The 71062-nt window shown below is 42.9% G+C and overlaps 2 protein-coding genes across 14 annotated transcripts; both read left to right on the top strand.

Annotated features, from left to right (window-relative positions):
* The first annotated feature begins 2452 nt into the window (after positions 1–2452).
* On the top strand, positions 2453–14130 carry ZNF514 (zinc finger protein 514). Of its 9 annotated transcripts, none has more exons than XM_041756908.1 (5): positions 2931–3067; positions 4530–4604; positions 8894–9020; positions 9360–9443; positions 11961–14130. In XM_041756908.1, the coding sequence occupies exons 3-5, from the start codon at positions 8900–8902 to the stop codon at positions 12941–12943; spliced, it is 1188 nt and encodes a 395-aa protein (XP_041612842.1). In that variant the 5' UTR covers positions 2931–3067; positions 4530–4604; positions 8894–8899; the 3' UTR covers positions 12944–14130. The 9 variants fall into 9 exon arrangements, with proteins under 9 accessions (XP_041612845.1, XP_041612840.1, XP_041612842.1 ...); XM_041756907.1 differs by having other exon boundaries at positions 2939–3067; positions 3623–4604; XM_041756905.1 differs by having other exon boundaries at positions 2998–3067; positions 4549–4604.
* Positions 14131–23513: 9383 nt separating this feature from the next.
* On the top strand, positions 23514–49157 carry MRPS5 (mitochondrial ribosomal protein S5). 5 transcript variants are annotated; one of them, XM_041756142.1, is made up of 13 exons: positions 23625–23660; positions 26511–26591; positions 26867–27091; positions 28350–28487; positions 31874–31999; positions 33643–33876; positions 35532–35566; positions 38099–38189; positions 41311–41357; positions 42030–42087; positions 42396–42458; positions 45523–45659; positions 48768–49157. In XM_041756142.1, exons 3-13 carry the CDS (start codon positions 26962–26964, stop codon positions 48990–48992), a joined length of 1284 nt encoding a protein of 427 aa, XP_041612076.1. In that variant the 5' UTR covers positions 23625–23660; positions 26511–26591; positions 26867–26961; the 3' UTR covers positions 48993–49157. The 5 variants fall into 5 exon arrangements, with proteins under 5 accessions (XP_041612074.1, XP_041612076.1, XP_041612075.1 ...); XM_041756141.1 differs by lacking the exon at positions 23625–23660 and adding an exon at positions 23705–23962; XM_041756140.1 differs by lacking the exon at positions 26867–27091 and having other exon boundaries at positions 23514–23660.
* Positions 49158–71062: the final 21905 nt, after the last annotated feature.

Raw genomic sequence — 71062 nt, 5'->3', positions numbered from 1 at the left:
AGTAGTAATATTGTTTATTTACTACTACTAGCTTTCTTTCCTGGAGTGCCTGTGTATCATCAGAATCTGGGTGATAGGGTGGGAGAGAAATAGGCACAATTTCACACTATACCTGAAAAACACTGCTTCTTTTCATACCCAAGTCTGATTCCAGATTGGAATGGCTTTCTATGTCTACGTTTTTGTTTTTGTAATACTTTTTTTTCAAAATGGCCACGACTGGGCATCTTTAGTCCACCCTCAATGACTGCATATACCTGAGGCTTAATTGTGAACACGTTTCTGTTTTTACCATGGGGCTCCCAACCCAGAAAAGTTGGAGGTGTGATGAGGGATGTCTGAGCACACAGAGGACCTGTAGAAAAATCTGTGCTTCAGTTCTGTCTTACAAAAGGACCTTTCAGGAATGCCTGAGTGGTTCTGGGCGTGGTCTGGGAGTTCTAGGATCAAGTCCCCACATCAGGCTCCCCTAGAGGAGCCTGCTTCTCCCTCTGCCTATGTCTCTGCTTCTCTCTGTGTGTCCCCCATGAGTAAATAAATAAAAAGCTTAAAAAAAAACCAAAAGGACCTTTCACATTTTTGTTTTTTATAATTAGTTCTTAAAATTGGGTAAGCCATCTCCTTCAGGCTAATTTGATTTAGAGATGTTCTTGCTACCTGTTCTTCCTCTGGGTAAACTACAGTTTATCAATATTATTCCTAAACTTTGTTGTTTCCCATTTTTTCTATCTTCCATGGTAATAGAATTTTAGCTGGGAACATGTTTAAAGTACATTTCTCTGCAGCTACATGTGGGCAAGTGTTCTGGTAGATAGCATGTAAATAGATGTGCTCTGTAGTTCCTTAGGACAGCCTTCCTTACAGGACAGCTGAACTCGAGTACAAAGGGATGAACTCTTGATCCCCATAAAAACACAGATCTCAAGGTCTTAATGCTGAGGGATAAAAGCCACTCTCAAAAGGTTACATACTGTATAATCCTATTTATATGACATTCCGGAAAAGGCAAAACTCTAGGGACTGAACAGAGCAGTGGTCACAAAGGTTGGAATGGGAGGAATGTTTGATTGCAAAGGAGCAGCAAAAGGAAATGTTGGGGTAATGCACAAACTTACCAGGTTGCTGGGAACCAGAGCTACTCTGAAAGTAGTTTTTTTAATTAATTAATTTATTTATTTATGATAGAGAGAGAGAGAGAGGCACAGACACAGGCAGAGGGAGAAGCAGGCTCCATGCACCAGTAGCCCGACGTGGGATTCGATCCCGGGTCTCCAGGATCGTGCCCTGAGCCAAAGGCAGGCGCCAAACCCCTGCGCCACCCAGGGATCCCTACTCTGAAAGTAGTTGACATCAAGTGGCACACCAGGGCACTATGGAAGAAGGGACATCCCTGTTAAGCTATTGATTAACTCCCCTGGGTAACAAATGTGTATCGTGACACAGGCCTTGGTTCAAGCTCTGTCCTAAATTTAAGAGGACCAAAATTTCAGATTCTGTAGCAGGCCAATGCCAAAAGGCCTGTCAGGGACAGGTGGCACCCCTCAAGTTAATCTGAAGCAGTTCTATTTCTATCTAGTCCTGCTAAGCTACCAATGAGATGAATTTTTTTTTTTTCTCTCATTTGTCCATCTCTTCACCTTTTTAATTCCAGAGTCCAAAGGAGAACAGAAATTCCTGGGCCAGCCATGGTTTCCTGGCAGACGCCCCTCCCCCACCAGGTTCAGGAGCTCCCTCCCCACCCCAGAGGAAGAGGGCTTGCTGTGCCACTTGCTGTGCCATCCTGGCCATGTGTATCACTATAGTGCCGGCAAAAAGTGACACAGAGATTGAAAGCAAGATGGGAAGATGGGAGGTTTTGCCCTGACTTAATGGGTTGTCCCTGAACCCCTAGATAGGGTCTACAATAAACCACTCTCAGTCCCCACAGGTCCCTTCTCTGGCCGAGGACTGCCACCGGGGAGCCGTTGTTTTAATATTCAGACCGTCTCTACATTTCTTTCAAGTCCTAAACGATACTCATTTCTGGAGCAGGAAGGAGTCCATGGTCCTTTATTCGAGAACTTGGGGCGGTGGGGAAAAGGCGGAGAGGCACGGGACAGCCTGCATAACAGCACTTCGTAGCTAGCAATGAGCCGTCAGTGTCTCTTGCGCAGCCGGTAAGAATTATGCCCTGGGAGCATCCTGGAAATCAGGGTAGGGCCCAGGCTTCTTTTTAAAAATTTCCAGTGGCTTCTGGCTGGACAGCCCCAAACCCCGCTATGGAGCCTACGATAGGGGCTGCTCCCAATTCCTAGAGGGGGGTGGGAGCACAGCAGCTCCCAGGGACGCCGGGACCCAGCGCCCGAAACCCGTCGCTCGGGCTCCAGGGCGCAGGCGCGCTCGCCCCGCCCCGCCCCGCGGGCCCTCCCTTCTCTGACCTCCGCGCCGCGGCGCGTCTGCGCAGGCGCGGGACGGGCGTTGGGTCGGTACCCCAGCCGCCGTGGGCTCTGCTCTTTGTGGGCTCCGCGACTTGGGGCGGGCAGGCCTGCGCTGGGCACGGCGCCCCAGTCCGTGACGGCGTTGGGAGAGCCCCTCCGCCCGCCCGCCTGCAGGGGCTGTGGAGGCCTGGAGCTGCGGGACAGAGCTGCAGGGCCGGTCCTTGCCCCAGGGAGGCTCTCCCCTGAATCCCGGTTGCCTTAGGGCCGCGGAGGAGCACTGGGCACCGAGGTCGCTGGTGGTGTGGTCGTCACTGTGGGTGTGGGTCCGCGTGGGAACTGGGTCCCAGAGCCTGGTCCCGAGGAGACGGGCGGCGGAGCGGAGCCAGCGGGCCGGGGCCCGGCTCGTGAGGGGTCTGAGAGCGCGCCCGAAAGCGGGGAACCGCCCGGCCCGGGCGTCCGGCTTTGGCTGCCCTGCTCTGGTCCCGGTCCCCGCGGGTGGGCTGGCCGTCTCCGCGCGCAGTGGGAATGCCCGGCGTCACCCAGCTCGCTCTCTGCTCCCTGAACCGAAAGGCTGAGGCCACAGGACAGAGATTTGGACCTAATGAAAGGACGTCGCCCCTTAGCCCCAGCTATGGACTCCACTGCATCAGGTTTGGCTCTCGAGGGTGCAGAGGGCCAGAAGCCCTTCTGGGGAGTTAGTAGCGGGCCGAGGCGCAGGACGACCCTAGGGAGAGGCCGGGGAATCCATTGATGGGGCAGAGGCTGCAGCCGCCTTCCCTGTGGTATTTCCTGATTTTTCAGGGCCAGGAGCATGAAGTCCCAGTGTCCAGACACTGTGGTAGAGGCCAGTCTTCCATGGCCACGGAAGACTTTCCAAAGGCCAGAGAGCAGGGAGGGTGGGAGAGGAGGCTGTGAGGGAGTGGCCCTTGGCCAGAGATCAGATAGCAGCGGGGCCATTTAGAGCCTCACCATCATTTCCTTTATTGCTTCAATAAGTAGTGAGATTCCTCTAGTTCTGCTAGCCCAGCTGCGTAGGAGATTAGCAGTGCACATGCGGGGTACCTCCTCTAGCCACCCTTTCATTAGTATTAGGGACCGGGCAAACCAGGTGACCCAGGAGGTTTAAAGCCATTCCTTTGTAAATTTAGAATCTCCTGTCCTTCATCAAATGGGCATTTTAATTTGATTTTTCATTCTTCACACAGTGTCAAGGTCGCAAGACTGGCCAAAAGAACTGGGCCACATCTTAGAGACTACCACCCCTCATGTATTCCTTTATGCTCTGTGTTCTGTAGACCATCAGCACAGGAATCATCTCGAAACTCTTTAAAGATGCGGACTTGCAGGCCATACCCTACATCCACTGAATGAGTGTCTGTTTAACGAGATCCTCAGGAATCCGTACACACATTAAAGTTTGAGAAGTGCTGACCTATATTATACTATGTTGCCTGCCACTTCCATGCTTCTGTTTTTGTTAGCTATAATCACTACTCTGGTATGGCTGGGGTTAGTTGTTTGTATTCAGGCTTTAAAAATAGTACAAAACAAAACTCTATCATAGAGGGACTTGCAAAGTGTGCTTGCAGAGACCTACTGGTGCTTGGGAACTCAGGAAGAATTGACCTTTGACCTGGGCTCCCAAGGATAAGGGGAAAGGTGTAACTTCTTTTCCTTAAAGTCTATATCCCTCTCTGGCTGTGCCTTGGGCCTTGTCTTGTATTCTCAACCTGCCTTACACGGCAGGCTAGACTTAAAGTTCCTTGAAAGTCTTCTCCATGTTTATGTTTTTAAAAGGCCTAGTAGAGGACCTATATGTTGGATGCCCAGTAAACAACTGTCCAATGGAGCGGCCAGACTATAGTGATACTTCAGTTACCTGCAGCCTGCTGTGGCCTTTGGACAGGGGAGTGGAGTGTTGTGTACTTCTCCCTTGTGTGGGATAGCTAGAGGCTGCCCCTCAGCTCCCTTTGACCCAGCTCTGTCCCCAGAGCCACGGAGGTGACACATGGACTCTTCAGGGATCTCCAGCTTGGGGAGTCTGGGAGCTGCAAAGGCCATAGGGTTAGCCTTCCTTATGCTCCTTTCGCCTTCCTAGTTCTCCCTTCTCAGGACCCTGCTCTTCCTCCAGAGAGATACCCAGGAGAAAAGGGAACAACCAGTTTATTCCTGAAAGCCAGGCCCCAGGTGAGTTGGGGTTCTCTTCATTTTACCTCAAATTACTGAACTATGGATGTCTTTGCCTCCTTTTCTCTGGGGCCTCTTTGTTCGCCAGACTGACCCCAATTCCTGCTCTGCAGGAGGCTGAGCTCATCAAGGTGGATGCTGGCCTCCTTGTCCCTTTCCAGAACCCTCTCCCCTCTGCTCAGTATGCAGTCAGATCCTGTGGTTTATTTCTGTCATGAGCACTGCAGTGAGTACCAAGTAATGTGAGAGATCCTTGGCCTTGAAAATGTGTCACTACCACAGAAAGGGGAGGCACTCTGGTGCTCAGGATGCAGCCCCAGTCACAGTAAGGATATCCGTGGTTAATGACGGAGAGGAGTGGCACAGATAGGCCTTTCCTTCAAGGTTTAGTGAAAGGAGAATAACCCTGTGTTGGAGAGGTTGGGGGAAGGCTTATGGAGAAGAGGGGACAAGGAGGTCTGAAGGTATGGATAGGTGGGGAGGCTGTGTCCTTGTTCGAATGTTATCTTCCTGGATTAGTGAGGAAATAGACTTAACTCACTACTTCCTGGCTGGGAGACTCACCTAACTTCTCCATGCATTGTTTTTGCCAACTGTAAAATGAGGATGGTAATCACATTAATGATAGTGATAAAAACAGCAATAGCCATTATGTACTCAGAACCAAATATGTATCAGGAACTACTCTACACAACTTACTTATACTGCCTCATTTCATCTTTCAAACATTCTCATTTTGAAGAGTGGCAACTTAGGCACAGAGAGGTAACCAAGAAAATCAAGGCACAGAGAGTTAAAGTAACTTGTTCATGGTTATCTAACTCATAAGAAAGGCATCCTAGTTTCAGATCCAGGTTGTCTGGCTCTAAGATCTTAACCACTCAATAATGCAATTACCTCATATTGTTGCTGGAGTCTTCCGGCAAATAGTAACTGCTTAGTCCTTGTCAGCTTCAGCTGTGATGGAGGTAGAGGAGGTAATGGTGACTAATTCCGAAGTGGATTCAAATTTGGCTGTAGTAGGCTGGAGAACCAAGTGGAGGGCTGTGGATGCCAGCCTGTGTTGTTTCCTAGCACACAATATGGTAGTTTCATGTATTCTAGCTTAAGGATAGACACTTGAGTTTAATCTTCTAGCCAGTAGGGGAACCCCCACCAATAGGGAATTCTTACAAATAACTAGTAGAGTAATAAATAGAGTTTAAACCTCTTTGACCTCAATGTAGAGATTCAGAGTTTTATCAGCTTAATTTAGTTATGTGGTAATAACAATGGCCTGTAGATCTCAATGGCTCATAGTAACAAAGGTGTATTTCTTCCTTATGTTACATATCAGTAGTGGATGAGCTGTGATTGCTCCAACCCTCTTTGCTCTGGGATTAAGGCTGAAAGATCAACCCTGTGCTGGGACATGTTATGTGGCAGGGAAAAGTGCAATGTCAGAACCAGGAAGTGGTTCTGGCTTCTGCCCAGAAGGGGCAGGTGTTGCTTCTGCCCACAACCCTTTGGCTGAAGCAAGTCATGTGGCAAGCCTAACTAACATCATTGAAGTGGGAAGTATAAGCCTCCCATAGTAAGGGGTGCCAGAGGAGGGGCAGTGAATATTTTGAACACATAATTAGTCTAATACGGTCTGTTTTCTTACAAATACTCACTTCCCTTTCTCCACACAAATTCTCTCCTCAAGATAACCCAAAACTAGTTAACTAGTAGGAGCATCAAGATCAAAGTCCTGGATGGTGTGATGGCCTCACCTTCAGGTCTGGATGTTTCTCCTTTGGATCTGGAGACAATGAGCTTAAAGGACAAATTGCCTCAATCCATATATTCAATGTACAGTGGAACAATGGAGATGGGATAATCATAATAAGCATCCCTATTCAGAATGGGGAAGCATGGGGGGAGCCCAGCAGTCTCAGGTCCTTTATAACTATGAAATTCCACTTGGTAGACTTGGTGAGCCCCACTGATCTCAGGATTGGGAAGTCTTTTGGTTAAGTCCTGGTTCTGCTTCCTAGGTGGAGCTCCTCAGTCCAGTGTTCTCCTTAGCTCTTGGCTCTGCTCCCAAGTACCTTTTGCAGTATCCTCCTTGGTCAATGAAATGATTTTGGAGAATAATGTCACTTGAGGGCTAAGCAGGTTTTTCATCTTGCCTGAGTAGGTTGATGGCCCAAGAATTTTCTCAAGTCACAGACTTTCAGTGTAACTCTTGAACTGTAATCAGCTTTTAATCTATTTGTTTTCTATCATTTCTATATGTCAACAGTTTAACCCAGAGATCTTTTTTTAATATGCTCCTTTCTTTAGGCTTAATTACGGAGCTTGGGTGTTATCTCGGGACAACCATTCTTTTAGTCACTAAGAAATTTAGTTGCCCTGAAAGGGATTTCTTGGGAGCTATCTGAAATTATTCAGAGATTTAAACAAAAGGTTTGACTACCACACTCATGATTTGGTTCTTCCCTTAGGTTGAATTTTAATAATCTTTTGTCATGCAAAAGCCTTATCTATGTTGCCTTTGACCAATTGGAAACGATAATTGGTTAAATCTCTAACTCTGCAAGTCTTGAAATTTCTGGACACTTTCTTTTGCTTTCCTTTTTTATTTTTGTCAAACTGGTAAACTCTTGAGCTCATTTCTTTTTCTTGTAGTATTTTGTCAAATTCTGCCAATAACAAGCAACTCACACTACTGATGTCCTAGCCTCTTCTTAAACATCACAAGTTCATGCTTATGTTGTCCATCTTTCCAGTTATTGCAGACAACAGTTTTAGCACACATTTCGCCACCAAATCACATGGGCTGCCATCTCACCAATAAGTTTCTTTACTACCCGGCCCTGAAGCCAAAGTCACGTGTTCTAGGGTTTTTTGTTATGGTGGAACCCTATATTGAGTACCAGTTTTTTAATGAGTCACTTTAGGCTAGTTATGCTGTAATAACAACAGCAAATCCTCAAAGACTTATACCAACAAAGGTTTATATCTTGTCTGCATTACATGTTTTACATTCAATTTGGGAAAGCAGATTATTTGAATACCATTAGGGCAGTGGGGCTGGGAACTCAATCCTGTAGGGAGAGCCAGTGACTGTTTTGAACAAATAGTAGTGAGTTTTCCATATTTTATATTTTGGATAGACTTTCGTGTTAATGTAAAATTTTACTTTGACTTATCCAATGGAATCAATGCCTAAATGGGATTTGGTTTCTAAACATATTTTGGAAAAAGTAAATTTATACTGCCTTCATTTATCTGCATTTTAGTTCAGATATGTGGATTATTATACAGTGTAAGTCAACTGGGACGTGTTCTAATTGCTGTTAGACGATGACAGGATAGTTCTGGCTGGGACCCCCAGAATAGTTGTACCTTATGGGGACCTGGGATCCAGGGTCTTACTGTCAGTTTTGCACATTCCGGAACTGAATGAGTAGGAATTAAAAAGTGATTAGGCTTTGGGGGAGAGGATTCATGGTAATCCAACTCACAAAAGACTTAACTGATTTATTATAAGGCCACTTGATATACTTCTGCTGAACTGTGTGCCTGTGCTAGTGGGAGGGGGTGATAAATTATAAATCCCAAATTATTTGATTTGGACTTAGTAAAATTGTCATTAAAATTATAGGTCACATGTTTCAAAAACAGGAGACTGCTGATATTAGTGCATTTGAGAATGCAAAATGGGCTCCTAGGTGGCCCAGTTGGTTAAGTATCAGACTCTTGGTTTGGACTCAGGTCATGATCTCAGGGTCTTGGGATTGAGCCTCATGTCAGGCTCCAAGCTCAGTGAGGAGCCTACTGGAGTTTCTCTGTCCCTCTCCCTCTGCCCCTCCCACACTCACTCACATGCTCTCACAAATAAGTAGATAAATTTTTTTTTTTTTAAAGAATGAAAAACATATGTCTGTTTCTTCTAGTTGATTCTAATTAAATGCAACTAATTTGAGAGTAAAACCTGTTGAAAATGGATTGCATTTCTTTCCCTTAACTAAGCAGAATGTTTCTACAGGCCAGATTCCCTTGAGGTCCTAATTATATTTCTAAGCACCATGATATTGACAAAAGTGGGCATTGGATAGAATACCAAATAGTAAGGACAATACAATTCCTAGAGCAGCTTAAAATATTTTTGAGATGACAAAACCCAAAACGGGGCATTGGGATAGCTAGGAACTCTTGGAATCCCTTGTACATCCTAAGGTTCTACTCAGACACCACCCTCTCTTCTCCTCAGGGCTGTTAGTGCACTCCCTAAGGGTCCAAGGGTGTTTTCTATGTTTCAGGATCTGATGACATTTGAGGATGTAGCTGTGGAATTCACCCAGTGGGAATGGGGGCAGCTGGACCCTGCTCAGAAGGACCTGTACAGTGAAGTGATGCTGGAGAACTTCAAGAACCTGGCCTCTCTGGGTGAGCTCGGCTCCTCCAAAGTCCAAAGTCTGCCCATTAGGCCTGCCATCTTTATTTCATTGGTGTTTAAAAACTTGGAGTTTCTAGGCTTCTTGGCTGAGTTTTGCCCTGGGGTTATGGAATCAGACATTTACACTGTCTTTGGGGTCCTCATGCCTAAGAAAGGTCCTGTTCCATATGAAATTGTAATAAGTTTCATGATTCTGCTCCTAATGTTTTACAATGCCTATTCTTTGGAGACTCTCCACACCTACAGTATTTCTCCCCCAGAAAGACCTAGGGCCAAACCCTTGGCCTTTAACATATGCAGTCATGATCCTTTTCTTTTTCTACCGTCAGGGCTTCCAGTGTCTAAACCATATGTGATCTCCCAGTTGGAGGAAGGGAAAGAGCCCTGTGTGTTAGAGGGAGAAATCTCAACAGGTGAGTGAGTGAGACCTAAGCAGCATCACACATAGTAAGAACCATGGGCGAGAAGTTGTCCTGAGCCCCTGGGGGTCATGGGGCTCTCCTTTGAGGTGAGGCCACTTGTTAGGAGCCCTCCACTGCAGTATTTTAAATACTCTTTGGCTTTTGTAATTATATCTGGTGTCAGAAGAAGAGATGTTCATTTTCTTCTCTAGCATTTATGCTTTCTTTGATACCTATCTCTGCCCACCCTTTCTGGGTTCTTGGAGCCACTCAGCATCACTAGATGTCACATGGGCAATGTTGGATGGAATCTAAGGACTGACAGTTGTAAATGGCCAGGCTATCCTTTATCAGCAGGGTTAAGAGAGTGAAAGACCAAACAGTGCAGCTGAGTGGCCTATATATTAATATATATATATATTATAAATGAAGGCAGTATAAATTTACTTTTTCCAAAATATGTTTAGAAATCAAATCCCATTTAGGCATTGATTCCATTGGATAAGTCAAAGTAAAATTTTACATTAACACGAAAGTCTATCCAAAATATAAAATATAAATATATACAAATATAAATATATTTATAGGCAAGGACAGACAGGTGGATGTCAAGATCAAGGTGAAGACCTTCAAGTTTGATTAAGCTGAGCTTCAACAGAGCTGGTTCCAGGAACAAAGATTACTCCCTGCTGTCTGTTGTCATTTCTTTGAGACCATGCATTCCTAGGTGACTTGAGAGTACTTGACAGGTCTCACCTCTTGGAGCAGAATTCTGGACCCACCTGCCATGTGTAGTTCAAGCACACTGGAGGAAGGTGACAGTCTGTGCCAATGTCTATCTCTGAGGTAGAATCATAGCCCTGGATCAGAGGTAAATCTCAGTGCTCAAATCCTGAGAACACAGGCTGGGCCTCATTTTTTAAGAATTATTTTTATTTTTTTTTAAGATTTTATTTATTCATTTGAGAGAGAGAGAGAGAGAGAGAAAACAGACCACAATCAGGGGGAATGGCAAGGGGGGCAGGGTGGAGGGAGGAGGAATCTCCCCATTGAGCTGGAAGCCCGATGTGGAGCTTGATTCCTGGACCTAGAGATCATGACCTGAGCCCAAGGCAGACACTTAACCATCTGAGCCACCCAGGCGCCCCCAGGCTGGGCCTCATTAAAGGAGCCTAGAAGAGAGGACAGAGAGGGAACTTGCTGATCCCTGCTTCATGAATATTTTCTTGATCTTTTTGATCCAGAATGGGAACAAGGGTATGACCTATTGATCTAGTCTTAAGATAAATATGTCTTTTGACAGTGCTCTACAAACATGGCTGTTTCAGAATCTCTCAGGTAGCTTCTTAAACATACAGATTTCCAGGGGTCACATAAGACCTACTGACTTAGAATCTGGCATCACTAGTCATTTACCTCTTCAGAAGTGTTATTTTTAAAAAAAGATTTATTTATTCATGAGAGAGAGAAAGAGAGAGGCAGAGACACAGGCAGATGGAGAAGCAGGCCCCATGCAGGGAGCCTGACACAGGACTCGATCCTGGGACTCCAGGATCATGCCCTAGGCCGAATGCAGGCACTAAACTGCTGAGCCACCCAGGCATCCCAGCAGTGTTATTATTGTACTAGTTTTCTATTGTTGCTGAAACAAACTAATACAATGACTTTAAACAACACAAGTCTATTAACAGTTCATAGGTCAGAAGTCTGACATGGATCTCATATGGATCTCACATAAGATGTCAGTAAGAGGTGTTTTCCTTTCTGGAGTGGCTAGGGGAGAATCTGTTTTCTGCTCATTTGAATTGTTGGCAGAAGCAATTTCTTGCAGTTATGAAACTGAGATCCTTGTTTTCTTGTTGGCTGCAGACTGAGGAATGTTTCCAGCTTCTAGAGACTGCTACATTCCTTGGCTCATGATGCCCTTCCTCCACCTTCAAAGCCAGAAGTGGTGGGCTGAATCCTTCTCACACCACATCTCTCTGACCCAGCCAGGAAATGTTCTCTGATTTTAAGGATTTATGTAATTATATTGAGCCCATTGAATAATCCAGGATAATCTCCCCATCTAAAGGTGTGGGCCCTTAATCACATCTGCAAAGTCCCTTATATCATGTAAGGTAACATATTTACAAGTTCTTGGGATTAGGGCATGGATGCCTTTGGGGGAGAATTATTCTTCCTATCTCAATTATATACAGTAATACAGTATATTACTGAGGTGCTGAGGGGACTTTGTGGAGAACATCTTCCTACCATCTTCTCATCTTTATGATCTTTGGATTTACCTTATGTACTGGAATCCAAACACTGTTTTTTCAGATTTTCCTAATCTCCATTTACTTGTTTATCACTTCTTGATAACTTCAAAACCTTCTTTGGACATATACTATTCTTGAAAGAAACTGTGTATGTCTCAGATATTATTTTAAAACTTTATTATCTTACATCCATTATAGGACTTCCTCTGGGCACATGGAATAAGTAATGCTAAAATGTTGGTTTTTTTTTTTTTTTTTTCCCCCTCAGACTGGGAGAAAAAGTCTAAAGTCAAGGAATCAGTACTAAGTCAGGGAATTTCCAAAGAAGATTTACTCCAGACAGCACCAGTGGAAAAACATATCAGAGATGAACTCTGCTTCTGCCAACTGAAAGCAACCCGTGGTCATGAAGACCAATTAGAGATACATCCAAAAGACCAGGAGACCCATCTGAAAGAAATATCAGTTACTCACAAATATACTACCCTAAGGACAGATCATGAATGGAGTGAACTTGGGAGAAGTTTAGGCTTAAGATCAGTCTTTGCTAATCAACACAGTGTTCTTATGGGAGAAGGATCCTATACATGTGATACAGAATTCAGACAGACTTCAGGGAGAAATAACTCCCCAAGAACCCATCCAGGGAAGAAACCTTGTAAATGTAATGAATGTGGGAAGTCTTTCCATTTCCAATCAGAACTTAGGCGCCATCAGAGATGTCACACTGGAGAAAAGCCCTATGAATGCAGTGAATGTGGAAGAGCCTTTGGTCATATTTCATCCCTTATTAAACATCAGAGAACTCATACTGGAGAAAAGCCCTATGAATGCAGTGAATGTGGGAGAGCCTTCAGCCAGAGTTCATCTCTTGTTCTACATTATAGATTTCATACTGGAGAGAAACCTTACAAATGTAATGAGTGTGGGAGAGCCTTTGGTCATACTTCATCCCTTATTAAACATCAGAGAACTCATACTGGAGAAAAGCCCTATGAATGCAGGGAATGTGGGCGAACGTTCAGCCAGAGCTCATCTCTCATCGTACATTATAGATTTCATACTGGAGAGAAACCTTACCAATGTAATAAATGTGGGAGAGCCTTCAGCCAGAGTTCATCTCTCACTCAACATTATAGATTTCATACTGGAGAGAAACCCTACAAATGTAATGAATGTGGGAGAGCCTTTGCTCATACTGCATCTCTTATTAAACATCAGAAAAGTCATGCTGGAAAAAAAGCCATATAAATTCAGTGAATGTAGGAAGCTGGAGTGCACACATTACTCACATGACACACACTGGAGGGAGATCTTGTATGTGTGATGTATGTGGGAAGACTTTTGGTTGAAAAACATGTCTTATTCAACATCAGACAGTACATGCTAAAGAGAAGCTCTATTGATGTCAAGAGAGAAGGTGGGCTTTCAGAGAAGCCATATTGGTGAGAAATCAAGTAGATGTGACTGATCTGGAAAGGCTTTTGTCAGGGGACACATTACTCAACATCAGTTTCTACTGGCAAGAGAAACCTTATCAGTGCAATGAGTATGACATAGCCTTCAGTCACATATTATTCAGTAAGTAAGTAAATAAATAAATATCATGTAACTCAAACTGGAGAGAGACTGCAAGTGTGACAAAAGCCATCTGTGATACTTCTTTAAGCACCAAGAACACATACAAAAGAGAAGGCCTTTGAAAGCAATAAGTGTGGGAAGGCCTTCTAGTAGAGCTCATCTCTTAATAAACATCAGACAATTTATTCTTGAGAAAAACACTATGGAAATGATGAATGTGGGAGAGACTTCAGCCAAATCTTTTTCCTTTATAAATATCAGTGAACTCACCCTACTAGAAACCCTGGGAATGTATTGCATGTGGAAAAGCCTTTGGCATATGTTCCATTCACTCTGTACATCAGAGAATGTGCACTAGAGTGACTTTCTGAATTTGGTGAAACTGGGAAAACCCACTAGTATAGTTCAGGCTTCAGCATACACTAAGACTTTACTCCAAAGAGAAACCCTGGGAACTTAACAAATGTGGGGGAAGTTCCTTTCAGACTTGAGATTCATAAAACAAGAGCTGAAAGGAATCTGAGAAATCAACTAATTTGGTGATTTTCTACCTGGTGGAGGCTCTCTATAACTGCACTGTGCTTCACCTCCCCATCCTGTTACTGATGGTTTAGGGTTAAGAAAACATCTGAAAATACCATGCACTGGGCTGGGCCTCTTTCCTTCTGGTTCACAGCTGTGGTTTTGAGATTGAGAGACTTAAGGTCTTCTGTACAAAACCCCATGCACTAAATGTTACCTCTAAGAGGCAATGGAGTGGTATTTTTAAAGTTGACCAAAAAACAATTTTTATTAAATCTTTATGCTGTGAGATTTGAAATTTTTGAAATAAAATGAAATCTTTTTAAACATTAAAATCATTAAAATATGTGTAAAAAAATAAAAACTTCAAAAACATTATTCTTAGTTAAAGCCAGATACCAGACACCATGTATTGCATAGTTCCATTTATAGGAAATGTCCTGAAATGGCAAAATCCTCAGAGGCAAAATAGATTAGTGGTTGCCTGGTGCTGGGAGAAGCAACTAGGAGTAAATGCAGCTGTTACAGAGAATCTTACTGGGGTAATGCAAATGTCCTAAAACTGGTTTATGGTGATGATTGAACAAAATCATTGAATTGTGCACACAAAATGGGTAAAATTTATGGTATGTAAATAACACCTCAGTAAAATTGTTTTCATAAAATATCAAATACACAGATACACCAACTATTGCTAAACTACTTTTCCTATCTTGTCTGTTACTTTAAGCCATCTGTGTGTATTTTCTGTAGTAGTTAACCCTAAGCTTACTGGGTCTCAAGTTCATATCATGTTGCATCTGAAATTTGTGAGGAGAAGCCAAGAGTAGGAGCTAGCATAGAGCAGAAGAGTCTTGACTAAAAATATTAGTTTATACTAAAGACAGTCCCTCAAGCATTTTAAATCCATAAGAGGAAGCTGAGCCTAGACTTCAGGGAATCAGTTCAAAGTGATCCATGTAGACAGGGAGAATCTAGGGGCCCCACAAGTTGGCTAATGCAGAGGGGTGCAGGCAGATAGGATAAACAAGAGGCATCTGGACAGCTGAAATCAAAATGCCAGTCTAGGAACCTAGAAATCATGGGAATTTCTTCCCAGAAAGCCAAGGTGTACAGGAGAGAAATAGCAAATGTAATTACATTAGTAATAGCTTAGTTGACTTACCTTTTCTCCCAGTGCCCTTTTCTAATCCCAACCTAAGTCACTTTATATACCCGGATACCTGAAACTTTGTAGCTGGTCTTTGCTTAACATCTGTCCCTCTTGTTATCTTTTTTTTTTTTTTTTTAAGATTTTATTTATTCATGAGAGACACAGGCAGAGGGAGAAGCAGGCTCCATGCAGGAAGCCTGATGTGGGACTTGGTCTCGGGACTCTGGGATCACGCCCTGAGCCAAAGGCAGACACTCAACCGCTGAGCCACCCAGGTGTCCCCCCTCTTGTTATCTTTGTGGTGGTAACTATTCTTATCAGTGTGCACTGACTTCCCCATCTGAAAGTCTTTGTACTGCCCACAAGATAAGTTCCCACTCCTCACTTTGGTATTTAATGCCCTCTTCACTCTGCCTTAACCTCCTGTTGCTCCTGACAACCTCTGTTACAGACGAACTTGCTTGCCATACCTCAAACATGCCTTCACAGTCCCCTGCCTGTTCCACCAGCCTGGAATGCCCTCTCCACTTCTCTAAATCCTAATAGGCAGTCAGAACCCTGTTCAAATACCCTCTCATCAGGGAAGAATTCTCTCTTTTTTTTTTCTTTAAAGATTTGCTTTACCTAAGAGAGAACGCGAGTCAGGGGAGGGGCTGAGGGAGAGGGACAAGTAGACTTGAGACAAGCAGACTCCGTGCTGAGCACAGAAGCAGATGTGGGGCTTGATCCCACGACCCTGGGATCATGACCTCAGCTGAGGGCAGACGCTGAACTGACTGAACCACCCAGATGCCCCAGGGAAGAATTCTCTTGAACACTACTGTGAAGTCATTATCTTACTGACTTGCAATTGTAAAAGCACTTGTGTTTGCTTAAAGTTTTTAAAAATGAAAGATGTCTTGGGATAGTTTTTATTACTGTCTTGATCTATTTGAATCATCCGCTTGCCACTTTCTTGTCTCCTGAAACATTAGCTGCTTCAGATAATTTCTCATACTTCCTCTCAAATGAGCACACAATAGGTGCTTACTAACCATGTGTTAAGTTGAAAAATTTGTATTGCCTACATTTACTCACTGCTTCTGACTGAATTCACACTTTATTTTAAGATTTATTTATTTATTCACCAGAGACACACAGAGAGAGGCAGAGACACAGGCAGAGGGAGAAGCAGGCTCCATGCAGGGAGCCCGACATGGGACTCGATCCCAGGTCTCCAGGATCACTCCCTGGGCTGAAGGCAGCGCTAAACCGCTGAGCCACCTGGGGTACCCTGAATTCACACTTTAAAACAAAGTATTTTACTGTACAGATATATCACATTTAAAAAATATTATTTAAGTAATCTCTACACCCGACATGGGGCTTGAATTCATGACTCCAAGATCAAGAGTCACATGCTCTTCTGACTGAGCCAGCCAGGTGCTCCTGACTTCATACTTTTGTACTAGATGAAAAACTTTCCTTCTAGAAAACTACCAATTAAATATTTTCTTAGAAAAATAGTGTTGCTTCTTATAATTATTTTTCAAATTCAAATATAGATTGGCACTGTTCCATCTTTTGGGGGTGGGTTGGTATGTGTATACATAAAAACTCATTGCTATTTTATTTTGTAGCACTAGAATGACTACTTATATCAACTACTCAGAATTAGGCCAAGCTTCACAGGTTAAAGATACAGTACCCCACAAGATTGCTCTCACTTCGGATACCAACCACAAATTTGAGGGTCCCTAGGCTACTCTTCTGACCAGCTGGCTACAAACTTGGGAGTTCCCACCAGCCCTTCAGGTTTGATAGTTCTCTAGAGCAAATCTCAGAACCAGGAAAGGGCTGTATTTATTATGATAATTTTATTATAGCAAAAAGATAGAAATCAAAATCAACCTAAGGAAGAGGCACATAGATTGAGGTCTGGGAGCATCTCAAATGTGAAGCTTTCATCTTTCCCAGGAACACATCACCTGCTGGCATATCAATATGTAACTGCAGAGTATTGACATCTAGAGAGGTTCACCTGAGCTTCATAGCCCAAAGTTTTCACTGGGGTTTCATTCTGTCGTCATGGCTGGTTGACCAAAGTTGAACACAATCTTCAGGGCCCCTTCCCTCCCTGGAGGTCAGGCTGATATCACATGGCTCAAAATCCCAACCCTCTAATCACAAAATTGTTCTGACTTGGCCAGCCCCCATCCTCAATCACCTAATTATCATAAACTGGGGGCAACCAAAAGTTCTCATTAGCATGAACTATCAGGTATGGTCCCAGAGACCCACTATGAATAATAAAGATACTCTTATCACTGAGGAAATAACATGGGTTTAGGAGTTAGTTAACTCCAGGAACTAAGGACAAAGACCAGCCAAGTTCTTTATGACACAGCACACACTTAAGACAATGTGAAAATGCTTCTTCAATTATTTTTTCTTTTCATCCAAGTATTTGTCAATGGGCTGTACGTTGTAAGGGGACTTAATTTTATCTACATTCTTTTCCCATTGTTCTCCCATCAGCTGTACCTGTTTGGATTCCCACCATCAGTGCAAGAGGGTTCCTCTTTCTCCATAGCCTCAATTCTTCAATTAGTATTCAGATAAATCATAAACATGAAGACTACACTTTAGATATTCCTCTACTTATCGACCACCGGCAAGAACTTAGACTTAGGACCACAGCTGATGGCAAGGGAGGCCAGAAGTTGGTCTTTGGGCAGCAAAGAGCCCAGTTAAAATTTGGGGGATTCTGTTATTAAGGAAAAAGAGTATGATGTATATTGACAGATGACCAGGAATCTGTTTCTTGAGACCCAAATATTGCAAAGCCAATTGGGTGTGAGGCCACATCCATAACTCTCCGGTATCAGCCTTCTCTGTAAGATGAAGCTCTGTACTTTAAAGCTCTGTACTTGTGAAAATAAGTGAAGCCCACTCAAATGAGAACACAAAGGCTATTTATTCAGAGCTTGTTATAGCAAAGGACCAGCTACTATCACCTGCATTTGGCAGAGATCCAGAGGCATACAGAAAGTAAGAATGCTTTGTAATGAGAAGAAAGCTTCAGGTACGCCCTGATTGGAGGTTGTTGGCATGGGAAAGCTGGAGGTCAGTTAACTAGGAGCGGAACATCTTATGTGATTGGTTTGGAAAACTTACTTGGCTTTCTACGGTTGGTCCTAAGTTGAAAGTGGGGGGCAAACAAAATAGAACTCGCAGTCATTGACCAAGTTCTGGCTGTTCTGAGCTGACTGCTGTAGAGGCTGTGGTTTGCCTTTCAGGCTGGTTGGCAGAGGTATGTGTCAGAGTTCTGTTGTCTTATCCGGTGTGTCCATTGTCCATTGGTATATTTAGTCCCTCAGCTCCTCCTCTTTGGTCATTCTCTTGCTTGAGAGAGGTTAGCCAATTCAGAGACACTAGACATTCAGATCTTCACAACTTGGGGATTGTTCAGTTGTCTTCATATAAACTGTATCTTAAGATATTTTTGTTGTTGTATCATCACAGCAATCATGTAATAAGAGAGCAGCTGTGCAAAAGCATTGAGTCAAATAATGTTTTAAGGCACTCTACAGCCTGTGCTACCATGCCTGTTTCATGCATCTAAGAATAGCAAGAAATTACAGCCATGGTACAGATACCATCATGATTAATCAATGAAAAGTTTAGGGCAGTGAAATTGCCTGTAACTACTTGTGCCAGTAAAAATAAGGCAGATCAACAGATCTTCTACGTAGTGAAGAGGTGATATTATTATTTTTTGGGGGAAAGAGGTGATATTATTAATAACATCTGCCAGAGTCAGTTATAAGTCTCTTAAAGTTTTTTTATTTCCTTCCATTGGAAATACTGCTCTGATGGTTCACATAAACAATGAGTTAGCAATTCACCAGAGTGCCTGAATAATCAAGCTCCTCATTATGGAGCTCCTGAGTTAGAAATTCCAGCATTGGTGATTTACAGTTAGGAAATCTGTACAAGGGATTTCTGTACATAGACAGATCTCAGGATACTATTCCTAAACTGCATTAGGTTTTAGTCTGAGAAACACAAGGCAGTTGTCCTGGCTGCAAAGGAGGTAGAATTTAGTAGGGACACATAAAAGTCAAGGGGAAACACGTTGTTCATGACATGAGATTGGGACCAAAGCTTTATATTAGCTCTGTTACCTATTTGGATTCCTATAAGTGATAAGTAACTGACCCATTATACTATAAAGCTGCATGGACTGATTTATCGGGTTCTGTGCTGAGTAGCCAAAACAAAAACAAAAACAAAAACAAAAACAAAAAACAGACGAGGGCAAATGCAAGAAGACCAGTTAGGTCATTTGTGGTGTCTAGTAAGGGATGCTGGTGGTTTGGGCCAGAGGGTGGAAACAGGTGGTAAGACACTGTCAGATGCTAGATTTTTTTTTTTTTTTTTAAATTGGGAGATGACAGTATTTCTTGGTTGTTTACACGAAGGGTTTTAGAGGAGTCTAGGGCGGATCTAGATGGCCCTAGCAACTGGAAGAATGGGGCTTCTTTAAATGAAGGGAGCGGGGTATGTCTGGGAAAGCACATCAGGAGTGCAGAGACACCTGTGGGGGTGTCAGCTGCTTGTTTTGTTTTTCAAAGATTTTCTTCATTTATTCATGAGAGACACACAGAGAGAGGCAGAGACACAGGCAGAGGGAGAAGCAGGCTCCATGCAGGGAGCCTGACGCAGGACTCGATCCCAGGTCTCCAGGACCACGCACTGGGCTGAAGGTGGCATCAAACTGCTGAGCCACCCCGGCTACCCAAGCTGCTTGTTTTGAATTCATTCTCAAAGAGGAGTCTTTGGCTGAGGTCAAGATATTCAGAAAGGCTGTCAAATTCAAATTTATAGTTACTTGTGGTCTGATCATTAGAGTGTAATAACTAGTATTTTATGGGAGACAGGGATTCTAGTAGTCACAGGTTGATTTAAGATCATTTGTCCCTGTAGGTACAAGTGGAAAAACCATTGACTATAATTCCCTATAGTCTCATTTGATGAGACCAGAATTGCTTTCATACACAAACACACACACACTGGTGACCTAGCAATGGATGGCATATTCAGCAGCTAAGACAGAGTAGTGCTTACCATTTAGGATAATTTAAGAATGGCAGAATGAATATGTTCTGAACTAATTATAGTAAAGAGGACAGAAAACAGAAAAAAGGACCATTATGGGTGGATAACAACCACGTATCTGTAGGAATGAGAAAAATATGAGCAAGCAGAAAACCATGTATCTATAGGAATAAGAAAAATATGAGCAAGCAGAAAAAAAACAAGACAGGACTGACAGAAATCTTGGTCTGACATCTTGGGCAGAAGCTACTTATTATCTGTGGTCACCTACTTATTCCAGAAGTCTTTGGTTAGAGATATACTTCTGAAGATCAGGTGCTTCTAGAGTGTCTTGGAGAATCCTGTCTGAAGTCCTCTAGTGGAGTAGGCTTCCAGTTGTATTACATCTACTTTCTGAATAATTCCTTTTTTAGTTGTGAAATATATACTGAAGAATTAACTCCCTGAAGTTTCACTGCTGTATTTTTGTTGACAGTACCTGATAAAGTCCCATACAATGAGGTTCAAGAGCATTTTTTTAAAAAAGATTTACTTATTTATTTATGATAGAGAGAAAGAGACAGAGACAGAGACAGAGAGAGAGAGAGAGAGAGAGAGAGAGGCAGAGACACAAGAGGAGAGAGAAGCAGGCTCAATGCCGGGAGCCTGTTGTGGACTCGATCCCAGGACTCCAGGATCCCGCCCTGGGCCAAAGGCAGGCGCTAAACCGCTGAGCCACCCAGGGACCCCTCAAGACCAGTTTTCTCTGATGTCTCTTCCTGTAGATAAAATCTCATGGCTAAAGATCATAAAGAGGCTATTTAGGAAGATGCTGTGGGAAGGTGGCCTTAACCTGCTGATGCTAAGACTGGGTATAAGATTCTCCTGCAATATTTTGCCATGTCTGCATGCAGCAGGGTAGAGTGTTGGAAGTGGAACCTCTAAATAAATGCGCTTTCCAGTTATCAGTTTTTAGGGAAATAACTGTTCTATCTCCAAGGGAGTGATCCACATAATCATAAGGGTTTCTGGCCATAAGGACTACGTTTGGCTGGGTTGCCAAAGGGTTTCTAAAAGTTTTGCTATTTTTTAAATTTAGGCATTTATTTTATTGAGTTTATTTATTTATTTGAGAGAGAGCAAGAGGGAGCATGAGTGGGGGGGGAGGGGAAGAGGTAAGGAGAGACGAGAAGCAGGCTCCACACTGAGCAGGGAGCCCAATGTGGGACTTGACCCCAGGACCCTAAGATCATGACTTGAGCTGAAGGCAGGTGCTAAACTGACTGAGCCACCCACGCACCCCAAGTTTTGCTAATTTTAAGTTAAAGATGCCATTAGTTCTTACAGCCTTTCCAGAATATTATGTATGTTAAGGACAACATAGTTTTTGAGTAAGGGATAATGCCATATAGAGTTCTTTTATAATAGTTCCTGTAAAATGTGTGTCAAGTTGACATGGGATGGACTGTGATGGCTTTAAAACGTCAACTTGGGGGATACCTGGGTGGCTCAGCGGTTTAGCGCCTGCCTTCGGCCCAGGGCATGATCCTGGAGTCCTGGGATCAAGTCCCACATCGGGCTCCCTGCATGGAGCCTGCTTCTCCCTCTGCCTGTGTCTCTGCCTCTCTCTGTCTCATGAATAAATAAATAAAATCTTAAAAAAAAAAAAAAGTCAACTTGGCTAGGCTGAACTACATCTCTTTACATGGTAGCTGGATACAGAGGGGATGAAAATGGAAGCTGCCAGTCCTCTTTGGGCCTTGCTGAAAGTCCTAGAAACACTACTAACTTTCCAATGCAGTCTTCATATTTTTTTTTTCTGCCTTCTCAGACTCCCATTAGATGTGTATTGGAATGTTCATGAAGCTCCATTTTTCTCATTTTCTCTCTCTCTGTTCTTTGGATAATTTTTATTGCTCTATCTTCTAGTTCACTGATGCTCTCTTCTGCCTCTTCAAGTCTGATGAGGCCTTCCACCACTTTCTGTTGATCAAAGCAAGTAATAAGGACAATCAAGGAAGGGGGAATAAACTTCACTTTTTTTTTCCTTGAAGATTAATTTACTCATGTTTAGAGGCAGGGAGGGGCAGAGGGACAGGGAGTCTTAAGCAGACTCCGTCCTGAGTGCAGAGCACAACAAAGGGCTCCATCTAAAGACCCTGAGATCAGGGACATCTGGGTGGCTCAGCGGTTGTGTTTGCTTTTGGCTCAGGTTGTGATCCCGGGGTCCTGGGATCCAGTTCTGCATCAGGCTCGCCACAGGGAGCCTGCTTCTCCCTCTGCCTGTGTCTCTGCCTCTTTCTCTGTGTCTCTCATGAATTAAAAAAAATAAAATAAAATCTTAAAAACAAACAAAAAAAGACCCTGAGATCATGACCTGAGCTGAAATCAAGAGTTGGATGTTTAACCCAATGTGCCACCCAGGCTCCCCATAAACTTCACTTCTTGATGAGAGTGATAACACGTAAGTTAGAGGCAGAGAAGGAATTGTTGGGACCATCTTTGCAGGAATCCTGCCATCTATGATTTTTTTTATTTTTTTTTTAATTTTTAGTTTTTAATTTTTTTAAATGAGCAGTAATTCTCCCTCTTCAATCCAGTTTAAGCGCCTCTTACCCAAATACCTGCCAGTGCTGAGTGTGAACAACCTCTTTTAATTTAGCCAACTTGGTATGTTAAAAGTCTACTAAAAATGGGATGCATTATAAAACAGGAGTGAAACAGGTTGTCTAATTCAGCAAAGAAAAAGAAAAGAGTAGATGAAGCGACCGTGTCAACCTTAATTTTTGGAATCTAACGTGTCACTATTTTTTGTTTTTTTCTGCGTGTTAAAATATTTTTATGCTAAATTTGAAAATCGGAGGTCTGGCTGAGCAGGAAGACCAGCTCCTTACAAGAAGTCGGCATCTTTTCTCGGTCCACATACGCCGGTCATCCGGGCAGCCCCAGAGCAGACGCTACGCAGCCACGATGAGCAGGACGGGCGCAAACACCACAGCGCGGGTCTGGGATAGGAATGCGACCAAACCTGAGAATCACAAGAATACGTAAGCGCGCGTGTGAAATGCCAAGTACCTGACGTCCTTAATCAATCTAAGAGACTTCAGAGCTTTACCGGAGTTGGGTAGGAACAGCTTTATACTCCGTGTCTGCCTACTCCAAACCTCCTCGAGACACCACCCCTCCCCTCGTAGGTTCCCGCAGACCCTTCTCGGGCTGGTCTGTACCTCGCACTTGCGGCGAACGGTCCGCGGCCGCAGCTCCCGCGGGTACAGGCGGACCCGAGACCCGCACGCGTCCGCCGCCTCTTGCTTCCGGTCTCCGCCTCCCGGCCGAGGACACCCACCGCCAGCCCCGCCCCCGGGTCCTAACGCAAGGACCCCAGCGCGGCTGTCCGCCGCTGCGCCGGACTCATTCTATCCCGTTGCCGGTAGAGAGACTCCCCCACCGCAGTCTGCGCAGCGGCGCGACCCTCCGGGAATTCAGCCACGGGCTGCGGCCAGCCGTTCGGGAGTTGCAGTCGCGGCAGGCGGTGGAGAAGGCGGCCCTGCCGGAGGCGAGCTCCGGGCTCCAGCATGGCGGCGGCGGTGCGCGCTGCGGGCCGCCTCCCTGCGCTGTGCGGCGTGCCGGCGGGTGAGAGCCGGGGTGCCGGGAGAGGGGCTCTGAGCGGGCGCGGGCATCGTCCCCGGGCATCGTCCGCGGGCCGCAGGTGCGCCGGCGGAGGGAGGCGCCAGGACGCGGCCCCTGGGCCCATCCGGCGCGGCTCCCGTCCGTCGCAGAGCCGCTGTGCGACCTTGCGCGCCTCTGTGACTTCTCGGGAGTCGCAGGGTTCCCGGCCTGTAAAGTGAGGGTGGACTGGACGCGGTGCAGGGCTCCTTTCCCGTTCACCAAACGGCTGGAGCGCGCTTCGGCTCAGAGGCGCGGGGAGCCGGGAAGTAAGCATCGCCGTCCCGCGGGCGCTTCGGCCGTTCATTTGGTGATGATGTGGATGTGGGGTTCAGGGCCGGTGGAGGCCGCCCTCCGGCCGGAGTCGAGTAAAATTAGATCCCAGGCTGGTCAGTGTCATTATTGTAAAGAAATGTTTTCAATGGCCGTGCTTTTGCTGTTCAGTTGTCCTCTCCCCGCTTTGTTGGTTTGCAGCCCGCGGAGGTGCATGCGCTCTGCTATATTCTGTAGCAGAAGGTCTACCGCCTGTGCTTCATGAGCAACTTGCCCTTTTTTCTTCGCTCTATTTCATTGTAAATCCGCAACCCAGCATTCGTAATTCCAAAACCTCTAAAAACCGAATATATATATATATATATATATATATATATATATTTTTTTTTTTTTTTTTTTTTGTAACTTGGAGAGGGTCAGGTTTTTTGTATCCATATCACCTGGCTCCAGAGCGTGTTTTTCTCCCCTTTTCTGGTGTATTACTGACTTTTTTGGTAGCAACTTTATTAGGATGTAATTTAAACACCATACAGTTATCCTCTTAAAGTGTACAATTCAATAGTTTTTAGTATATTCGCAAAGCTATACAACCATAGCCATATAATCAATTTTTAGAACATTTTCATCACCCCAAAAATATGCCCTTTGTTCCCCATTGCCCCCAGCTCTGGGCACCCTCTAAACTCTATGGTTTACATGTTCTGTATAATTCATATACTATGTAGTCTTTTGTGATTGGCTTCTTTCACTTAGCATAAGGTTGTCAAGATTCGTTCATGTTGGAGCATGTATCAGTACTTCATTTCCTCTTATGGCTGAATTTCTGTTGCATGTACATACTCATCATGTTTATCCATTTATCAGTTGATGAATATTTGGCTCAAATATTTTTGAGCATGCTATAATATGCCTTTGAGGCATACTATAACAGCCTTTTGGCTATTAGGCCTGATGTTGCTATAAATATTTGTAATGTTTTTGCCTCCCTTGTGTGTAGACCTGGGAGTGGAATTACTGGATCAAATGGTAATTCCATGTTTAACTTTTTGAGGAATGGCTGGACTGTTTCCTGATGTAGCTGCAGCATTTTACATCCCCACCAGCAGAGCACGAGGGTTCTTATTTACATTCTTGTCGACGTTTGTTATTATCTGTCTTTTTAATTATAGTCACCCTAATGGGTGTGAAGTGATTTCAGTTGGTGGTTTTGATTTGCATTTCCCTAATGGCTTCTGAACATCTTTTTTGGTGGTGGTTTGTCCACTTGTAAATACTCCTTGGAGAAATGTCTATTCAAATCTTTACCTGTTTCTACATTGGATTGTCTTTTTATTAGTGAATTGTTAGAGTTATTTATATATTCTAGATACAAATCACGTTCTATATGATTTGCAAAAATTTTCTTTCAATCTGTGTGTTGTCTTTTCACTCTCTGAATATAGTGTCCCCTGAGGCACAGAAGTTTTAAATTTTGGTGAAGTCTGATTTATCTATTTTTGTTTCTTATGCTTTTGTATATCTAAGAAACCATAGCCAAATTCAAGGTCATGATTGATTTACCCTTAGGATTTTTTTCTAAGAGTTTTATAGTTTTTCCTATTACCTTTAGGTCTTTGATCCATTTTTGGGTTGATTTTTTTTTTTTTTGAGTTGATTTTTATATATGGTATGAAGTAGGGCTCTAACTTCATTCTTTTGCATGTGGATATTCAGTTGTCCCAGTACCATTTCTTGAAAAGATTATTCTTTCCTCACTGATTTGTCTTGGTATCCTTTTCAAAAATCAGTTACCAGTAAATGTTGTCATCCTGTTGGGAAGCACTGTTCCATGTGAAGTGGCACCCAGTATGGTTACAGCCTGGCGCTGCTGGGGTTGCAGAGGAGGGAGGAGAGCAGAGTGCTTGGTGGGAGGGCACTGTGGGAATCAGGGAGCCCTCACTCAGAGGTGATGTTTCCAGAGAACATGTCAGAGACACAAAGGGATTGAAGAGCAGAGAGTGTTCAAGAATGACTATAAGTCTGGTATAGAGAGGGTGGAGGGGACAGTGGTGACAGATGAGGTTGATGTGGAAGGTTGGAGGCCACATTGCAGTCCTGTAGGCCATGTTAAGGAGTTTTGACTTTGTTCTGCAGATAATAGGGAGCCAAAGAATGATAAAATGGGCCTGGGAAGTGACCAGACTTGTTAGGAAGGCCTGCGTGACAACAGGTCGGGAATGAGAGGCAGGGTAGCAAGACCTGCTAAGGGCCTATTATTACCTTGTGACTGAGGGATGGTGCCTCAGTGAAGAAGGGATAATTAGACCCTGGGAGAGGGTGCAGCTGATAGATTTTGGGGACAGTTTCTAGGACCTGGTAACTGGTTAGATGTTAGCACGAAGGAGAATATGTGGTGTTACCTACTACAAGTGGTTGTAGGACCTGGAAGTTACTCATTTGCTTCTCTTGGTTCTTTTATTCTATAGGTATTAATATTCTTTGGGTGTTAAAAATGTTCCTTTTAATGTAGAAATCTATCTTAAAAGAATTTTTTAAAACTTACAGGTCACATATGGTCCAGGCAGCTTTACCTAAACACCTATCCAACAGCTTCCGTTTTGGCATTGAAGACTGTTCTCAACAATGGTGAGATTCATTTATCCAACTGTCTTTACTTACAAGATCCAATGCCAGAGTACTTTATATATGTGTAAATGTAACTATACAAAGCACATTCTATATAATGGAAACGCATAAGGTCTAGAATAGTTTTCAAATTATTTATGATTATAGTTGTTATAGTACAAGGCTTTAAAAAATAATAGCTGTGATTTTTGGAGTAATTACTGTGTGTCAGGCTTGTAACATGTTATATTGGTTAATTCTCACCAGTTTTTATGAGATTTATTTCCATTTTGCAGATGATGGAGTGAGTCTCTGAGAGGCTAAGTGACTCCCTCAAGACTGCACATCTAGTAAATGGCAGGGCTGGGTCCAGAGCTGTCTGGATACTGTGATGCCTTCTGGTAATGCTGTGTCTTTGCAGAGGCCTTTGTTCCTACACGGACAGAGTGCGGGGCCCTCTGTTCAGTCACTCTCCAGAAGGGAAGGAAGCCAAACTTTGCTGAGCCAATGTTGTGCTTGTGGTCAGTGAAATGCCTTTTCCTATGGTTAGGGCAGAATTGAAATCTCATTGTGTCCTTGACCTTCTGGAACTCTGTGTGCTTAGGCTTTACTTTTAGTTTTAACTTTCTTTTTTGTCTTGTTAACCCCACTTGTTGAGATGCCTTCATGCCTTGCTTGAGGGGGTCCTGAAGAGTGGGATGACCCGAGCTTTTCCCGTTATTTGTTCACTTACTAGTTGGATTCATTCATTCTTTCATTCATAAACTCCTGACTCTGCCCTCTACTGTGAGTAGTGTCCCCAACCTGAGCTGATGGAGGGCCTGCAGAAGGCTTCTGTGAGGAAGGCCAGAGACTGGCCTCACTTCTCAGAGATGCGAAAATAGCTGCTTTAACTTTGGCTCTCTGTTCAAGCCCAGTGCCCTTCAATAAACTTTATTCTCTTGAGAGCTGTTTTAACCCTCCTCCACACTTCCATGGTGACTAAATCCTCCATTGAAATACAAAGCTGGAGTATGTACAGTTTTTGTGATCAATAATCCCATTTCCTGGAGTCCCTGATTGCTGTCATCCCTGCCGTCTCCCTTGCAAGACACCTCCATCCATGGGATTGGTCAAATGGCAGCCTCTAAGACATGGCTGTTTAAAAGCGTTTTCTTGTGTGACACATGCATATGGTTAGAAAAATTCTAAAAAACCCAAAAAAGCAAATCTTTCCTACAAACCACAGATATATCAGTTTTCTTCCTCAGAGGCAACTGCTGTGACCAATTTCTTGAATATGCTTCTGAAATTAGTCTATAAAGTATATTCATGTTCCCTCCTTGTTTTTGTCAACATGAAGGGTAGGGTGCTCTACTGTTCAACACCTTGCTCTTCTAACCAGGCCATTTAGGTCTTTCCACACAGGTACATTGCCTGTTGCACACAGCAGAGGTCGCCATTTGTCCAGAGTAGACAGTGCTGATCCTGGGGTCAAAAGGGCAACATAGCTGCATAGCATCATGGCGATCCATGTCAGGACAGACTACTTTCTTTAGACAGCTACATCTGTTGTGTGGATGAACTGTCACTTCTCTAACTAGGATAGGCAGTTATGTCTGTAGTCTGAAGTTTTGCTTTAGTCTCTAAAGAAAGACTATCCTCAAAATACGACTTTTAAAAATTCAGGATTTTAGTGACTTACTTGCATCAGTAATGGTTAATTATTTGCTGCTGGCAATATTTTTTCCACAGGCTTGGAGCATCTAACTCAAAGAGTTTTATTCCATCTACCTACAGGCCCTTTGTCATATCCAGGAACCAGAGACAACCATCATTTCATCAGCTTGACCCGTGCACTACAGACACAATGCTGTATTTCTTCTCCCAGTAATTTGATGGGTCAACAGTACAGATCCTATAGTTTCTTCACTAAATGTACGTAGACTGGCCACAAACTTGCCATTTCATGAAACAGGAAAATAATCTTTTGTTATCTTAATTTTTCTTCTTTTTCTTCTTCCTTTAATGAATTAACACTTTAGAAATTAGTTTATGATGTGCTAGTAAAATAAAATACCCTAGTGTACCTCCTAGAATTATCTCATATACTGCCAGCTATATTTGTACTGTACTTTGGGAAACACTGGTTTATTTTAATTCCCTTACTTGGGGCGCCTGAGACCTAAAGAGTAATTGAATTGTGGCCCAAATCCTTGCTAATTGAGATCCACAACAAGAATATATTCAAAGTTGGGATCCCTGGGTCGCTCAGCGGTTGAACGTCTGCCTTCGACTCAGGGCATGATCTCAGGGTCCTGGGATCGAGTTCCACATCAGGCTCCCTGTAGGGAGCCTGCTTCTCCCTCTGCTTGTGTCTCTGCCTCTCTCTGTGTGTCTCTCATGAATAAGTAAATAAAATCTTAATATATATGTGTGTGTGTGTGTGTGTGTGTGTGTGTATAGTATCTTACATAAACCTTGTATATATGTATATATTTTATATATACATAAATCTTATATATTTTTTAAATATATATATGTATATATTTTCAAAGTCTGTTTTCAGGTGCACTTTAGTTGAGGAGATAGTGCAGATCAGGAAGTGTTAATTTTATGTAGACATTGTTTTGCTAACACTACTTGTACTTGAAATAGTTAAGTCTCAACTGAAATAAGCTTGTAATAAATGGAGATTGATTTCACAACTCAGCATTAAGCAAATTAAAAGAAATTAGAATTAGGGTGCCTGGTTAGCTCATTCGTGGAGCATGTAATTTTTGATCTTGGGGTTGTGAGTTTGAGCCCCACACTGGGTATAGAGATTACTTAAAAGTTTCTGTTTTTTAAAAAAGAAGGAAATTAGGATTACAAAGCCAATTCACTTTAGATTATTACATAAATACAGAAAATCACCTGTAATTCTACTACCCTGAAACACTGGTTGGCTACTTTTTTTAATGTAGCTGTCAGTGCATTATACATTTTCCCATGTCAGTACATAGATGCCTCCAGTGCAGTATTATGCTCTAGTGTATTTCATTGTGTAGGTACAGATCACTTCAAATTGGAAGTCTCATAGTAACTAGATCATTTGTGTAGCAATGCAGAAAAGAGAACCAGACAGTAGAGGGATTACAAGTAACACAGACTCCGTTGTATCTGTGGATTTTGGTGCAAAGAGAAAAGAGAGGAACAGATCAAAAATGAAAGTTCGAAGTATGGTTTCTGCTGAATATATATCACTTTTGCACCATCGTAAAGTTAAAAAATCCTGTCAAACTGTCATAAGTCAGGGACTGTCTGTAGTTTTTTCCCTGCCCTAAAAGCCCTTTTCTCTAACTCTTCTTGTTATAGAAGTGCCCCTTGTCCTCTGAAACCCCTCTCCCTGCACTGTTGTTTCACACCTGCCTGTGACTCTCTTAGCCTACATTCTTCTCCAGTTATAGGACTCTGAACCTTTATGCGTTTATTGCTCCCAAGTCATGCTAAGGTTAACTTTAAGAAAATGAACTCAATTGAAATTAGCATTGAGCTAGTTTGTGCTGTTTCAGTAGGAAAGTTTTTGATTTTGTAAATCTCCTCCAAAAAATAAACATAATTTATCAAAACTCATTAAGATTTCTTAAGAGTATTTAACATTATACTTGTAAATCTATCCCTCTGCCATGGAGGATCTCATTTAAATCCCTTTGATCCAATTTAGCAAGCAGTTTATTAGGCATGATTAAGATAGAAGTAGTTCCGTGTATCAAATTGGATGTGATGGTGGATTTTTCATGTGTGTGTGTGTGTGTGTGTGTGTGTGTGTGTGTGTATAAAACCATGAAATTTATTTTACCTAACTATGATAGTTAACCGGTATATGCATTAGTCTACCTAAGATCTTCCAGAAATAACAGAAGGAATTGAAATAATAAATTTATTCTAAATAACATTTTTTTAAAATTTTATTTAATTATTCATGAGAGACACAGAGAGAGGCGGAGACATAGGCAAAGGGAGAAGCAGGTTCCATGCAGGAAGCTTGATGACGGACTCGATCCCAGGACTCCAGGATCATGCCCTGAGCCAAAGGCAGATGCTCAACCACTGAGCCACCCACGCATCCCAGGTTAATTAGAATCTTAGACCAGTATGTTCTGATGTTAAAATAGTAAAATCTCTGTCAAACAGCTTAATTCAACTTAAAAAATTACATTCATGAATAATAGTAAGAATATGAGATACGGCTCACAGTGTAATATGTTGAAAACAAAAGGACGCAAAATTGTATGTGTAGTATAATTTCAGTTTTATCTAAAGCAAACCTAGGTGGCAAGAACTTTTAAACTCTAAGCATGAGGGAATGAAGATGCTCATATGTCTTCCAGAATATATTTAGTTTTTCAGGCATGTAGTTAACTGTATCTTAGAGTTTTGATGACTATAGCATTTGTGTGGCTCTCATTCTTCATTAAAGTTGGTAATGGGATGGAATCTATGATAGTAAAATCAGTTGGTGAAAGACTGATTGTGAAAGACTGGAAGTCCTTGGGAAGATAGAACTTAAATCTAATAAATGATGTAGCTAGATCAGTAAAATTCAGTAGCGTCAAAAGTAAAGAATCTGAATATTCCACAAAAACAAAGGGGAAAATACTGATTGAAATGTATGGTAGAAAAAGATTTAGGGATCCTAGAAATTCACAAATGGAAATAAATCAGCAGTGTCAGGGTCTATACATAAAGTAAAAGATAAGGGTGATTTAAGAATATATACACTCCATGCAAGTATTAATTATCAGACCCCTATGTACTCATTTTTTCTGACCTATTGATTAGATTTTAGGGTTAAAGATGACTTTGGGCATCTTATTTTGAAGAATACACAGGCATTTAGATTCATAGAGGAATAGAGCAAATAACCCAAAATATTAAGATTTATGGGTTCAGATTGAAATGTTGATTGGTTGGGCAAATAAACTTGTGTTAAAGAAGGATAGGTATTGATGATTATCTTGTGGTTACAATGGTGGCAAGAGAGCAGGGAATAGACATGTAACATAGTTGATAACATGTCTGGGAAATAGACTACTGGTAAATTAGATTTAAATATTGGCCGTCCTTTGTAGAGGGAGCCCACATGCTTTGAAAATAGTAGAATCATCTCTTGGGCTGTCTGCCTGTAATCATGTGATATATATATACAAACAGTGATTTAGTTTTGCTTTCATCACCACAGTGATACAAGTGAGGCTGGCTTCTTCTGGCCTTTTTTATTCAGTAGGGGATCATGGATCATTGCTTGGTAATTAAAAAAGCCAAAACCTGTTTCATTACAGTGACGGCAGATGAGCTTTGGAAAGGCGCTTTAGCAGAGACTGGAGCAGGAGCAAGAAAAGGAAGAGGCAAAAGATCTAAGAAAAAGAGAAAAAAGGATTTGAATAGGGGTCAGATCATTGGTGAAGGTAAGCTTATTTATAAAAAAGTTAATATGCTTTTTAAGGTTTCCCTCCCAGTTTTGTAGAGATTTCTATGGTCTAGAAACCTCATACATTTCTCATGAAGGGCATTAGGGTCTGCAGTTTTAGAGTTCAACCACATGGATCACTTAATGTGTCATGATTCTGGAGGAAGGAAATCCCATAGAAAGGAATTCATTTAGTTATTCATTCAACAAGACTTAAGTGTCCTCGTGTTACATCTTCTGTGTTCGTCTCTTAGCCCTTGGGGAGCTTATGATTCACTGAGAGAGTTGGCAAGCTTTCTCTGTAAAGGGTTAGATGGTAAATATTTTTAGCTTTTATGAGACACATGGACTCTTCCAACTATTCAACTCTGCTATGGGAGCACAGAAATAGTCCTGGATAATACGTGATCAAACCAGGATAGCTGTGTTCCAGCAAAACTTCATAAAACAAGTAGGGGGCAGGGTATGGTCCCTGGCCCTTAATTTGCCAATCCCTGGAACACATGATTGTTTATACTTGTGTTTTTTAAAGAGTGAAAATAGTGCAATGTACTTGAATTGATATTTTGTGTTATGGTTGCTGACAAATTATCCCTGATAGTAGTAGGCTTCCCGGCATAAAGAAAACACCTTTCGCTGCACTTGCTTGTCTATTTAAATGTTTTTCTCCAATGACTTGCCTTGTATCTATTTTATTTTTTAACATTTTTAAAAGTTATAACAATCATATATATGTACCTTCTTAGTAAAAAATTCAAAGATTATAGAGAAATCTAAAGTCCCCTTGGGCAGCCCGGGTGGCTCAGCGGTTTAGCGCCGCCTTCAGTCCAGGGCCTGATCCTGGAGACCCGGGATCAGGTCCCACGTCGGGCTCCCTGCATGGAGCCTGCTTCTCCCTCTGCCTGTGTCTCTGCCTCTCTCTCTTTCTCTCTGTCTCATGAATAAATAAATAAAATCTTAAAAAAAATTTAAAAAATTAAAAAAAATAAAGTCCCCTTGATGCCCCTTTTGTCTCCTCCCATTCTAGTTGTTGCCCCCAAGGCAGGCGTGGATCTCATTTTGATATGTTTTCTGCTGATGTTTTTTAATGTTTTTATATACATAAGTACCTTAAATATATTTTTCTTTAAAAGAATTAAATTATATGGTATGTACTGTTTTATAGTTTGCTTTTTTGCACTAAATAATGTGTTGGAAATTGTTCCGCATCAGAATCTATATAGTTACCTTATTCTTTCAGTTTAGTGCAGAATATTTCATGGATTGAAGATGCCAGAGTTCATTTAACCAGTCCAATATTGCTGTATATGTAGATTGTTTCCATTCTTTGCCTTTACAAATAACAGTTCAGTGGACCTCCTTGTCCAAGCACACTGAGGCCTCATACATGTATAGGAGTTTGTCTCTAGGTAACATCATGAAGTGGAATTACTAGTTATGGAGTAGATACACTTAAAATTTTAATAGACAAAAAAAAAAAAAAAAATTTTAATAGACAGTGCCACGTGGCCTGCCAAGTGATCGTTAGCTTAAGCTCCGTCCAGTAGTGCCATTATCTGTACCCCATTGCCTGCCATTTTAACATTTAAGAAATGGATGATTTTTAAAAATTCTTATTAATGTATGTTTTTAAACCTTTAGGACGTCATGGCTTCCTATGGCCTGGTCTGAATGTCCCTCTTATGAAAGAGGGAGCTATGCAGACCATTGCCCAAAGAAGCAAGGAAGAGCAGGAAAAGGTGGAGGCTGATATGATCCAGCAGAGGGAAGAGTGGGACCGGAAGAGGAAGATGAAGATTAAAAGGGAGCGAGGATGGAGCGGAAACACATGGGGAGGCGTCAGTCTTGGCCCCCCTGACCCTGGTCCCAGTGGAGGTAGCAGAGTCCTGGTGTGGCTTCCCTTTGTAACAGAGAGAGTACTTGTAGTTCTAGAATTCCTTAAGAGGATTTTATTTACTTATCTGTTTAGATTGCCTTTTTCCAAAAAAGGATTTGAACATCATTGAGGTAACTTCACATTATTACTCAGTTGTATTTTATGGAACATTAGAGGCCCATGACCAAGAAGCATTTCACACACAGGATACAAAGTACTGGTTTTTGGCATCCTTACTTCTCAGAGCCTTGAATGTGCTAGTATGCATTTCGGATCTATGCAAGCCACCTGTAGGATACAGTTCCCCAAACGCAGTGTCATTGGGTACCTATGGAGCAACATAGCTTGGAAATGCTGTTTTGATAACAGAAGATAAACCAGATAGTTGTCATTCAGCCTTATAAAAGCATACATGAAATTAAAATTGATAGTACTTATTAGACCAAATTAGAAAACAAAGTCCTCTACCTGAGCCCCACCCCTAATATGTAAAGAAGTAAAATCTGAAAAATCCACTCTTGTCAATGAGTAGGAGATGAAGAAATAAGAATCTGGCTACTTTCTTAGGTTTGGCTTAAAGAGGAGAGAAGTTGAGATGGAGAGATTCAGGTGAACGTGTTTAGAATGGAGCAAAATGGTTCAGTTGAGAGGTTGAAGGTATGTGTTGGAGAGAAAAAAATCCCTAAACTAAATCCCTAAAGAGGGCCCAGATCCAGTTTGGATAAATGGATTAACTTGTGACTACGGATTCAGGGGAGCCTGTGTTGTTGTGTGTGTGCTGGGGATGTGATATGAGTGGTATCTGTCTGGTGGCTTCGGTTAGTCTATGAGGAAGAGGTGGGCCATCTGCTGAAAGTAGGATGGGGCACTGATGAGCATCCAATGGAGTAGGAATTAGAGTTTAGAGAAAAGAAGATTGGCTATGAGTTGATTATTGTTGAAGCTGGCTAATGGGTATGTAAGATTTAATTTTGCTCTTCTCATTTTTTATGATTGAAATTTTCTATAGGAAAAAGTTAATAAAAATAAAAGAACACAGAGAGTGTTTGAAATGGCTGCTGTGGTGAGTGGAAAGAAACCTAAAAGGACATTAAAGGCCAATGGGCAGCAGGGAGGACTTGATTGAGTTGGAGACCATGAATAGTTAGTGGTCTACATGTGTACTATGCTTTGACTTCTCTCCATCACTTATAACAGGCCAGGTGTGGCCAGACAATTGCATTGATTCTGGACTGGATAGTATGGTAGAGAGAGAAGAGGGTAAGGAGTTGAGGTGGAAGTGATTGATTGCTTGTGATGTCTTAGCTGAGTGGCAGAGGCTTCGAAGACCAGAGGAGGTTAGAGGGAAGGGAAAACAGTGGTCAAGAGTCTGGAGGTGCTGGGGAGTTCCAGGAACCAACACTATTCACAAATTGTTGAGTGAGAGACCTGGAGGGATAGGATGCTGCAGTCGAGATGGTGGCTGAGTTTATTAATTTAATGCTGGAGCAGTCTCAGGTGGTGATGGAGGACCAGGGCATGGTCTTGGGAGTGGCACTAAAAGATCTGAGATTCTCTCTTGAAAATCAGTGATGGTGCTGGTGTTGAAAAATGCTTTCATGCATTAACTGTGTAGACACATTTATCTGTATGCCTGCTTCTTTTCTCTCTCCAGAAACATATGATGATTTTGATACCAGGATACTTGAGGTAGGCATGCTGAATTAAATACCCAGTTGAGCCTTTGGAGAAGTTGGGGTGGGGAGAGTGGGAATAGCACAAGAGGAACCATGAGAAAAAGTCTTTTTTTTTTTTTTTTTTATTGAGAGAGACAGTACATGGGTACAGGGAGGGGTGGGAAAGAGAGGTAGAGAATCTCAAGCAGGCTCCACACCCAGCATAGAGCCCAGTGCAGGGCTCAGTCTCACAACCCTGAAATCATGACTTGAGCCGAAATCAACTGACTTCACTGACTGTGCCCTCCAGGCGCCCCCAAGAAAAAGCCTTTGATGCATGACTTTTTCTGAGACACAGAGCTGACTTGGATAAGGAAATAATGAAATTTTTATTTCAGTTACTTCATCTTGGCTCTCCTGACTGCTGCCCTTTTGGGGGGCTACCAGTTACAGTCTCTTGACAAGGCGATCTCAGTGGTATAAAGAACAGAGTTTGGGACAGCCTGGGTGGCTCAGTGGTTTAATGCAGCCTTCAGCCCAGGGCCTGATCATGGAGACCCCGGGATCAAGTCCCACGGCAGGCTCCCTGCATGGAACCTGCTTCTCCCTCTGCCGGTGTCTCTGCCTTTCTCTCTCTCTTTCTCTCTCTCTCTGTGTCTCTTATGAATAAATAAATAAATAAATAAAATCTTAAAAAAAAAAAAAGAACAGAATTTGGAGATTACTGTTAAAATCCTCCCTCTAAAGCTAAAATAGAATTAGCAATCTATGCTTGAATTCTTTTTTTTTTTTTTAAATATTTTATTTATTCATGAGAGACAGAACAGAGACATAGGCAGAGGTAGAAGCAGGCTCCCCATGAGGAGATCGATGTGGGACTCGATCCCAGGATCCTGGGATCATGACCTGAGCCAAAGGCAGACTCTCAACCTCTAAGCCACCCAGGCACCCCTGTCCTTGAATTCTAAACAAGCTATACCTGGCACTTGGTTCAGGGAGCAAAGGGGAGGAACCATGTGCCAGGGAAAGAAAGCTTGGAGGTGCTCTGAATGCCTAGCTTTTGATGAGGAAATAATCTGCTAGGTTGTTTGTAGGTCGTTTAACTGAAAGCTGTTATCAGATAAATTTCAATCATTCTTCCCAGGATACTTCTTAAAAGAGCTTCCCTTTGGGCTAGTACCACATGCTTGGTCAGGGTTAAATACCATGTGGAAAACCACTTACTGATTTTGTGATCCAATATGTATATTGTTTCATAATTATCAGTAATTTAAAATATGTTTGCGAGGGACGCTGGTAGCTCAGCGGTTGAGTGTCTGCCTTTGGCTCAGGGCGTGATCCCAGTCAGGGATTGAGTCCCACATCGAGCTCCCTGCGAGGAGCCTTCTTCTCCCACTGCCTATATCTCTGCTTCTCTCTCTGTGTCTCTCATGAATAAATGAATGAGATCTTAAAAAAAAAAAAAGGTTCACGAGTATTTTATGTCTTTGGGTCCCAGTTTATACCTTTTGGAAGTTAATCCCTTTGAAGAATTCTTGTGTACGTGGATGAGTTCCTGTAAGGTTATTCATGGGCGTGGACTCGAGCTCCCTTTCCTTTAACCTTACTTTATGGGAAAGGACTTGCCATGTAAGCAGTTAAAGGTAACAGTTTCATAATTCCTGGCCTTTTAAATACACCAAAAAAAAAAAAAAAAAAAACCAGAAAAAGGACACAAGATAAAGCAGATTTTCCTATAGATCATAATCAGGGATTTCTAAATTTTATATTATCAGGTGAGCCTAATCCTTGGCAAAGAGATCCAGTCCTATCCTAATTCTTTTTATGTACTGCATTTTTATTCATTTGTAAGATCCACATTTTTTCATATTTTAACATCTCTGATAATTGGGATATGTTATCAATCAGTTTTAACTTCTTTCAAAGTTTATTTTTTTATTTTTTAAAAGATTTTATTTATTTATTTCACAGAGAGAGCACAGAGGGAGTGGCAGGCCTATGGAGAGGGAGATGCAGGCTCCCTGCTAATAAGCAGGGTGCCCACTATGGGGCTGGATCCCAGGACCCTGAGATCATTATCTGAGCCAAAGACAGCTACTTAACCAGAGCCACCCAGGTGCCCCTCTTTCAAAGTTTAATCAGCAACTCTCTTCCTCTGTGAAATTCATTAAAATAGTATATATTGAGTTTCAAATCCCTTCAAAAGTTATCTCAGTCCAATCTTCTAACTACCTTATAAAATAGGCAGGGAATGTCTTATTTTCATTTTATCACTGGAGAAATAGTGCAGAGAGATTTCCTTGAGAAAGTTTGTTCTTGGTGCTCATAATTTGGAGGTTGATGTAGCTACTCACCATGGGTGTATATGTGTGAAAATAGATCACTCCTGTTCCTTACTTCAGAATTTTCTTTTCCTTTTTTTCTTTTTTTAATTTTTAAAGTAATCTCCACACCCAAAGTGGGGCTTGAACTTACCCCAAGAGTCACATGCTCTAGTAACTAAGCCAGCCAGATGCCCCCGGAATTTTCTTAACGTGTAATATATATGAAACATTTTGTCTTTTAGGTAAGAAATGTATTCAATATGACAGCAAAAGAGGGAAGAAAGAAATCAGTCCGTGTCCTGGTCGCTGTGGGGAATGGTAGAGGAGCTGCAGGTGAGTGGGTGTGATATGCATAGTGCTGGTGGTGGAGGCAGGGGCACGTGTGGTCTGGGCTCGGCTCTGGAGTCCGTGGCTTCTTGCTGCTGTCCAGACTCTTTGTACAGATTAAGCCTTTTGGTTGGTTTGGGTCTACAAATCTTGTGATAAATCCATAAAATCCCTTAGACAAAAAAGAAGAAACCGATTTTCCTCTATCTGTCTTTTCCTTTGAGAACAATAGATATTTTAAGAGGCTTAAAACACTGCTGTATTATGTATAATAGTACAAAATTAAGGGGGAAAAGCCACTGGATGTTCAACAATAGGGACATAGTTATAGCCACACATTGTAATAGTCTATGGCCATTAAAGAATAATGGAAAATTACAGAATAATGCTAAGTAAAAATAACCAAAAAAACTTCACAGAAGATTGTATAATATAATCCCAATTTTTGTTTTTTTACCTAAGTATTTTTCCATGCGAAGAAAAGACTAGAAGGATATACACTGAAAAAATTAATAATGTTTCATCCATAGGGTTTTGAGTCATTTAAATTTTCTTTTTATACTTTTCTGTAACATTTCCCCAGTGAACGTCTGGTTTTGAAGTATATACATGGATGTGTAAGGGAAAGAAAACTGGAAAACTGCCTGTTTAAATCCAAACTGACACTTTCAGAACAAGTCATCTATATGACAGGATGTTGCCCAAAGAAACCACTCTTAACAGTTACTTTTGTATCTTTCAGAAATTCTATATTTATATATCACCATTTACCTTTTAAAAATATTTACACAAAGGGAGCAGAGTGTATCCATAATTTTGTACCTGGCTTTCCTTGCTTAGTATTATACCCAGAGATCTTCCTGTAGTAGCACAGACAGATTTCCCCTCATTCTTTGTACTGACTGCATAGTGTTCGATTATTTGGAGAAACATGATTGTTGTAATCTTTCCCCTGTTGGTGAATGTTTGTTATGCCCATTTTTTCCCCATTTATAAAAACAGCTTCTTGTGTATGTAATTTGTGGTAATTTTCCAAGTATACCAATGGGGGAAGCTTCTTTTTTTTTTTTTTTTTTTTTTGGGGGGGGGGGGAAGCTTCTTGCAGTGAAATTACTACCTCGAAGTTATATGCATTTTAAATGTATTTAAGTTAAGTAAGTATTTCCAGATTGCCTTCTCTAAAGGTTGTGCTAGTTTATGTTCTTCCCTACCAATACATCCCTGCCAGCCCTGGGTATTGTCAAACCACACTGATTGTCAAGCATATCTCTTAGTTTTGATTTGCATTTCTTTAATGATGAGAGTTTGGGCACTATTTTACATGTTTTTTGGCCATTATTATTTCCTTTTTGAGATCTGTTAGTTTACATGTTTTACCCATTTTCCTATTAGGCGATGGTTCTTCTCTTTACTAATAGTATATAAGCTCTTTCTAAGATAAGGACATTAGCCCTTTGTCTATCCTATATTTGATTTAGATTTTAATTTTTTTCTACACAAAAGTTTTAAATCCACAGAAGTTTTAAGCTTTTATATAGCAACTTGTGTGTGTGTGTGAGAGAGAGAGAGAATGAGAACAAGAGGGGGAGGGGCAAAGGGAAAGGGAGAGAGAGAATCTTTTTTTTTTTTTTTTTTTTTTTTGAGAGAGAGAGAATCTTAAGCAGGCTTCATGCCCAGTGTAAAATCCAACACAGGGCTTAATTTTACTACCCTGAGATCATGACCTGAGTTGAAATCAAGAGTTGGATACTTAACTGACTGAGCCACCCAGGAGCCCACATGTAGCAACTTTATCAGTCTTTTATCACTTCTAGTTTTGTGTCTTATTTAGAAAGCTTTCATTTGAAGATGATAAATAAGTCCACTTGTATTTTTCTCTAAGGCATATGTGGCTTAACTTGTTTCCCTTAAACAGGGAATTAGGGGTGCCTGGGTGGCTCAGTCAATTAAGGGTCTGCCGGTCTGCCTTTGGTTCATGTCATGATCCCAGGATCCTGGGATCGAGTCCTGCATTAGGCTGCCTGCTTCTCCTTCTGCCTGCCCTTCCCTCTGCTTATGCTCTTGCTCTCACTCTCTCTGTCAAATAAATGAAATGAATATTTTTTTAAAATCTTAAACTAGGAACTAAAATCCACAGCCCTTTTTGTCCCAGGTTGTCAGATGTCTGGCATATCTATCTCTTGGAGCAGTATTGCTTTATATTACTTTCCTATGTATAGTTTAAAAATAAAATACATTCTTCAAAGTAAATAATGTGATTGCAAATAATGGCAGCATTTCTGTTAAATTGTGATAAATCTCATTTCACAGGATTAAGCATTCACAAATTTAAGAATTGTTGATTTTGGGGATCCCTGGGTCAACGGTTTGGCACCTGCCTTTGGCCTAGGGTGTGATCCTGGAGTCCCAGGATCAAGTCCCACATCAGGCTCCCTGCATAGAACCTGCTTCTCCCTCTGCCTGTGTCTCTGCCTCTGTCTCTGTGTGTGTCTCTCATGAACAAATAAATAAAATCTTAAAAAAAAAAGAATTGATTTTATTTCCTGGTTAATTGAAATCTGAATTGCATTTGGAAGTTCCATTGAAGTTGTGGTTTTACTCAATAGCAATGAATATTTTTTCCCAACCTTTCTGGTTATTTTAATCTATTTTTTAAATGTTCAAAACTGTTTATTTTATTAATTTAGAGCATGATTAGTTTTGTTTGAATATATTTAGTTTTATCTAGAGATTTATAAAAGGTTGTGTTACAAACCTAACCTTGGATTTCATAGATACTTTCAAATGTAATCTTTTCAAAATGTCCCAAAACAGATAAGCGAATCTGTATAGCCTCATGTTTTTGTTTGTTTTAAGTTTTATTTATTTAAGAAATCCCTACAACCCAGTGTGGGGCTTGAACTCACAACCCTGAGATTAGGAGTTGCATGCTTCTCCAACTGAGCCAGCCTGGCACCCCTCTGTAGCCTCATATTTTATCATTTGTTTGGATAACAGGTTTTCTGTGAGCAGAAGATAAATGAAATGCTGTGAAATATTATAGGAACTGACAGTTGGATTGTGGTTAAAGACATTGTGTGCCAAATTTATGCCCTTTTTTATAGTTTTACTCTTTTTTTTTTTTAAGGTTTTGCCGTTGGGAAAGCCACTGACCGGATGGATGCTTTCAGAAAAGTATGTACATTTCTTTTTTTGATAGTAAAAGATCAGTGTGCTAGGCACCATTAGGACTACAAAATAATAATAATAATGATAATAAAAATAAGAATCCTATCCTGAGGGTTCCTGTCAGAAGTTGCTTAGCTCTCCCCAAAAGTAGGCTTAGCACCTGTTTTCTTTTGCATCATCTTTAGCAGACTGGTAATTGCTTACCAAAAGCATGAGACAGCTGAAAAGGTTGAACACTCTGGCAGGATGTTCAAAAGATACTAAAGAATTATTTTTATTTTTTACATGTGAGACTGATGTTATAAATTTTTAAAATTAAATCCTTAGCTTTTATTTTTATTTATTTTTTTAAAGATTTTATTTATTTATTGGTGAGACACACAGAGAGAAAGAGAGGCAGAGACACAGGCAGAGGGAGAAGCAGGTTCTGTGCAGGGAGCCTGATGTGGGACTCAATCCCAGGTCTCCAGGATTAGGCCCTGAGCCGAAGGTGGCGCTAAACTGCTGAGCCACCAGGCTGCTCAAATCCTTAGCTTTTAGAAGTAGATAATGAAATTTTTGTTTAAGTGTGAAATTTTCGGTAATACAATATTTCATGGAAGGTATTTTTTTTAATCTCCAAGAAAATGTAAATTCCAACAATAGATTTAAGAAAAATATTTTCCTCCTTTGTTTCAGGCAAAGAACAGAGCAGTTCACTATTTGCATTATATAGAACGATACGAAGACCATACAAGTGAGTGCTAATCTCTTGTAAAATTTGCAGGATTACACTTGTTACATGAAATGTGGCAGTATAGCTCTATGGCAACTTTTGTGTTTCTCTGCTGGTAACCATGTTCTGGAATAAATAATTATATAAAATACAGAAACAGATTTTCTCCTCTGAGAAGGTTAGTAATGAGTGAAATCAGAGTTTTGTCACTTATCCTTGGCCAATGTGTGCTACCTGTTTAGGGTAGTATTAGTTGCATTGTGGTATTTGCAAGGATATTTAAAGCTACACATCTAATTCCTTCTTATATTTATGTTTTTACTCTTCAGTATTCCACGATATTTCTTTAAGATTTAAAAGGACGCATATCAAGATGAAGAAACAACCCAGAGGTAAACAAAAAATACTCTAATAATTTGTTAAAGCAGAGAAATTCTCACAATCCCATCCTGTCTTCTATTTTTGATCACATGTATCGAACGCATTTTGGAAACACCGAAATGGAAAGGCCTACATTAGATTTAAGAAGGCTGATGCTCTCAGAGAGAGAAAAAGTCAACCTACTCCCATGAACACAGGCATGTTCCGGGGGGAATTCTAGGTGGTAAGAGCACACTCAGAATAGGAAATAGCAACTGAGTGAGTCGTTGGGTTTGGATGAGTGGAAACATTAGTTCCTCCTTGAGTTTTTTTTTTTTTTTTTTTTTTTTTAAGATTTTATTTATTTATTCATGAGAGACACACAGAGGCAGAGACACAGGCAGAGGAAGAAGCAGGCTCCATGCAGGGAGCCCAACGTGGTACTCGATCCTGGGTCTCTAGACTCACTCTGGGCCGAAGGCGGCGCTAAACCATTGAGCCACCCGGGCTGCCTGTCCTCGAGAATTATTGATGCTATTAGATGGTAGACTCTTATAGTCTCTTCAGTTCCAGTCATTTACTTACATTGTCAAGTATCAATTGAACACCTTCTGTGAGCTGGGTGCTATGCTAAGCTATGGGGATGCCGAGGTGGACCTTCCTGTCCTGTGGAAGAGCAGGCCGGCAGGCAGAGCTCAAAGTCACAGAGCTAGGGCAGTCATGCCCAGGGACTCTGGGTATAGAATTTTTGAGTACTTTGATTTGTGTTTAGTCTGTGTTCTATAGTAACAGTGATACTCTAAGTATATCTTTAAAAGTTTGGATCAGAAAACGATAAAACATCTAAATTTTCCACATCAAAGTTTCTAGTCTGTGGAAATAAATCAGGAAGATAAAACATCAAATTCAGTACTAATTGTGCACCAAGAAAACTTGCCTTCTGCTTTAAAGTAATAATCATCATATGCCTCATAAAAACCTTTATTTGATTATTAGAAAAAGTATTGAGTTGGGCAGTTACATATCAAGGTTTTGACTTGCACTATTCCCATGGTAGCTGCGAGCCCTTGAAATGCGGCTGCTGAGATCTGCCAAATGTCAAGTACACACCAGATTTGAAAGGCTCAGTATGAAAAAAAAAGTAAAATATCTCAAATTTGTTACATGTTGAATGATAGTATTTTAGGGATATTAGGTTAATAAAAGATCTTACTAAAATTAATTTTGCCTCTTTTTTTAAAAACATATCAACGAGAAAGTTTAAAATTCCGTATATGGCTTACATTTATAACATGTCATATTTCTGTTGAACAGTGTTGGTATAGAAACATTTATATCTTAAAGATTTTTGAAACATGGCTTTGATTTTAATTAATTGCCAAAGTTGCCTTTTTTAAATCTTCCCTGTCTCCTGAAGCTATATATTTCAAGTTTCTCTATAGTTGAACCCATTCCCTGCGCATTGAGGTTAAATATTCTGATCTTGAAGCTAAAACAGTATGATACATTAGAGATGGCAGTTCCTAAACTACATTTCTGTGCATCACTATTTCTGTGAGGAGATCTTAATAGGTATGAACTCCAAAAAAAGAGTACCATGTGGGAAAGCAATTATGGAAACTAAAAAAGATGGTTATACCTCTTCATGATTGTCAAAGTCTTTAATCCGCTACTGCGCAATTTGAATCTCCCAAAGGGGATAGAGAAGGCGGCATTCCCAAACTTATTTAACCATGGGAAGCTTCTTCCTTGGCTGCAGCATGGTGTTTAATGCTTCACACAGCACTGCCAAGCACTTCCCATATCACACCACGCGTATACACACACACACACACACACACTCACACACACACACACACGCAAATTTAGCTTTCATCAAACAGGGAGCTTGGGCATGGTGCCTGCCTGATTGTCTTCACAACCAAAGTATATCCAAATAATTACCACAGGACTGTGACCACTGTTACCTGGATACCATTTGGGGAGTGTAGAGTATGGTCCAGGGGCTGTGTGGAATGTATGCCTTCCCTTGGATGCTCATCATCAGCTCTGCTAAGTAGGTGTGGAGGGGAAGAGAGGCTCTTGCCTAGGATCATCCATTGAGCAGTAGCAGGTTAGTCTGTCTTCTAGACCCTTCCAAGGATCTGCCTTTCACCTCCTTGCATGGGCACCAGTTTCCAGGTGTGTGTGCATATATACACATTTATACATGCCTATGTTTGTTCACACATGAATACATGTTCTGTGTATATAACTCCTCCACACACAGAAAAACCACCCTATTGTTGTCTGTTTTAGCTATCCTCTGTGGTCCCTAGTTTTCACATAATCTGGCATAGCTATGGGGTCCACATTTAATTGGCTCTTTCAAGTAGAAGGGACAGTTCTATGTGAGGTGCTTGTATCCAGATATAGTTTTTATATACATGTATTGAATTGCCATTAAAAATTGGAAATCAGAAAGCCAGTAACATTCGATTTCTAGAGTAGCTCTTCTGCCTTAAAGCAGGGACTTGTGTACGGAGTTCCATGGCTAATCAAAATGATAAGAGTCTAAACTTGGGGTGCCTTTCTCTCATTGCTACCTACGTTTGCTGGGCACTGATCTAGGGTCTGGGGATGCAATAGAAACAAATAATATCATAGCCCTCACAGAGCCCACATTCTACTGAAGGGAAAGATCAGAGAAGCAAATTCCATTAAGTTCCTGAAAATTAAGATGCTGTGTTTGGGGGGAATGGGAGAGAGGGTGTGTTACCAAAGCCAAGAGAGGAAGAGGTAGTAGGTATCTCTTCTAAGTGCAACTGAGCAATTGAGGAGGGTGAAAACAGGTGTGTGCCTCTAATCTTAGCCAACTTGGGCATGTTCTAAAGCATTTCTTTTAATCTTTATAATATCTCTTTTTTTGCCCATATGCTTAAGAAATTTATGTGTATTATTTCTTCAGTCTTTATAACCTCTCAGTTAAATCAGTGTCATTATGGAAGTAAGTTGTCCAGGGAAGCAATGAAGCCAGAATGTGAACCAAGGCCTCCTAAACCCAGAGCCCAAAACTGCATGAGAGACAGCAGGGGGACTGTGTTTTTCCTTTTCTAGGCTACGGCCTCCGCTGCCATCGGGCCATCATCACCATCTGCCGGCTCATTGGCATCAAAGACATGTATGCCAAGGTCTCTGGGTCTGTCAACATGCTCAACCTCACACGGGGCCTCTTCCATGGGCTCTCCCACCAGGTAATCCTTCCCTGGGCTCTGAAACAGAAGTTCTTGTTTGTGTTTCAATTGTGTGCATTTAGACTGTGATGTCCTGGGTGCCTCTTGGAATTGCTGTCCTGATGCTGCCTGAGGACTTGGTCATTCTTTGCTGCCTGTGGCTGCATCTGTTTAGTTAATACAACTGGAGAGTTAGTTCATGAAAATTACCCTTAAAAGATACTTCATGGAGGGGTACCTGAGTGGCTCAGTCAGTTAAGCGTTTGCCTTCTACTCAGGTGACAATCCCCTATAGGGCTTCTCACTCAGCAGGGAGTCTGCTTCTCCCTCTGCTCCTCCCTCTGCTCCTCTCCCTGCTTGCATGCTCTTTCTCTTTCTCTCTTTCTTTCTTTCTCTCTGTGACTCTCAAAAAAATAAATAAAATCTTTTTAAAAAAAATCTTCATGGGTGTTTTAAAGTTTTGAAATTAAGTATTTATAAAACCCAGTAATTATAATCTGTGTTTTATTATGAAAAGAATTTATGCTTGTTCTACAACTCTAACAATATAGAAATGTAAAGTAGAAAGAGAAAGGCTGTTTCCTAATTTAGTCCTTTTAGTTGGGACTAGAGTAAAGCCTCTACTCAAGAGCACTGTCTTTGGGAGAAGCACAGGTGGTTTTCACGTTACCTGCATAGGTCATTCAGATGGACATCTAAGCCAGTAGGAACTATGAACATTCATATGCCAAGTTATTTTTCTGCAGAGATGAGAGCCCTGGGCTGTCACCCAACCTGCCCCCCTCAGCCTGGGCTAGGTGCACAATTGATCTATTCCACAGCAAAGAAGCTCCTCCTCCTGGGCTGCCCTCTTACCTGCTCCGAGGGATGGCCTGTTCTTTGAAGGAATGGGTAGACCTTAGCTGGATGAGCAGAAAAGACAGCCAGGTTCAAGAGACTCCATTTTGATAGTCTTCCTGACACCAAGAAAGCTGGTTTTGAATAAAGTAGTTCGTGGAATATACATGTCTCTGTGTAAAGTAGGAAAATTAATTTAGAAGAAAAGCTTTAGGGATCCCTGGGTGGCGCAGCGGTTTAGCGCCTGCCTTTGGCCCAGGGCGCGATCCTGGAGACCCGGGATCGAATCCCACGTCGGGCTCCCGGTGCATGGAGCCTGCTTCTCCCTCTGCCTATGTCTCTGCCTCTCTCTCTATCCCTCTCTCTCTGTGTGTGTGTGTGTGTGTGTGTGTGTGTGTGACTATCATAAATAAATTTAAAAAATTAAAAAAAAAAAAAAAGAAAAGCTTTGGTTAAAAGATCCTTTTTGAAAACTGTGTGTGTTTGTGCGTGCACGCGCATGTGTGTTGGTACTATCTAAAATATGCTTCAAAAACACTTTAAATCAAGTAGACTTGTTCTTTTATGTAATGTTTTTTATTTGTTCATTTGTTTTTTAAAGATTTTATTTATTTAAGAGAGAAAGTACACACACACACAGGTGGGAGGGGCAGAGGAAGATACAGGCTTTCTGATGAGCAGGGACCCCAATGTGGCACTTGATCCCAGGACCTCGGGATCATAACCTAAGCTGAAGGCCGATGCTTAATAGACTGAGCCACCCAGGCGCCCCTGTAATATTTTTGTTTTATGTTAGTACTTTGAATTTTCTGTGATTACCATGTTTTATCTCTTCTAAAATTTTCCATCAACTATAAAATGTTGCATTATTTGGGGTACCTGGGTGGCTCAGTCAATTAAGCGACTGACTCAATTTCAGCTCAGGTCATGATCTCAGGGTCATGAGGTCGAGCCTTGCATTGCCCCACACTGAGCATAGAGATCAGATAAATAAAATGTTGCATTATTTCATGTGCCACTCGAAAAGAAAAGGAATGTCACCAGTTTAAGCAACAAACTATTGATTGTAAGACTCACCAATTTAAATTATCTTATTTTGTTTTTTAAATAACTCATCTCTTTTCTAATTTCAAACTTATATAGAATTAGACTAGGACAAGATGGCCATAAAGTCTGGAAACAGGTTGGACATACCCAGTATTTTAATGTACCATAAACCATCTACTAGATTTATTTGCCTTTTTCTAGACTTCTGTGGCTACTGTCTGTAATCAGTCCCCATGGCCCTCTCACCCAGTGTCAGCAGTTAGGAGCTTGTGGCCGGCCTTTGTCTCTCAGTGCCTTCCCCATGAAGTCCAGTCATTTTGAACCAGGTCTCAGACATTACTTTATATCACTCATAAATATTTCAGTATGTATTTCTAAAAGATAAGGACTAAAAAATACCCCCCTGGTACTATTATACCTAAAAAAAAAAATTTTTTTTTAAGATTTTATTTATTTATTCATGAGAGATACATAGAGAGAAGCAGAGACATAGGCAGAGGGAGAAGCAGGCTCCCTTTGGGGAGCCTGATGCTGGACTTGATCCCAGAACCCTGGGATTATGACCTGAGCCAAAGGCAAGATGGTTAACCACTGGGCTACCCAGGTGCCCCTATACCTAAAAATTAATAGCACTGCAGTATCACCAGTTACCCAGGTAGTGTTCATAGAAATGCATTCGTTAGGTTTCTTTTTTTTAAGGTTTTTTTTTTTTTTTTTTTTTTTTTACATAATTCTTTTGAGTTAGATTGCAGAAAAGGTCAATACATTATAAATTCTAGCCATGTCTTTTAGGTCACTTCTAATCTGTAGGTTTCCCTCTTTCTGTTTTCTTCTTCTTCTTCTTCTTCTTCTTTTTTTTTTTAAAGGAACTGGGTGTCTGCCCTGTAGATTCACAGTCTGCTGCTAAATACCCATGGGTCCTTAACATCTTCTTTCCCTATACTGTACTGTAAAATAGTAGCTAGAGCTAGGGGCTTGATGAGATTCAAGTTCAGTTTTGGGCACAGCATGGCACACAATTGGGTTTGGAAAGCAAGAGACCAGAGCCCAAGGCCCTTCCTCCTTCCAGTTGAGAGTTGGGAGCTGATATCAGCCTCCCTAGGTCACCATGGTTTAGCTGCAAAATACATCACCCAGAATCGACTGAAATGTTAGATCCCCCAAGTGGTACATGGAAGTGCCTGTCCTTTAATTTACAGTTGTGTCTCATAACCTAACCTGGCATTATCGATTTGGTCTTTCCAGGAAACCCATCAACAACTGGCTGATAAGAGGAGTCTGCATGTCGTAGAATTCCGGGAAGAATGTGGCCCTCTGCCCATCGTGGTTGCCTCCCCCCAGGGAGCCTTGAGAAAGGAACCAGAGCTAGAGGATGAGGTTCCAGACATCAAACTGGACTGGGAAGAAGTGAGGGCCGCACAGGGAATGAAGCGCTCAGTGTGGTCAAATTTGAAGAGAGCTGCCACCTGAGCTTCCCCTGGCCCTGTACTGCTGCAGTAGTAGCTGGTGCTGTCCAGCACCTGGAGAGACTCAGCCCCTCACGTTTTGGAGTGTCACTCTCTAAAGGAAAGGCTAACCTTCTTTATTTACAAATAACTTTCTTTATTTACAAATAATAAATAACTATAGCTTTAATTTATTGAGCATGTGGTATATACCAGGAACTGTGATAGGAACGGTACATACGTATTTTTAAGACTACTTTATTTTTTTTTTTTCATTTTTTTTCAAGACTACTTTAAATATTCATTTAAACTAGCAAAAGTCCATGAATTAGGAAGACAGAGCTTATAGCCTGACCCAATAAAAAATAATATGAAAAATAATAATCGCTATAATAATTGTAACTAACAAATATTAACTTTGATTTGTCCATAATGAATGTTATTAACTTCATTTGACAGAGCAATTAAGTACTTTACTACAGTCACACAGCTAGAAAGTAAAGGAAAACAGGCAAACCCTGTTTTTGACTCTAGAAATTCTCTTTTTAAACCTGTGTGGCTGTTTTAGTGGTTGGTCTAGGTATTACATTATGTATATGTCACTCACTTGTCTACTAGTGTTGATATTTTACCTGTTTGAAGTGTAGAAACCTTACCTCCCTTTAAACCCAGTTTTTGTAATTGTTTCAGAATTTCCTCTATCTGCATTTAGAACCATGTTAGATATTTCACTTTTTGCTTCAACCATCAAACATGTATGGAAGACTCAAGAAGAAAAAAAAAAGTTGTGTTTATCCAATTTTAAATTTTTATTCATTTTTCATTATTTTCTTCTTCTTCTTCTTTTTTTTTTTTTTTGACTTGGCTTTATGCCCAACGTGGAACCCAAAGCAGGGCCTGAACTCATGACCCTCAGATCAAGACCCGAGCTGAGGTTAATAGTCGGACACTTAACCGACTGAGCCACCCAGGCACTTCTATTTATTTTTTAAATAAACTCTACCCCCAATATAGGGCTCTAACTCATGACTCCGAGGTCGAGTCACACGCTCCACCCACTGAGCCAGCCAGGCACCCCTACCCGTATTTTTGTTCTTTCAGTTGTTTTTTTCTTCTTTCCTGACCTTCCAGGAGTCTTTCTGTTACCATTTGGAGTAGGGAAACACCTAGTTCTCCAGCCTGTCCCCTTCACTGCCATACTCCCCATGCTTCTGACCGCAGACTTTGCGGGTTTTCCTCCCACAGGCAGTCTGGGTGTCCTGCAGTATAACACATCTCTGACATTGTTTACCTGATGGTAGGGTCAGATCCTACCAGTCAAGGGCTCAGTCTCACAAGATTGCCCTTGCCCTGCTTTAGATGCCAGTTGCAGATGGGTTGTCAGGTGGGCTTCTGAGTGATCAGCTATAAATCAGAGGTTCCCACAACACCTCCACCAGGTTGATTAATTTGCCAGGGTAGGTCACAGAACACAGGAAAACGGTTTACTTGGTATTTACCAGTTTATCATAAAAGGATATGATAAAAGATCCAGACGAACATCCAGATGGAAGAGATGCCTAGGGCAAGGTATGTGGGAAAGGGTGCGCCAGTCTCAGCACCTCCATGTGTTCACCAGCCTGAAAGCTCCCAGAACCCTGTGCTATTGGGATTTTTATGGCGGCTTTACCACATAGGCATGATGGATCATTAGGTCTATTTCCAGCCCCCCTCCCCTCTCTGGAAAATGGGGGGAGAGGCTGAAAATTCCAAGCTTCTGATCATGACTTGTTCTTTCTGGTGACCAGACCCTAGCCAGGAGCCCATCAAGAGTCACCTCATTAGAACAAAAGACATTGGTATCACCTAGGAAAATCCAAGGGATTTAATGAACTGTCAGGAACGGGAGTCAAAGACCAACTGTTAGTATAAAACATGCTGCCAATGCTCTTATTACTTCAGAAATTACAATAGTCTTAGGATTTCTGTGCCAGGAACACATTTTATTTATTTTTACACGTTTTATTTTCTTTTCTCTATATATGTGTTTTCTATAATAAGTAAATAAATCTATTATCGCACACATTTCCTTCCTGCTTCAAGAATTTCCTTTAGCTAACAAATTCTTAGTTTTCCTTCAATGAGAATGTCTTTATTTTTCATTCCTAAAGAATAATTTTGCCAGATTTGTTGCCATACTCAAACTTGTCTGTATCCTCAATGCACAGTAAGCCAATGTCTGAGACACTGGTTTTGAAGCAAAGAAAGCTTTATTATCAGATGAAAAGGCAGGGGATCATTCCCAAAGCAGCCTTGCCCTGTTGAGCCTAGGGACAGCTTACATGCAGGAGAGGAGGGTAAGGAGTTTCTAGAAACCTTGAGTTGGTGGGGGGTTGGGGGTTTGTAACAATCTGGAAGTGAGCATTCTGGACAATGAGGTACTATTTGGGACCTGGTATGATCAGATACGTCAAGACCAACATTACCATTAATTAGGTTGGGGAATTAATTAGGTATGGAACAAAATAATGTGGAGCTAAGTTAATAACGCAACCAAAACAACTATAGTTCTCCTGTGCTTTCAAAGTAGGTCCTGAGGCCAGGTGTTAGTGTCAGTCTGACAGTTCTTTCTCTCAGCACTTGACTAATGTGCCACTTCTGGCCTCTCTGGTTTCTGATGACAATCTGTTTTCCTTTGAATGGTTTCCCCTTACAGACAAGGTGTTTTTCTCTCCCTGCTTTCAAGAACTTTTCTTTGTCTTTAGTTTTCTAAAGACAGTCTGATTATGATATGTCTTGGTATAGATTTCTTTCAGTTTTTTTTTTTTGGCGGGGGGGGAGATTGCTCACCTTGAATCTATAGGTTTATCTGTCTTTTGCCAAACTTGGAAATTTTTCTCCTATAATTTCTTCTTTTTAAATTTTCTCTTAACAGTTTAGTAATTTCTAGTTTATTCACACAGTTGTGCGATCATTGCCACAATCAATTTAAGAACTTTTAATCACCACAAGATGCTCTATAACCATTAGCAGCACCTTCCCATACCCCCTCTCTCCAGCCTGGGGCAACCACTGATCTACTCTATGGATTTGCCTATTCTGGACATTTCACCTAGGTGCAATCACACAATATATGGTCTTTCATAACTGGTGTTTCTGAACCGCACAATGTTTTCAAGATTCATTCATGTACATGCATCCAGTACCCCATTTCGTTTTATCGCCAAAAAATACTTCCTTGTATAGCTATACCACTTTTTTATTTATCCATTCAGCAGTCGATAGGCATTTGAGTTGTTTCTAATTTTTAGCTATTGTGAATGCTACTATGAACATTTTAAAAAAGATTTTAAGTAAACTCTATACCCAACATGGGGCTTGAACCCACAACCCCAAGATCAAGAGTTGCATGCTTTTCTGACTGAGGCCAGCCAGGTGTCCCTGCTATGAACATTCTTGTACAATGGACAGGAATTTTGTGTAGGCCAATGTTTTCTTTGGGGTATATACCTAAGAGTGGAATTGCTGGTCATATCATGATTCTATGCCTAACTCTGAGGAACTGCTAAACTGTTTTCCACTATGGCTTCACACTTTACATTCCCACCAGTGATGTATAAGGGTTTCTCTACATCTTTGCCAACATTCATTCTATCTTTGGTGATAGTTATACTAGTAGATATAAAGTGGTATCTCATTGTGTGTGTGTGTGTGTTTTTTAAAGATTTTATTTATTCATGAGAGACAGAGAGAGAGGCAGAGACACACAGAGAGAAGCAGGCTCTGTTCAGGGAGCCCGATGTGGGACTCGATTCTGAGACTCTGGATCACGCCCTGGGCCAAAGGCAGGCGCTCAACTGCTGAGCCACCCAGGCATCCCGTCATGGTTTTGATTTGCATTTCCCTAATGGTTAAGGATGTTGAGCATCTTTTGATGAGCTTATTGGCCATTGTTTATATTCTTTGGAGCAATGTCTATTCAGATCCTTTGCGCATTAAAAAAAATTGGGTTAGGGATGCCTGGGTGGCTCAGTGGTTGAGTGTGTCTGCCTTTGGCTCAGGGTGTGATCCCGGAGTACCAGGATGGAGTCCTGCATCGGGCTCCCTGCATGGAGTCCGCTTGTCCCTCTGCCTGTGTCCCTCTGCCTCTCTCTCTCTCTCTGTGTCTCTCATGAATAAATAAAATCGTTTAAAAATAAATAAAACAAAATAAAATGATTGTGTTATTTGTGTCTTTATTGAGTGGAATAGTTCTTTACAGAGTCTAGATACAAGCCTCCTATCCGATATATGACTTGCAAAATTTTTCTCCTGTTCTGTGAGTTGTATTATTATTTTATTTCTTTGGATATTTTTTCAACTTCACCCACATACTACTGGGACATTGATGACATAAACGTTAGGTCTTTTGTTGTATTCCCACAAGTCTTTGAGACTCTGTTTGTTTGTAGTCTGTTTGTTTACTCTTTGTTGTTCAGATTGGGTAGTTTCTATTTTTAAGTATTAAAACCAACAATAGGAGAGGGCGGGGAAGGGTGGGAGTTACACTGACAACCACCAGGGGGCAGAGAGAACTCCCCCAAATAGTCCCTGTTCCGTTTACCCAGTGAGGCAATACCTACTACAAGGTAGAAATTGATGATTCTAGTAGAAATGCATCTCTGCTCTCTCGAAGAAATATTTTGTAGTTAGAAATGCTTGTTTACTACGTAGATAAATCATTCCAATTTGCAATGATACAGGTGGGATCCCCAGGGGAGCGGGAATATAAACACCTACTAGCAACAAGATTCAGGTTAAACTTTCAGATTTGTACTACAAATACCATCCCGAGGGACTCATATTTGCCCCTCTTCCTCTCATGAGGATATTCAAATTTCTTTCAGCTAAAGATCACTGCATTCAAACTAAGGTTCACAAACCCAAAGCTTAAGTCAAGGTGGGGGAGTGGGCAGCTGCAGGAAGCACGTGGGATCTGGGGATTATAGCTCAGTCCGCCAACCTGCTGTGTGACATCAGTCTCCTTGCTCAGTCACTTTATGCACCTGCAGCTCCCAGTCTCAGCTTTCTAAAAATGAGGAGTGACATGAATGCTGCTTATAAAATCTACACAGCCTGCCCGTGCAGCCCAGGACCCGTATCAGAGGGAGGGGAACAGGTGAGCCAGGTCCACAGAGGAGAGCGGTGGCCGATGGGCTACAACAGACAAGTGGCAGCCCTGGGAGGGGAACCCTCTATTTGGCACACTCCTGGTACCTCACCCAGGTAAGGTACCCAGGTGAGACCCGCTCCTCTCTCCAGTCCAGCGCCCCTGCTTCTAAGGCCTCCTGTTTCCAGAAAAAGGCAACACTTACTGGCAAGTGAGAGAGCTGGACGCTGGGCAGAAAGTGCCTCCCTCTGAGCATATTTGGGAGCAAAGACCAGGTGCGCCCCTGCCTTTTTCTTAGCATGAAATCGGTGCTTCCAGACCTTCAGACATTTCGGTGTCGGGAGGGGGGCCTCCAAACTGAGGAACTGCAGGGGAGCACCCGCAGGGGGCCGGGAGTAGGGGCCGGTGGGGGGTGGGCGGACCGCGGGGTGGGGGGTCCCGGCTCTGGGCGGGCCGCTGTGGGCGGGCGGCGCCCCAGGACGTGGGCTCCGGGCTGCCCGGGCCGTGGGAAAGCCTGGCCGCGGCCTGGGAGCTGCGCAGGACGGGGCGCGCCGGCTCCGGGTCACGCTGGCACCAGCTCCAGCCTCGGCAGTGTCCCCACCCCCTACGGCAGGCAGGCGGCGGGCCTGCTACTTCCCCTCGGGCTGGGCCCCTGGACTCTACGTGCAGGAAGGAGACTTTGTTCTTTTCTCCAGGAAGGCCCCCGTCCCGTGCCCCCCCCCCCACCGGCCCTGGTAGTTTAGAGACTGTTCTGTGCCCATCTACACGCCCCCGCCGCGCACCACGCTTCTGAACGGGGGAGTGAGGCAGGAAGCCTCGCGGTTTCCTTTGGGAACACCAGCCCCATGCCTGAACCGGGTTAGATACCAGGATTTCAAGAAAGATTGAAGCTGGGGGCACCCACCCCTGCCAGGGTGAGCTGCATGAGGCAGTGACTTCCAAGGGGGTGGCGTGTTGGGGAGAGGCACAGAACCTTGCCGACTGTGGCTGTTCTATGCCATCTTCAATTTTTATTTATTTATTCATTTATTTATTTATGAGAGTCTCACAGAGAGAGAGAGAGAGAGAGAGAGAGAGAGAGAGAGGCAGAGACAGAGGGAGAGGGAGAGGCAGAGGGAGAAGCAGGCTCCATGCACCGGGAGCCTGACGTGGGATTCGATCCCGGGTCTCCAGGATCGCGCCCTGGGCCAAAGGCAGGCGCTAAACCGCTGCGCCACCCAGGGATCCCCTCTATGCCATTTTCAGCAGAAGAAAACACATGAGCTTCACATTCAGGCAGAGCAGGACACAGAGATTGGGTGGCATTGGAAAGCTTCAGAAGGGTCTTTCTTTGATGTGTGTCTCAAAGAGAGACCCTACAGACTAAAGAGCAGAAGAGAAAAATCTTTTCTTGTTCAAGTCATGGGAAACTGGCTTCTTCAACCCCTGTCATGTGTTCAATGAATGAATAACAAAAAGACAGCCATATGGCCTGGGGCTGCTCTAGCCTCCTCAGGCCTCAGTGTCCGCATCTATAAAACAGGGGATGGACCAAGTAATCATTAGCTGGGGCTGAGAACTACGACCTCAGGCTCACTGGAGACAGACCCTGATACTGGGGCACAATGTGACGTCACAGTCCCTTGGCACAGGAGATGGACACATCCATAGGACACTCAATCATGGCATCTGCCTGAGCAGCTAGCTAGGTATAAGCCCTTAGCTTAAAAGGTTCCTCCTTGGCAGTTGGTGACTCCTTGGGAAGAAAGCTGCCCCTGCTTCCTGAGTGTCCATAGAGGGCCCACACAGCAGGGCTGTATTATTTTTGTCTCATCATGTCCCTGGAGACCAGCTCAATTCATGTCTAGTAAACATCGACCAGAAAATTCTTTTAAAATTTTTTTAAAAAATTATTTATTCATGAGACACACACACACACACACACACACACACACACACAGAGGCAGAGACACAGGCAGAGGGAGAAGTAGGCTCCATGCAGGGAGCTGGACGTGGGACTCGATCCCAGGTCTCCAGGACCAGGCCCTGGGCTGAAGGCAGTGCTAAACGGCTGAGCCACCTGGGCTGCCCCGACCTTAATTCTTTAAGGACATTGCAAATATAACTAAATAATCAGGATAAGATTTCATCTTAAAAATGCACAAGTGTGAATCCTAATTCCATAGGGATTCAACTCACCAAAACTGATGTTAAACTCTCTTCAGAGAATGTCATCCTTGGGGCCCAGGACAGAGACCCAGCATATGTTTTCTCTGCCTCCTGAGGCCAGGACCTAGGAGAAATCTCTTGGAGCAGATGCCAGAGGACACATCAAGAGTAGGGGAGATTGCCATCAGCATGGCTTAAGGGCATTCTTCCAAGGCAAATACAAACCCATGAGTCATGTTCTTTATGGCTCTCAGGAAACCTCTTGATGCCTCCTCTGTCTTTTCTTTAAATATAATATAGGCTCCACACCCAGCATGGAGCCAAATGAGGGACTTAAACTCAGGACCCTGAAATCAACAAGCTAAGATCAAGTCGGACACTTAACTAACTGAGCCACCCAGGTGCTTCTATCTTTTAAAAGGGCAGTTTGACCTCACTTAGGCCCTTTGTTAGTGTTGGGATCATAGCGGTCTTCAGAGGAGACCCCACAGCTGTTACCCCTTCCCGATGTCACCTTGGTGAGCAGCAATCCTGCTACCTGCAGTCTCTTCCTGCCTGGATGCTGCCCTGCCCTTTCTAGAGGCCACACAGATTGTGGTGGCAATACCCTTTGGGTTCTGGCCTTCTCCTGGGGAGCAAGGCTTTCTCTCCAACCACCAGCTGTCCTTACCTGCTGCCCTGGTGGCTTTATTCCTGTTTACCCCCAGCCTGTCGGCTGTGACCAGGCCTCCAGTGGCCCTTGCCTTCTGCTCCCCGGGTTGGATAGGGCTTCTCTCCTACCCAGAGCCATCCTGGAAGCCCTCAGACTGGCAGCCCTTACCCCAAAGCTGGTAGCCTTCAGCATCAAGAAACCATTCCCACCACTGGGCCCATTCGGTCCCTTCTTTCCCTCTGTTGAAATAAAACCTGAAGGAGTTCCTTGTTATGTTGTTGTGCTGGAGGAAGACAGCTTGCAAAGAAACTACTTCAAAGCACTAGAGCAGGAAAGGATTTTACCAGGGTGGGAGTGGGGTGGCGTGGAGGCACTAAGAACAAATGGCAACACTTCTAAGAATGGGAACAAGAGCAAAGTTCTAAGCATTCTGTCACAAAAGCTTTAGCAAAATAAGATGACAGGTTTCTCTGATATTGGAAAATAGAGCATTTCTATGAAACAATTCGTAAGCCACAATGGCATAATTTGAAGAAGTGATTACCATTAATTTATATGGAAAGAACTTTGAGCATTCCCAGGCCCCCAAAATAATCTCTCTTAGGCTTTTCTGATACCTTAGGACATAACTTGCTAATGTATGTACAAAATAAATCAGGATAAAGCCCAGATTCCAAGCTCAGCAGCTGGAGGCTGAGATGCTGAATGTAGTTCCCAGAGAAGGAGCTGGGCGGCGCCACTCCTGCTCAGAGCACTGGCAACCTCTGTGATGGCTCACTGAAAAACAAACATTGAATGGCTATTTTTGCCTTTTGCCTTTTTTCATAAGAGAAAATCATCTTCGGGTTTCTCACAGTTGGCTCAAATAGGTACCGATGTAGGTCTTTCGTAAAAGCAATGTGGTCTAACGCAAACTTTCAAAAAGCAGGTACACCTGTCTTGGTTGGCAAGAGCAAGATAAATGGACCCCTCAGGTTTCCTTGAGAAGGTAGGAGTGCTTTTTTCTCAGAAACTGCATTTACTCAGGACTAAATAGAATTTCCCAACTGGGCCGAATGGAGTTTGGGGAAAATGTTGTGAGGACAGGGCGTTTCAAGATAGTTCGCGATAATGCAGTCTTTTACCACACACACACCCCTCAGATGTCCTGTGTGTTCTCAAGATGGTGGCATTGTCAGGGTTTTTGTGCCCTTGAGGTCACGGGAACAAAGTCTGATGTCCTCTCAGCAGGGAGCCATGGGGGAGTGTCAGTGACCATCTGATTTAAGCCGGTGAATCAGATACTTACCAGGTCACTGAATTTATAAGCTTTTTGTACCTTGGGAAGGGCCAAGAAGTTGATTAGGTGATGAGAGCTTATACATGATGACTCTGTGGCCCTTAGAGAAGCTTTTGAGGCCATTAATATATAGACTCTTCCACTCAAAGTTAGGGGGGCTGAGAAATCCCCTAGGATCTAAGAGTCAGCCCGAAACAGGGGAGGGAAGGGGGAAGGAGTCCACTTGGATGGCAGCCATAGTGCCTTCCCCACTCACTCCCTACTATTCTATAGTCAGATGACCTAGTCTACCCCTGGGTCCTGAGTCTCCTTTCTAACGGAGCCCTTGCTGTCACAGACTGGGATGACTCAAGGCCGGGAGAGCACCCGGGCCAGCTGGTCACTCGAGTGGGCGGGGTGGGGGATGGTGACTGCCTGCCCAATGGACATGGCAGCAACATCCCAGCTGCAGTTAACTCAAAGGACACTGTTGGTTCCAGGGGGCCTCTCCCTAGGATTCCCAGTCTTTCCATGGATAAGGATCCTAACTAAAATTTTAAAAACAAAAAATAAAAACCACAGATTGGCTTCTTACCCAAGACACATATAATAGTGGGTACACTTCTAGTAACTGTTGATAGAGAAAAATGAAACCTATAAAAGGAGACTCTGAGTTCAGCAGTGTTTTTAAATAATGTTATATTGAAGGTACCACAAACACATCTACATATATTAAAAAACAGCACTAAAAAGTATATAAGTGTTTGCACTACAGATGGACACTCAGATACAACTGCCAGGATTTTCTGGGCAGGGACTACAGGTTTATGAAATCAGAGTTCCCCCTTTCCCAGAGAGAGCTGGCTTCAGCAGTGTGCACACACATATACACATACACTCCTGCTTCACTTTGGATAGATCAGGCTATAAGGTCTGTGGTATCCATGTGATCTCCATGACCCTACAGGAATCCCTAGGTCTTGGTGGTGATGAGGCTGAGGCCAGGAACTTCCAGTCTTTTCCTGGTTGGTGGTTCCCAAACCCGTCTATCCTTAAGAATCCTCTAAGCAACTTCTTAAAAATACAGATTCCTGGGGCACCTGGGTGACACAGTTGGTTAAGTGTGACTTGGTTTTGGCTCAGGTTATGATCTTGTGGTTGTGAAATCGAGCCACATGTGGGGCTTCATGCTGAGCACAATGTCCGCTTGGGATTCTCTCTCCCTTTCCCTCTCCCTCTGCCCCTTCCCCCGTTCTCTCTCAATCTTTCTCTCAAATAAATAAATAAATAAATAAATAAATAAATAAATAAATAAAACAGATCCCTGTTTCCATCCTGGGGCAACTGGGTCAGAAACTCCAGGGCTTGGATCCTTTACTGTATTTTTTTTAAAGCTCCCCTAGTCCATGCAGTACATGAAAAGAAAACTGTGTAAATCCCACATATGCATCCCCAAAACAAAATCCCCAGTAAATTATGGTGTACAAAGAGCATCACATCATTACTGTGTTGGGCCCTGCTGAAATTGGCAATTATTCCTCTTTCTGGGTGAATCTTTACTTTGATTCCTTTGATCTCAGAGAGATAAACTTTCAAGACACCAAGAAATGGAGAATAATGAATGTGTTGCTCACCCCAGCCATCTTTCTATCAAGGGTACAATTTCTTCTGAGCCTGAATGTCCTGGACTCAGGAGCTGGTGGCTCCCTTATTTTACAGGTGGACACAGAGGGGTTTGGCTGCCATCCATAACCAGGCACTGAGGGCATGAGCAGATGGGTGTGGGGGTGTTCTAAATGGTTGTTTATATCCCTTAAAGCAGAAATCACAAGTCTGGATCATAGTCTGGCTTGGCTCCATACTCTTTCAGGACCTCAAATGTGCAACTCTTCACTAAACAATAAACCCAATCTCCAAAGACTGTTCAGACAAGGAAAGTGTGTAGAACTACATGATATTGCTGCTGGAGGCTATCTTCCTATAAGGGCCCTAACAGACACTGGTGAAAGTTGCCTGAGAACATGGGGTCTGATTTTTCTCTCTGTCCACTCCCCTGAGAAGTAGGGATCGGTGACGATGGGGTTAAGGTGTTGAGAAGGCTGCCAGAACAATGGCTCCAGGGTTATATCAACAATAGTGAGATCAGGCCTTGTGTGGGGCTTCCCACTAAGTGGGGAGTCTATTCCCCCTCAGCCTCTGCCCCTCCCCGCCTCGTGCACACATACTCTCTCAAATGAATAAATAAATCTTAAAAATAAAGAAAAGAAAATCAAGTTCTTTGGGAGGTAAATATGGCAGATGAAACATATGTATCTACTTTGATGCTTTCTTGAAACTATTCAAATGATGGTACAGGTTTTTGAAAGGCATAAGCCTACAACAACAGAACTAAGAAAAACAATTAGAAGAAAATGAGAGAAAATTGAAAAAAAATTAAAAGAAAATTGAAAAAAAAATTAGAAGAAAATGAAAAAAATTAGAAGAAAAATGAAAGAAAAAAATTAGAAGCTGGAAATCAGATAGACTGTAGCTAGCTTTTCAGACTAAAAAACCCCCTGAATCCTGAGGAGGCAGTAGGGAAAGCCTAGAACCAATCCAATCTATAACATCATTTGAATCCTCAACAGGCTTGGGAACTGTTCATGCCATAGAGCTCTTGTTAGAGGTTGGGCTGAAGGAGTTTAAAAATAAGAATGTTCCCCCTTTGGGGTCCCACAGGGCAGGCCCCCAGCCTATCCCCTTTGGGTCAGAAAGCAGACTAGCCTTCTCTGGCGGAATCTGACTGGGCAAGAGGAAAGACTAATAGATAGTGGTATTAGAAATTCCTTTACTAAACAGCCCATCCAGATCACCCTGCAGCAACACTCTAGGAAAGCCCACCCTTGCACTCAGAACTCCCAAGTAGCTTTTAGATTTCATTTTAATATGCGCTACCTCAAAGAAAACTCCAGATTAATTCAACCAAATATTTAAAGAATAAAACAATGACAATCCTACGCAAACTCAGAAAATGGAAAAGGAGGGACAACTTCCCAACTCATTCTATGGGTCAGCATTGCCCTAATATGAAAATCAGACAAATACATTACAATGCTAGAAAACTAAAGACCAATAAGCCTTATGAACAAAGACACAAAAATATTTGGTAAAATATTACAAAGTTGAATCCAATAACATGTATTGTTATATTATTGTTATATAAAAACATTAAAAATAGACTATAACCAAGTGGAGTTCATCTTAGGAATGCAAAATGGGTTTAACATTTGAAAACCAGGTAACGCAATCTACCATATTAACAGAATGAAAAAAATCTATATGATTATCTCAACAGACACAGAAAAAGTATTTGACAAAATTTGGCTAAATTCAGCAACTTTCATGATAAAATCTCTGAGAAAATTAGGAATAAAAGGAATGTCTTCAATCTGATAAAGACTATCTATGAAAAACCTGCAACAAACATATTTAATAGTGAAACACAGAGTACTCTCTTAGATTGGGAAAAAAAAAACAAAGATGCCCACTCTTCTCACATTTATTCAACATTGTACTAGAGGTCCTGGCTAGTGTAAAAGAAATAAGAAGCATCTAGATTGAAAAGGAAAAAGTAAAACTGTCTTTATTTGCAGATGATATGATTGTATAGGTATAAAATCCTAAGGAATCTATGAGAAACTTCTAAATCTAATGTGTTTAGTAGGATCATACAAGATCAATACATAAAAATCAAATATATTTTTGTATATAGCACCAAATATTTTAAGATTAAAATGAAAACTAATATCATTTGCAATAGCATCAAAAAGGAAGAAAATGAATAACACTATGTGCAAGATATGTATCTAGAAAACAAAGCGTTGCTAGGAGAAATTAAAGAGATTAAATAAATTTAAAAATAGACCGCATTGGGATCCCTGGGTGGCCCAGTGGTTTAGCGCCTGGCCTTTGGCCCAGGGCGCGATCCTGGAGACCCGGGATCGAATCCCACGTCAGGCTCCCAGTGCATGGAGCCTGCTTCTCCCTCTGCCTATGTCTCTGCCTCTCTCTCTCTCTCTGTGACTATCATAAAAAAAAAAAAAATAGCCCGCATTTAAAGATTAGAAGACTCAATACTCTTAAGGTGTCAGTTTTCCCCAAATTAAGTTGTAGGTTCAATGAAATCCCAATCATAGACCCATCAGGCTTTTTTGCTGAATTTGACAAGGAATTTATATGAAAATATGAAAGATATTGGAAGAGTCAAACAATTTTGAAAAAGAATACCAAAGGGAGCATACAATACCTGACTTCAAGACTTATTATAAAGGTACGATGACAAAAAACGTGGTATTGCCAAAAGGATAGACACATGGATCAAAGGCACATCAAAAGAATCCAGAAATAGACCTATACATATAGGGTCAACTAATTTTTGACAAAGCCTCCAATATAACCTGATGAGGAAAAGGATAGTCTTTTCAAAATGCAGCAATGGAACCCTTAGGTATTCATATGGGGGGAAAGAATCTTGACCTTACTTTAGGCTAAACACAAGAATTAACTCAAAATGGATCATAAACCGAAATATAAAAGTTAGCTCAATACAATTCCTAGAAGGTAATGTAGGAGAATATCTCAAGAACTTGGGTTAGGCAAAGACTGATGTGTCTGAGAAACACAAAAAGCACAAATGATAAAAAGAAACATTGATAAACCATCTTCATAAAATTAAAATCTGCTTTTCAAAAGACATGCTCTAGGCTGGGAGCAAATACTGACACTACATACATTTAACATAGGTCTTGTATCCAACTTGGGTTCTGTATTCCTCTGACTATACATAGTTACTTTTCATTAAGTGTGGATTCTGTACCACAACTTCATCTACTCACTAAAATTCATTTGTAACCCTGAATTCAATACTTGTGGCAACAAAATTTGGGTTTCTGGATGTGCACATTCTGGCTGAGGTTGCCAAGCTGATGCTCTGCTTCTTGTTTCAGCCCTTGTACTGTAACCAGATGGCCTTTCTGTGGTCTGTGTTATGCCATGTGTCTTGCAGTTATGTGTTTTGCTAGTGATTTTGCTTTTCAAAATGGTGGCCAACTATAGTGCTGGCCAATACAAAAAAGGGGTGATGTACCTTATAGAGAAAATACATGTGTTAGATAATTTATTTTCTTTCCTTTAAAAAAATTTTTTTTTAAATTTATTTTAGAGAGAGCATGTTCAAGAAAGCCCCAGGGTGGTGGTGGTGGGGAGAGGCAAGGGGAGTCTCAAGCAGACCCTACTCAAGGTATGGCCAGCCTAGAGCTTGATCCCAAGATCAGGACCTGGGCCAAAACCGAGAGTCAGATGCTTAACAAGCTGTGCCACCAAGGGACCCCTGTGTTAGATGACTTTCAGGAATAAATTATAATGCTGTTGGCTATGAGTTCAATGCTAATGAATTGACAAAATATATAAAATAAGAAGTCTTTAAACAGAAACACACATAAAACAAGTTTATGGGGGTGCCTGAGTGGCTCAGTGGTTGAGTGTCTGCCTTTGGCTCAGGTCTGATCCCAGAGTCCTGCATTGGGTTCCCTGCAGGGAGCCTGCTTCTCCCTCTACCTATGTCTCTGCCTCTTTCTCTGTCTCTTGTGAATAAATAAATAAAATCTTAAAAAAAAAAACAAGTTTATGTATTTGTTAGATGACTAAAATGCTGTGACCAGAGACTCATAGAAATTAATCCTGTATTTACCATAAGAGCAGGAGCTCAGTATTTGTTAAGTCAGTGTTTGTGGTGACTTTATAGAACATACTATACTGCAAATGAAAATCAAATATATATCTCTCACACACAGAACCCAATAGAAAATGTGAAAAAGATTTCAACATACACTTCACAAAGGAAGATATACAATGGCCAATAAGCTCACGAAATATTGTCTGACATCAGTAGTTATTAGGAAAATGCATATTAAGATTTCACCTCCCAGAAGGACTACAATTTAAAAAGATTGTTAATATCAAGTATTGGGAAATGGGAGGAGGAACAGGGACTCATAAGTTTCTGTGGGAGTGCAGAATAGTACAACCATTTTGAAAAGTAAAATGGTGTTCCCATAAACCTAAATATTCACTGACCACATGACCCAGTTATCCAACAACTAGGTTTTTACCAAGAATAAAGAAAACGTGTTCACACAAAGACAAAGCTTTATTCATATCATCTCAAGCTGAACCAACCCGAATGTCCATTGACAGATGAACGGGTAAACAAATTATGACATATTCATACAATGGAATACTAGAAAAAACCGCCATAAAAAAAGAATAAATTCCTTAAAACTCAATAACATGGGTGAATTTCATAGATATCACGATGAGCAAAAGAAGCCAGGTATAAAAGAGTACAATCTGTATGATTCTATTTATATGAAACTCTAGAAATAACAAGTCCATCCACAGAGACAGAAAGCAGATGAGTGTTGCCTGGGGCCGAGCGGTGGGAGCAGTAGGGATATTGATTGAAAGGGGCATAAGGGAACTTTTGTATGTGGGGAACATGTTCTATATTTTGATCAAGGTAATTGTTACACGGGTGTGTATGTTGGTCAAACTTGTCAAATTGTATGTGTAAAATGGGTCATTTTATTATATCCAAATTATCCCTCAGTAAAGTTGGTGAAATAATTTTACTTGTCCTCTCTGAATGCTCAAGGGGGCAGGTCCTGCATAAATCTGGCTGTGAGGCAGAGGAGAGTTGTTGGACAGGTTTGGTTTGGTTTGGTTTGGTTTCATTTGGGTTGTTGATAATTTCTTGTATTTTAGTTTTGCTTGTTTCTTTGTTGATCTGTTTTTGCTTCCTGTTGGTGTTGGCGTTGTCTCAGAGGAGGCAGGTATGTGAGCCTGTGTGGGCAGAGGTGGAAGCCCCAGCAGGGAGCAGAGCAGCCACAGAAGGTTAGGAGTGGGGAATGCTGGGAGGAGGCGTGGGGTCTGGCAGTGTGGGAGAGGCTGGCCTTGGGCAGGTGAAGGTGCTGTACGTGGCCAGCAGGATGGAGGTAGGTTCATAGAGGAGGATGGACGGGGCAGGAAGAAGGAGCCCAGAAAGGACAAGGCAATGTGGAAGTTTCTCTGATGGGCTTCTTCTTTTTCTTCCTTTAAAATTTTTGGAAGTAGGAGATGAGGTCTCTCACTGTGCTGGAGGAGAGATGTGAGCATCACATTGTTTCAGGCTGTGGACGGGCCTCCATTGCACGTGGAGGTCCTGCTCAGGGAGGTGATGGTCAGACGCAGCAGCTCTCAAAACCACAGAGTTTTCTCAGCACCCTGGGTAGGAGGACAGGAGACGGAGAGCCATTTCTCCTTGACCAGGGAGGAAGGAAGGGTCCCTGATACCCACCCTCTGGGCAGAGGGCAGGGGAGTGCTCTGGCAGGTGACCTTGGTCCCAGGGCTGATGTGGAGACTTGGAGGGAATGAAGGTCATGTAGAAAGCAGAATGCCAAACCCATGTCTGCCATGTGGTCACATCCAAGAAGAAAGGGGGGATCCTTTACCCATCCTTGTCCCCTGCACCTCTCCTGGCCACCTGACAGCTCTCAGCCCCTGAGGGCTTCTGCGGCCTCATCTGTTCTTTCTCACAGCTGTCTGGGAAATAATATATCTGGGCCAAAAGAGGATGGAGCTTGCTTAAGCAAACTGGGGACTTCTTATTGCTCCTCAAGACTGGGAGGGTGGGTTGTTGTCTCTCACTCCAGCAGGAGCAACATCCTCACTGGTAGAAAAGATTTAGGACGTGCAAGAGTGGGATTATGTGTCTGACACAGCACCATTAAAACCTTCCTCTCAGATTTGCAAGGGTCTCCTGCTAAAGTGCAAGCATCCTTTGGAGCAGTAGCCCTTTTAAGCTCCAAAAACAAAGGGAGGGCAGCTGAGAACCTGTGTCCAGCCAGGCCCGGGGGGTGGGTGCTGTGGTTGAGACAGTGCTGGACGGAGGCAGGGGGTTGTCGCAGATCATTAGTCCATGTAATAGTTCTGCAGGGCTAGCTCCATCTCTGCCTGGGCTCTGGGTGGGCCTGCCACGGTTGAAGGCTGGGCGCAGCCTGGGCACTATTCAGATGGTCATTATTCTGTGTCCGAGAGTCTGTTTCCTGGTCTGCACGATGGACGTGATCATAGCATCTACCTATAGGATTGTCGAGACGGGACAGCAAAGAACATGTGGGGCACCTCTTCGCTTCAGTCAGTCCCACACTGAGAACGTGCTCCAGCCACTGAGGACCCACATGTAACACAGTAGGGGACAAAGCTAGCAGGATGGGGGCAGGCAGCCAGTGATGACCACTGGGCAGCTTTCTCTGCCTCTCCATCACTCCTCTCCCCTCACCTTCCTGCCTAGTGAGCCCAGAAACCCCTGCCCCTTCCCTTACAGCTGGGATGAGAGGGGCTGCACCAGAGCCCAGAGGGCACCCTGTGGGGCCACCCCTGAAAGGGTCAACATGGTTTTCCCCATTAGCAGCGGGGCCAGGAAGCTGCCTGCCTCAGGGAAGTGGGGTGAAGGGCAGGGCGGCCCTGCCAAAGCAGCTGGCTGTTGAGGCCTGCTCCTTGGGCACGCTGTCTCAGAATGCATTCCGGTTATTATTTACACAAAGCAGGGCAGAGGCCAAAACTGGGGGCCCCAGCCCTGCTTTTAAATGTGAGAGGTCCATGGAGATGGACTTGCGCTTCCCCCGCTGGCCATCACTTCCTGGTCTGGATGGTAGGTACGGAGAGGCCCTCGGGGCCAGTTCACTCCCTCCTTCCTTGGCCACTTTCCATCCTGGTTGCTGCATAGAAGCCCTCGGTCCCTCTGGCCTCATTCTATCCTGTGGGGGATGGGTACAGGTTTCTGCAGAGAAACTGGTCAGGTATCCTGCCTGGGAAGTGGGGTGCTTTCAGGCTTAAGGAGCAGAGGCTGGGGGTGTGGAGCCAGGATACCCAGGAGTAGGAGCCAGCCGAGGGTGGGGACAGTGCCCTGGAGGATGCGGCAGGTTCAGACTGGTGGATGGCATCGTTGCCACCATCATCACTCTCATCATCATCGTTGCTGACATTCATAGGACAATGTGCACAGAGTGTACTAGGTGCTTTGTGAGTGATGTTTGGGGACAACCATGCCCCTCACTCAAGCCATTGGTGGATGTGTGTCCTGTGTGATGCTCAGGGTTGTCATCAGTTCTAACCCCAGCAACTGAAGGCCACGGGGTCTCCCCATGGGCTGTGGAGCCTGGGTATTTACCCCCACACTCACAGGACTGGCTCCTCTCCCCACCCCCTTGCCATGTCACCAGTGCAGTTTGCTAATTCAGCCCCTCTCTGTTCACCTCAGTGCAAGTGGCAGAAAGCAGTGAAGTATCTTCAAAGAGCAGGGCATAATGCCCTTGAGGTCTATCCATGTTGTCGCAAAGGCAGGATTTCCTTTTTTTTTTTTTCATGGCTGAATAATGTTTTTTTTTTTTTTTAAGATTTTATTTATTCATGAAAGACTCAGAGAGAGAGGCAGAGACATAGGCAGAGGGAGAAGCAGGCTCCCCACAAGGAGCCTGATGCAAGACTCAGTCCCAGGACCCCGGGATCATGACCTGAGCCAAAGGCCGGACGCTCAACCACTGAACCACGCAGGTGCCCCTGAATAATGTTCCTTTCTGTATCACATTCTTAACCCATTTGTCTGATGACAGACACCTAGGTTGTTTCCATGTCTTTGCTATTGTGAGCAGGGGGGATCCTGATATCTGGGTTAGTGACTTCCTTACGTTAAATGAAATAAGTTATAGAAAGCCAAATACCATGTGATCTCACTTAAGTGTGGAATCTAAAAAAACCCCGCAACAAGCACATAGAAACAGATGAGATTAGTGGTTGCAAGTGGTGAGGGGGTAGGGGGCAGGAGAATTGGGTGCTGGTGGTCCAAAAGCACAAACTTGCAGTTACAGAATAACTTTGGGGGATGTGATGTACACCATGGTGACTCTAGCTAACAACACCGCTCTGTATATTTGAAAGTGGCTTAGAGAGTAAGTCTTAAAGGATCTCAGCACAAGAAAAAAAATGTAACTACATGAAATAATGGATATTAATTAAACTCATTGTGATAAGCATTTTACAATATATACACAGATTCAATCATTGTGGTGTACACCTTAGACCTGTACAATGTTATATGACAATTACATCTTAATAAAAATAGGAGAACCAGGAGGGCAGCAGGGGCAGAAAGACGAGAAGGTGGCTAGCAGGGTAGGGATCCTGGGGCCCTGAGGCTGAATGCCAGCTCCAGCACTAACTTGCTGGGTGCTGAATGGGTCTCTTGATCTTTGGGGTCTCTTGTTCTTCACCTGCAACTTCTCTGATCCCTCCTAGCACTGCTGTCCCGCCCGCACCCAGGGGGATGGGGATTTCAGGCTCAGGCCTGGCTACTCATGCCCAGGAACCTGATGGGACCCAGGGCTCTGGTTGGATGACTGTGACCCTCTCCAGCCCTCACGGTGCACTTCATGTAGTTGTCAGTAGGGCTCTAGAAGAAATGGCCTCCTTCCAAGGGACTGAAGTTTGGTTTACTAAATGCAGGTTTTTGTTTTTTTTCTTTTAAGAAAGAGTGCATGTATAAGCTTAGGGAGTGGAGCAGAGAGGGAGAGAATCCCAAGCAGACTCCATGCTGGGGGTGGATGTGGGGCTCAATCTCATGACCCTGAGATCATGACTTGAGCCGGAATCAAGTCTTGGATGCTTAACTGACTGAGCCACTCAGGCTATTTTAAACTATGTCATGGCTAATAAAACGTTCAGTTCTGTGGGGGAAAAGCAAAGTATTCAAGTTTCTGATGTCAGGAATGTGGTTAAAGAATAAAGACAAAGCCAGCAACCATCATCTGCCCAAGTTAGAAACTTCAGGATCATTCTAGACCTTTCCCATCATTCCCATAATGGTGACCACAGCTGGCACTTCCTTGGGCAAGGAATATGAAGTTGAGAGAGAGACCACACACTTGGGCCAGCTTGGGGATCCATGCCCTCCACCACTCCCTCCACCAGCTCTTGGTTCACCAAAGCCTGGTCAAATCTATCCCCCGCCCCGCCCCGCCCCGCCCCAGCCTGGCTGCCCACCCCACTGCTGCTGTCCAGACCCACAGCATCTCCCACTTGGACATCTACCAACACACAGTCTACCACCAGTGCTCCTTGGAGAAAAGCCAGGCTGCTGCCTCACCTTCAGAGGCAGGCCCTCATCACCTCCTGAGACCTCTCCTTCCCCACCCTCCCTGGGTTGAATCCCCACCCTGGCTCTGCCCAGGAAAGCTCGTCCTACCATCTTTGCCTAACAAAGTCTCCCTCATCTCAGACATACCTCCCAGGCAGGTTGGACTTCTGGCTGTTTCCCCCACATGCCTTGTGTGTTGGTTGGAACCTTCTTATATCATCTGTCAGTGTTGTAGGGTGTGAAGAACTTGCTTGGCATGTCTGTGCTCCCTGCTCCCAGAGGGACAGAGAACCTATCATGGTGAGACGTGGCACATGACAGGTATCTTTGGGGCTTTGAAGCTAGACCCCTGGAACTGGGATCACCTTTACTTGCTGTGTGGCCTTGGGTAAGGCATTTAACCTCTGTGCGCCCCCAGATTCCTCATTTAATGGTGTCTACCGCATAGAGTTGTCATGAGGATTATGTGAGGAAGTTAGGACTAACGCAGCACTGGGCACTGGTGTGGTTGGCAAGTTTTCTTCCCCTTCATGTCCCTGGGTGTCTGTCTGTCCTAGCAGGCTTTTGTTGACCTTGCATTGGCTGAAAGAAGCCCTGGAAGCTGAGCACCCTGTGTGTATCAAATCCACAGAGCCTGGCACAGTGATTATCCCCGGGTTACCTGAGAGGGAGCCCTGGCATCTACCCCCAGCCCCACAGCACCATGGCTGCCATGGCCAAGTGTGACGGAGACAGAACAAAGGCCTTGAATGATGCAAAGAGTAGGCAACATCACTTTAAATCTGTTTTTCCAAATCATGTTATTTTAAATGCCCCGGGCAGATGTCCATGTGTGCAGGGGACACTCGGCTGGGCCAGAGGCGCTTTGTCCCTTGAAAGGCCCCATTGTGACCCCCGAACCGGCCCCGAGTGATTCCCGGAACAACAGGCCCTTGTATGGGCCCTGAAGGCCCGCTGGCTCTGGCCCTCGGCTGGCAGTGCGAACCCTTTGCTGTCTCTTTAGGGTCAGCATAAAGAGGTCTGAAATCCCCCATGTGGGCTGCTGCCAGGGTTCTGATACTAAGTGTTTTTTAGAGTTTGGTTCTGGAATGTAGATGAAGCTCAGCTCCTATAAACTGTCCTTTCCCTCTAGGAGGAAGGCAGATGCAGTGGGGACCCACAGTGAGCAGAATGGGGGCGTGGTCAAGGGTTGGTTTGCAGAGGAGAACCATTTGCAGATGAGACCCCTCTTAGGCCACCCTGTCCCCCACAGGGAAGGCCACCAGGAGAATGCCACAGCAATTGAAGTCACAGACAAGAGTCTCCAAAATGTTCTTGTTGGATTTGCTCTACACACGTCTGTTGCTGTTTGCCCTCCCGTGATGCATGCCCTCATCACATATTTGGGGTGACTGTTCTGCAAGGTTTGGCTCTTAGTGACGTCACAGATAATCAGCTCCTTAATCCTTTCTCAGATCCATGGAGGTGTTCTCTTTACTCCAGGACCTTAAAAACATCCAGTTATTCACCTTCTTTACAAAGAATCAGCTGGGGGGCACATGGGTGGCTCAGTGATTGTGCATCTGTCTTGGGCTCAGGATGTGATCTTGGGGTCCTGGGATCGAGTCCTGCATCAGGTTCCCCAGAAGGAGCCTGCCTCTCTCTCAGCCTATGTCTTTGCCTCTGTCTCTGTGTCTCTCATGAATAAATAAATAAAATC

The sequence above is a fragment of the Vulpes lagopus genome, chromosome 5, assembly GCF_018345385.1.
Source record: "Vulpes lagopus strain Blue_001 chromosome 5, ASM1834538v1, whole genome shotgun sequence".
In the NCBI taxonomy this organism is placed as follows: Eukaryota; Metazoa; Chordata; class Mammalia; order Carnivora; family Canidae; genus Vulpes; species Vulpes lagopus.
Note: the sequence above shows the minus strand (reverse complement) of the source record. Positions and strands in the feature narration are given on the sequence as shown.

What these genes read in the sequence shown, in the direction of transcription:
- ZNF514 (XM_041756904.1), top strand. An exon ending in CAAGAACCTGGCCTCTCTGG is followed by an intron (nt 9,021 to 9,359) that starts GTGAGCTCGGCT and finishes TTCTACCGTCAG; the next exon opens with GGCTTCCAGTGTCTAAACCA. An exon ending in AGAGGGAGAAATCTCAACAG is followed by an intron (nt 9,444 to 11,960) that starts GTGAGTGAGTGA and finishes TTTCCCCCTCAG; the next exon opens with ACTGGGAGAAAAAGTCTAAA.
- MRPS5 (XM_041756140.1), top strand. Translation starts at nt 23,603, where the DNA reads ATGGCGGCGGCGGTGCGCGCTGCGGGCCGCCTCCCTGCGCTGTGCGGC. An exon ending in GAAGACTGTTCTCAACAATG is followed by an intron (nt 26,592 to 28,349) that starts GTGAGATTCATT and finishes ATCTACCTACAG; the next exon opens with GCCCTTTGTCATATCCAGGA. An exon ending in TTGATACCAGGATACTTGAG is followed by an intron (nt 35,567 to 38,098) that starts GTAGGCATGCTG and finishes TTTGTCTTTTAG; the next exon opens with GTAAGAAATGTATTCAATAT.